This window comes from Physella acuta, unplaced genomic scaffold (assembly GCF_028476545.2).
Source record: "Physella acuta isolate Inbredline_101_S28 unplaced genomic scaffold, ASM2847654v3 ptg000035l, whole genome shotgun sequence".
Lineage (NCBI taxonomy): Eukaryota > Metazoa > Mollusca > Gastropoda > Physidae > Physella > Physella acuta.
In genome coordinates, this window is record NW_026731555.1 from 18,817 (window position 1) to 90,905 (window position 72,089).

Genomic DNA, 72,089 nt, shown 5'->3' on the forward strand with positions numbered 1-72,089 from the left:
TATATACATATATATATATAAATATATATATATATATATATGTATATATATATATATATATATATATATATATATATATATATATATATATATATATATGGTGGCCGGAAAGAACCGCAACGGAAAAAAGCGCAACGGAAAAAAGCGCAAAACAAATAGCGCAACGGAAATAAGCGCACACGGAAAAAAGCGCAAAGAGAAAAAAGCGCACACAGAAAAAAGCGCAAAGAGAAAAAAGCGCAAACGGAAAAAAGCGCAAAGAGAAAAAAGCGCACACAGAAAAAAGCGCAAACAGAAAAAAGCGCAAACGGAAAAAAGCGCAAAGAGAAAAAAGCGCACACGGAAAAAAGCGCAAAGAGAAAAAAGCGCAAACAGAAAAAAGCGCAAAGAGAAAAAAGCGCACACAGAAAAAAGCGCAAACAGAAAAAAGCGCAAACGGAAAAAAGCGCAAAGAGAAAAAAGCGCAAACAGAAAAAAGCGCAAACAGAAAAAAGCGCACACGGAAAAAAGCGCAAACGGAAAAAAGCGCAAACGGAAAAAAAACGCAAACAGAAAAAAGCGCAAACGGAAAAAAGCGCAAACAGAAAAAAGCGCACACAGAAAAAAGCGCAAACAGAAAAAAGCGCAAACGGAAAAAAGCGCAAACGGAAAAAAGCGCACACAGAAAAAAGCGCAAACGGAAAAAAGCGCAAACAGAAACAGAAAAATGCGCAACCAGAAAAAACACAACGAAAAATGTGCAAAAGAGAAATTTAGCACAAAGACCATATGGACTAGATGACACATTTATGCATGACTGTTAGGGCTGCTGTGAGAGTGTCGTGTTTGATCACGTGATCTACTACCATTTAAAGCGTACCACTACCATCTGCATTCCCATCACCACGATACAGGCGATAATCACTTTACACAATGCCTATTATTTTCTTGGTCAATAATTATTCAACTACTATTCTCGTATAAACATAAAACTATCGACATTACACGAAGTATCTTTCACATTCTCCCTAGTCCGAACTACCTAGCTTTCATACTATAACAACCCGTTCCTATGGCAAAACTTCACTCTCTTTCATCCGCGTCATCAAACATGCATTCGTCATATCTCTCGTAACAACATTCATTCGCACCAAAATAACAATTTTGTATTTAATATTTTTTCACATCATGACGCACCTACCTACCTACCTACTACCCACCTACCCACCTACCTACCTACCTACCTAACTACCCACCTACCCACTTACCCACTTACCCGCCTACATACTTACCAAACTACCCACCAAAAAAGTATCGGCGAAGTTCGTAAGTTTCGTAAACTGTACTAGACATCATTTTTTTTAATGAAAATTCATTGACATCATTGACATTTGTTACATATATGTTACATTTTGCGACAACCTTAATTAGTGCGTTGGGCTTGTATGAAAACCCACTTCGAACTAACTCAATTACATGCTATTTATTTTAACATTTATAAACTTCATCTCTCTTTGTTTCTTTATAAAAAGGTTACGGAAGGTTTTTAAGGTATTTTACTGAAATGTTTACCGGACGAATGCAAAAATGATATAAACAACCATCACTCTTCTGTTATATAGGCTACATGCAGTGTTTCTTCCAGACTCCCCCCCCCCCCCCCTCAAACTGTCGATTGTACCCCCTCCCCTAGAACTTTCGATTTGCATATATATATATATGTATGTATATATATATATATATATATATATATATATATATATATATATATATATATATATATATATATATATATATATATATATATATATATATATATATACCGAGGGGTCTATTGGGGGGGGGGGGTTATGACCCCCCATAACCCCCCCCCCCCCCCGCCTACGCCACTGCATATAAGTATTCGCATAGATTTAGAGTAGCGTCCCTTTTGTTTACATGTTTTCATTACCCTTCAAACAAAAGTCTATTTTAGTTATATTGAGATTAAAGAATGTAAATAAATAGTATACACAATTCTGTAGAATAGGAACGATTGGGAGGGAAGTGACATTTAGCGCAGTAAATTTAGAGGTTAGGTAGGGTATAATAAATGGTGGGGTTAGGAAAGTTAAGGGGTCCATTCTCTAATAGGCAATCTATGTCTCTTTCGTACTTTCGTGTTGGTTTATTGTCGAACCTGTCCTCACCTTACATCACAACAGTTGGGTGACGCTTACCGTGTAATGTTAAAATAAATAGCATGTAATTGAGTTAGTTCGAAGTGAGTTTTCATACAAGCCCAACGCACTAATTAAGGTTGTCGCAAAATGTAACATATATGTAACAAATGTCAATGATGTCAATGAATTTTCATTAAAAAAATGATGTCTAGTACAGTTTACGAAACTTACGAACTTCGCCGATACTTTTTTGGTGGGTAGTTTGGTAAGTATGTAGGCGGGTAAGTGGGTAAGTGGGTAGGTGGGTAGTTAGGTAGGTAGGTAGGTAGGTGGGTAGGTGGGTAGTAGGTAGGTAGGTAGGTGCGTCATGATGTGAAAAAATATTAAATACAAAATTGTTATTTTGGTGCGAATGAATGTTGTTACGAGAGATATGACGAATGCATGTTTGATGACGCGGATGAAAGAGAGTGAAGTTTTGCCATAGGAACGGGTTGTTATAGTATGCAAGCTAGGTAGTTCGGACTAGGGAGAATGTGAAAGATACTTCGTGTAGTGTCGATAGTTTTATGTTTATACGAGAATAGTAGTTGAATAATTATTGACCAAGAAAATAATAGGCATTGTGTAAAGTGATTATCGCCTGTATCGTGGTGATGGGAATGCAGATGGTAGTGGTACGCTTTAAATGGTAGTAGATCACGTGATCAAACACGACACTCTCACAGCAGCCCTAACAGTCATGTATAAATGTGTCATCTAGTCCATATGGTCTTTGTGCTAAATTTCTCTTTTGCACATTTTTCGTTGTGTTTTTTCTGGTTGCGCATTTTTCTGTTTCTGTTTGCGCTTTTTTCCGTTTGCGCTTTTTTCTGTGTGCGCTTTTTTCCGTTTGCGCTTTTTTCCGTTTGCGCTTTTTTCTGTTTGCGCTTTTTTCTGTGTGCGCTTTTTTCTGTTTGCGCTTTTTTCCGTTTGCGCTTTTTTCTGTTTGCGCTTTTTTCCGTTTGCGCTTTTTTCCGTTTGCGCTTTTTTCCGTGTGCGCTTTTTTCTGTTTGCGCTTTTTTCCGTTTGCGCTTTTTTCTCTTTGCGCTTTTTTCCGTTTGCGCTTTTTTCTGTTTGCGCTTTTTTCTGTGTGCGCTTTTTTCTCTTTGCGCTTTTTTTCTGTTTGCGCTTTTTTCTCTTTGCGCTTTTTTCCGTGTGCGCTTTTTTCTCTTTGCGCTTTTTTCCGTTTGCGCTTTTTTCTCTTTGCGCTTTTTTCTGTGTGCGCTTTTTTCTCTTTGCGCTTTTTTCCGTTTGCGCTTTTTTCTCTTTGCGCTTTTTTCTGTGTGCGCTTTTTTCTCTTTGCGCTTTTTTCCGTGTGCGCTTATTTCCGTTGCGCTTTTTGTTTTGCGCTTTTTTCCGTTGCGCTTTTTTCCGTTGCGGTTCTTTCTGGGAACCATATATATATATATATATATATATGCTCAGCATTAATCCCGTCTAAATATGACCGACTACCACAGTGTAATGCGTGAGTCTAGCGACTCAACATCAAAATATGACCGTCTACCCTAAGCGTGATGGGTGAGTCTAGCGACTTAACAGTTTCATCATCCCCACTGGGTAATTTAATTCTCTCACGGCTTGACCCTGACCTTCATACCAGTCATGGCGGAATTCTTCTCCGCTGACACATAACGTACATATTTAAATAACCTAATTAGTATGACGTAATGGAGAAGACACCGAACAGTTGCTTGATTTTCCCTCGGGGTAATGAATAGCGATACGTAGTACACAACTTTAAATTTATTTCCGCTAGTTTTGCGTTAACTATTGGTTAGTCTGTGGTTCTTTTCAAACTTTTTTTTTAATCTCCGGTGGAACACTTGAAAATTTGGGGATGAGGCGAACTAAATTGTCCCGAAGGCGGCGGGGTGGACACTGGTAAAAATTTATTTTCTTTATACATTATACTTATAGGGAAGGGGGGCGGGGGGGGGGGGGGGGGGTAGAAATGTTTCAGGGAATGGGGGGGGGGGGGGGTGGGAGCATTGCCTGAATTAAACTCTACGTTTAGTTTTAAAAATAGAATCATATTTGTTTTTAAATTACGTTATAGGCCCTTCCTGGTTTACCAAAGTCTCATGTCACGAAAGCTCCAATTTACGAACGACAACAATTGTGAACCATGGGTTGCATAATCTATCTGACTTACAGGCGCGCCATGGAAGGAATTATTCACGATCCCCTTGAACCTCCCCCCACTCCCTCTATACAACATAGCTAAACTTAGTCTAAAGCACACGTGTAAGAGTTGATGTTTCATATTCTAGGCGAAGTTTTTCTTTTTTTTTCTATTGCAACATATTATAAGGGGGGGGGGGGGGTTGTTGGGATCATGGGGTAATCGCAGAGCTTGCACAATGCCTAGATGTTTATTACTTCCGTGTTATGCCAGGTACCAATAAGAGCTGGGTTGACTCAGGAATTGGCAGAGCATATTCTACAACAAAAAACTGATATATTCGCTAGTATTCGTTTTATAAATAGTGTGACGGTCAGAAAGAGTGTTGGTTTTCGTCATATTTTTTCAATGTTGTTAAAGGATGATGTGTATAGTAAGTTTGTGGGTTTTTGATGATGTGTAATATGTTAAATAGCATGTTTTATAGTTTGAGGGAATGTGTGAGTTTGTTTTACTGTTTGTCATTTGGTGATATGATGTGTGCGAGAGTTCGCGCGTGTGTGTGTTGTATTGTTTTGTAGTGTAAATGGATGGTACAATATGTGTGTTAAACTGTGTATGTGTATATTACAATGTGTGTTTATCGTATGCGTCTGTGTTACAGTGGGTATTTGTTATTGTTGCAGAGTATGTGTAGGTTAAAGTATGTATGTGTTGTTGTTGTAGTGTGATTGTGCAGGCGACAGTGTGTATGTGTGGGCTATGTGTGGTTGCTATAGTCTATGTGGGTTTTAGTGTATGTATGTATTGTTGCTATAGTGTATGTTATAGTGTGTTTGTAAGCGGGCTACAGGGTGTATGTGTAGTTGCTATACTGTATGCATATGTTAGCGAGCGCGTATATGCGCCGTCTGTTGCCTGATGCATCATCTATGGGCAGTCAACCGTGACACGAAACAGGTTCAGCCAAGCGTGGCTTATCTGTTTTCTATAGAATCCATAACTCGTTCAACCACAGACCTGGATCCTATGGGGGAGGGGAGCTGAATCACACTTTGGATAAAGGACACTATATTTGACATTATATATTTCACATCAGACATGTCCTTATTTAATACAGCTTAAATGCCTGATACCTAGCATTGCAAACACATGTAATAGAGACATTCACCAACACCCACACACATTTAAAAGACATTAAAAAGAAACCTCCCCCCTTTATTTGACTTCGCAAACAAATACAGCCCAAAACTTCACACCTCAGATAATGTAACATGTTAAGAAAAGTTGACAATTAACACGGCCAGTCTACGCAGTGTTTTTATACAGCACACATCTTCCATATTTCTCCCCGCACGTGTTTCTAAAAATAACCTTGTTTACTAGATTTATAACACCCCCCCCCCCATCATTAACATTCAGCCAGGGACCATTTTAAAATTAATGGCTTTTGTTTTCAGCGAAGATGTGTTTTTACTTTCGTCCACGCCCATAGCTTGCGGCTATAACATACCAACGTTAAGGTGGGATGTAAGATTACGACAGGCAAAGATGTGTGTGGGAAGGGGGACGGACGAAATTTTTAAATGGTCATTATTTGAGGATGGGTATTTGTAGATTCATTACCAATACAACCACATATATAATTAATGTTTATTTTCTAAGTATGTGGGGTTGGGATTTTAAAAAAAAATTATAACGTTATAAATATGTATATGGGATCGATGCAAACATGAGTCATTTTCTGACGACGAGACATTTTAATGGACGGGATGGTTAGGCTATTCGATAAACTGATGACATATACCACATACTCGTGTTGCAGTGTTAATATGGTACACCAAGAACCATATGAGTATTATTACTTTTATGTTCATATGAAGAATAAATTGTGTTGTTTAATCCCAGATATTTGTTTTATAAAAGACAATAAACCGAGGTAGAAATAGTATTAAATGTACCAGCATCAAAAGACTGCAAATTAAATTGTATAGCTAAACAGCGATCGAGTTAAACATACCCAAACGCTAACACTGGGTTAAATTCAAGTTCCCTATTCAAGTTCCCTATTTTAATTACTTTCTTCTGCTTAAAATATGTTGGTATTGCCCAGCTTAACGCTATGAGTGGGATTTTTCTTTTTTTTTACATCAACCCTTCTTCGGAAGTCAAACCTATAGAAAATATAATAATAACCGCAAACAATTTCCACTTTTGGTACAAAGCTTGCCCCCTATCATTGCAATCAATGATGGAGGAGCAGACGAGGACATTCAAGGCCTTCAATTCAGTATGCTCGATATGAAATAGCACAGCCTTGTCAATCCTAAGCAAGATGCAATTCTTTAACAAAAACCTGGAGAGTTACCAAGTCAAATACACACAGGCTACAGTCGTACACAAACAGATGTTTACGACATATCCTTTAGATAAGATGGCCAGATAAAATGTCAAAACAAAGACCTATGGCAAAACACAAAACAACAGCCAATAGGGATATTAAATGAGGCTGCATCGGACATACCCTAAGAGATTAACATCTCAAGGCAAGCGTTAAGTAGGATTCCCCAGGGGAAGAGTAAAGTAGGCCAGCCAAGGCAACTCTGTAGAAGGAAAGTAGAAGAAGAGGTATAGGCTGCCGGGCTTGCGTGGACGCAAATAAAAGAGAGCTGCCCAAAACTGAGTCCGGTGGAGAGATGTGTCTGCAGCCCTTTGCTTCTCAGGGTCTTCAAAGGAATAAGTCATGTCAAGTCATTCCTTGCAATAACTGTTAAAAAAAACAGTAGTTGACTTGATATTCCACCCTTTCATCTTTGATAGCGGGTGACAGGTGTTGACGACAATGGACGCGCTGTTATTTTTTTTTTGACTGACAGTTTGATCAATATCCACCCTACACTGGCTGTCGTTGGCCTTGTGTTGATGCCTGGCGGGTAGAATTGTTCACGTGACTTGCTGTTCACGTGACCTTTCCCTTGTCAACACCAAGTGTACAGACACTAGAAAACAACTTTACGAATATTTACAAAAAAAAAGTCTCATCTTATTTCCCTGCAGAATTAACATGAATTAAAAAGACATTTATTTGAATGTGATGGGGGGGGGGGTGACTTGACGCAACCCTCCCATCCCTTTCTTAATACGCCTCCTCTCCCTCGCTTTCACTGTTTAATCTGTCACCCACAAAACCTCCTACAAACAACCCAACCAAGCAGAACCCCAATCGTGTAAGGACCTTACAGCGCTATACAGGGGCGGGAAATGAATAAGCGGACCTGAATTTTTGCTTGAAGCTACGGATTTAAAAAAAAAATGTTAAAGAAAATACCCCCCCCTCACCTTTCTGCGTCTTGCATGGATGGGTGAATGTGATGAGACAGCTGTACGACATTTGAATGTCGTGATCTGTCTGAATAGCTCATAATATTAATACTTTTATGCAAGAAAAAAAAGGCGTAGTTTTGACGTATGTTGCGCAAGATGTATCAACCCAACACTGCCTACACGAAAATTAAATTGCAACACCAGCATTTCGCAGTGAGGAGGATGAGGGTGGGGGATGAGGGTGGGGATGACGGGGCCCATTCATTCTGACAGGAATGTTCCGTGACATTTTGCCTGGGAAACCAGGTCATTACGTTATGTGAGGCGACAGGTCCAGCTCCGGTGAATATCGACAGCCTACAAAACCTAGCTGTAACACGATCTGACGCTGTCTTGGAGACCTGACAAGCCAGGTTTGAATTAGATATGAGACTCGCTTAACCAGGTTTAGATCGTAAAGAGAATGTATTTTTTAAATCGGCCGCTGCATGAACCGAACACCGGAGTGCTGATATACCTAGATTTAGAACACTAAGGCGGAGAATTTGGCGTCACAAAGGGGTGCAGGAGGTGCGGAGCGTATACGTTGAGAGGGGGTGTGACCAAAGCAAAAAAATACAAAATATAAAAACGAAAAATTATTTTAAAAAATTAAAGTTAAAATGTATTCATAGTACAAATTGATGATCCCAACAAGAAGTGGGTATGGGTTGGGTAGATTCAAAGACGTTTTACTGACACAAACCCGGGTTTTGAACTCGAAACTTTCGGTGTAGCAGCCCTATGGTCTATCATCTGACCACATTATAATGTTAGTACACTTTATTAACAAAAATTGTACTTGTTAGTTAAAATAAACATACAGACTATTGTATTCTATTTATGGACTAAATCAACAGTAAAATAACACAGACAAAAGACTACTTTTGGTGTGTAGATGACAATACAATGGCATGACACATACATGCAGCTGACACCGGTTGCACTTATTAACCCCAGCCATTATTCTCTACATAACCATTGTTTAACCGACTGTTGATAAGGTATCGATTGTCTGCTGGCCGACCGTCATTAGGACACACAGTCTGTTTTGAGGACACACTTGTGGGGATACTGTTTGCCAGACACACATTCATGCGGACACAACGTACAGAACACACAATCTACGGGACACACTCATGCAGGACACACACTCAAGCAGACACAACATACAGGACACAATCTACAGGACATACAACCTACAGGTCACACAACCTACAAGACACACAACCTACAGGACACACAACCTACAGGACACACAATCTACAGGACATACAACCTACAGGGCACACAACCTACAAGACACACAACCTACAGGACACACAACCTACAGGACACACAACCTACAGGACACACAACCTACAGGACACACAACCTACAGGACACACAACCTACAGGACACACAACCTACAGGACACAACCTACAGGACACACAACCTACAGGACACACAACCTACAGGACACACAACCTACAGGACACAACCTACAGGACACACAACCTACAGGACACAACCTACAGGACACACAACCTACAGGACACACAACCTACAGGACACACAACCTACAGGACACACAACCTACAGGACACATACCCAACCCTCGTCATCGCCCGCTCGTCCTACGTGCCACAACGTGTTGACACAACTCCCCGCGTGAGCACAAGAGGCGGGAGGACAGGAGGAGGGGGTGGGAGGTGGATAGAAGAGGAGGGTCGGGAGTGGGAGGAGAGCCAGACAAACCTGTCCAGCCGGCGAGTTTTTCTATTGCCAGCAGACCTTGAGAAATCGAACTCCCCCCCCCTTCACCATCAGCGATGCTAAAAATGGTGCTGACTATCGACACAATAGTATGGCGATAAGGGAGGCGATGGGAAATAGTGTGTGTGTGTCGGGGGGTGTTCTACTCACGTTTACACGTGTGCTGCCAGTGTTCGGCCTCTAATTAACGGTCGGTTCCTGGGACTACATTTGCAATCAATACTCCGATAAGATCAATAGATCGATATTTACTCACGAAATAATTCATCTCAGTCATGTTATGCCAACGTAAACACGTAAAATGCGTTGTGTTTGTGAACAATTTTTATCAAGAATTTTTTCATATGTGAACCAAGCGAATTTTAGCAGTTTAGTGATTTTTTTTATGTATTCATCAATCTTCACCTGTAGGTCTATATACTTTACCTTATTAAGGAAACATCGATTGTCTTTGTTTTATTACTGCATAAGTGCATTCATATAACACTACATTAAAGCTATATAACTCATTTACATAAAATTGTGAGCTGCCTTTGAAAGCTAATAATAAACTATCAGATAAGACATGAAGACATATTTTTATATAGTCTTCGTATAGATCTAGACCTAGAAGTTATTTAGTCTAAGTTTATAAAACCATAATAACTAAACCGAAAGCGCTTTGTATTCTTTAAACAAGTTAATTAAAAACAACTCTGGTTTATCTGCATAAAGTAATATAAAATAAATAATACATTTTGAAGTTGTATGTCACATTTATAATATTACGAGTCAGCAAAAATATGATATTTAGAAACGTTACATGGATGTATAGAAATTGCTACTAACCTGTTCTGCTTGACCTAAAAATATCGTCCGTCTGTTAGCGGAGTTTAAGGGGAAGTAACCGCGGGTTCTTTTTCACGTCTGGGTTTCAAAACGTGTCGTAGGCTGCGCGGGCTGACGCGACACGGGCTTCACTTCCGTATACGGTATAGGCCGGACTGACGGCTAGACTAGAGGGGCGGAGAGAGGGTGGTTTTTTGTTTTAAGGGGGTTGGGGTTTAGTTAAACGTAGAGGCCCTTTGTTTAGGAGCTTAGGAGAACAACTAGTGTGATGATTAATCATGGAGAGTGTATGCATTCGCTTAACGAACTATATTAGAATGTACGTTGTTGAGATCAGGTACACATAAGAACATACACACCTTGGGATGGTGGTGCACGTTCTTGCATGGTTTCTTTCAGACTTTTTTTCTTCTCTGGAGCGCGGGGCGCTGAAAACTTTCGGGAAGGCTTCTTTAAAAACTCAGGGTTCAGGGTAGGGGAGAGTGGCTTTAGTTAAATTATATACTTTCTATAAAATTGTAATATTTGTTTCCAGAAGTGATAGACATGCTCCGTAGGGCAGTGCCTCCCCCCCCCCCCCCCCCCCCGAAGAGATGCCTGATGGGAATCGTTTGCCATTTTTCATCTTTAATTTTAGCACAGTTCGTAATTTAAAACAGGTTACATTGTTTACCTATCTTAAATTATCGGATGTTTATGTTTATAGCCGTCATTGTGTTTTATATTTTTAGAAGGAGATATCTACAGTCTAGCATCCAGGATTCAAACTTGATCCCTAAATACATTAGCCTATCACCCTAACAAGCTGTAATGGCCCTCTTTAAGATTACAATTGAGAAGGAAATCAAACAAAATTTACTATAGCAGAACATATTGAATTATTGAATGTGAACCGTGATTATTTCCTTATTTCACACAATACAAAATAACAGTTGGAACCAGCGGTGGGGGGGGGGGGCAGGGGCAGTTTAGGGGCCCACAGCCGACCGACCGTAATTTATATAATTATATGGTAGAGGTGTAGCGAGGGGGGTTTAAATCGAAAGTTTGAGAGGGGGGGGGGTGCAAATCGAAAGTTTGAGGGGGAGGGGGTGCAAATCGAATATTTGTCCCCGGTTGCTACGCCTCTGATATATTGGGGCCCAAAAGAATTTTTTGCGGGGGTGGCCCTATTTTTCTAGTTCCGCCACTGGTTGGAACACGTTTATTTTAAACAAGGTGGGTCCTATAATCTAGGAAGAAATACAACTTTGAACAAGGTTTTATATCTCACATTGACTATACGTGTTCATTTGTGGCCCTTGAGGAGCAAAGGGCTGCACACACACCCCTCCACCGGTTTTGGGCGGTAAACCCGGCAGCCCTTGCCTCTCCTTCGACCGTCATTTAGAATAGATCCCACAGGTTTATTTCACAAAACATGTTTTAAAAAGGAAGCAACTGTTATCTGCCAACCGAACCTGATATTTTAACCCCCCCCCCCCCCAGTAACTGCTGTCTGAAACAAATGTCCCAGATACTTGTTCTGGGAACACAAGGCCAGGTACAAATGTCCCAGATACTTGTTCTGGAAACACAAGGCCAGGTGCAAATGTCCCAGATACTTGTTCTGGGAACACAAGGCCAGGTACAAATGTCCCAGATACTTGTTCTGGGAACACAAGGCCAGGTACAAATGTCCCAGATACTTGTTCAGGGAACACAAGGCCAGGTGCAAATGTCCCAGATACTTGTTCAGGGAACACAAGGCCAGGTGCAAATGTCCCAGATACTTGTTCAGGGAACACAAGGCCAGGTGCAAATGTCCCAGATACTTGTTCAGGGAACACAAGGCCAGGTGCAAATGTCCCAGATACTTGTTCAGGGAACACAAGGCCAGGTGCAAATGTCCCAGATACTTGTTCAGGGAACACAAGGCCAGGTGCAAATGTCCCAGATACTTGTTCAGGGAACACAAGGCCAGGTGCAAATGTCCCAGATACTTGTTCAGGGAACACAAGGCCAGGTGCAAATGTCCCAGATACATGTTCTGGGAACACAAGGCCAGGTGCAAATGTCCCAGATACATGTTCTGGGAACACAAGGCCAGGTGCAAATGTCCCAGATACATGTTCTGGGAACACAAGGCCAGGTGCAAATGTCCCAGATACATGTTCTGGGAACACAAGGCCAGGTGCAAATGTCCCAGATACTTGTTCTGGGAACACAAGGCCAGGTGCAAATGTCCCAGATACTTGTTCTGGGAACACAAGGCCAGGTGCAAATGTCCCAGATACTTGTTCTGGGAACACAAGGCCAGGTGCAAATGTCCCAGATATTTGTTCTGGGAACACAAGGCCAGGTGCAAATGTCCCAGATACTTGTTCTGGGAACACAAGGCCAGGTGCAAATGTCCCAGATACTTGTTCTGGGAACACAAGGCCAGGTGCAAATGTCCCAGATACTTGTTCTGGGAACACAAGGCCAGGTGCAAATGTCCCAGATACTTGTTCTGGGAACACAAGGCCAGGTGCAAATGTCCCAGATACTTGTTCTGGGAACACAAGGCCAGGTGCAAATGTCCCAGATACATGTTCTGGGAACACAAGGCCAGGTGCAAATGTCCCAGATACTTGTTCTGGGAACACAAGGCCAGGTACAAATGTCCCAGATACATGTTCTGGGAACACAAGGCCAGGTGCAAATGTCCCAGATACTTGTTCTGGGAACACAAGGCCAGGTACAAATGTCCCAGATACATGTTCTGGGAACACAAGGCCAGGTACAAATGTCCCAGATACTTGTTCTGGGAACACAAGGCCAGGTGCAAATGTCCCAGATACATGTTCTGGGAACACAAGGCCAGGTACAAATGTCCCAGATACATGTTCTGGGAACACAAGGCCAGGTACAAATGTCCCAGATACATGTTCTGGGAACACAAGGCCAGGTGCAAATGTCCCAGATACATGTTCTGGGAACACAAGGCCAGGTACAAATGTCCCAACAGTTGATCGACATGTTTACAAATTTCGTGACCCGTGACCTAGGTCACGTTAACCTTGTTTGGCTCAATAAATTACCAGATTAGGCACATTTTTTGTTCGTAATTAATTATACTCACAGATAAAATAATGATCCATAGTGAGTAAATACAAATAAATAAAATATTATACATTTTAGCCTGGTAGAGCTTTTAGATTGAAATAATTTTTTGCAATAAAATGAGGAAGTGTATTTGATAATTTAAAATAAATACATTTTGAACGAGAAATAATAATATTCATTAATAAAAACTGATTTATTGGGGGGGGGGTTACGTCTAAATAACCAATACAACACTTTTTTTTTCTCTGTGAAATAACATAAGTAACTAGTTCGAAGTCCCATGGTAGTTTGCTAAATTACATTGCAATCACAGGTTCAGGTGATTTCTACAGCTTATTTTAATCAAAGTTCACCTCCAGTTTAAACGATAGAGCGGATATAACACACGCTTATCCGATTATAACGTAACAGACTTCAGAGGTGTACTTTATTCGTACTTTTATTTCTTGCCTGTTTTTACAGAATCATGTTTCACAGTAGGCCCTACTCGTATGATTAGCTCTTATCTCGTGTCAGTGTTACGAGTTACGTCCCTTTGGGAAATGATTCACTTCGTCGTTGGGAGAACAGATCGAAACAAAGCAGACGACCAGTGTTTCTTCCAGACTTTTTTCTCCGGGGGGGCACTTGAAATCTTCGGGGGGGGGGGGGGGGGGCGGTAAACTTTCTTCGGGGGGGGGGAGGCGGATACTGTTAAAAGTATATATTGTCTATATAAATTATATAGATTTCATTTCGTTCGGGGGGGGGGGGGGGGGGCGGTAAACTCTGCAGACGACTTACCCTCACCCTCCCTTCCCCTCCCTGCTTCAACCAAACATACATGATAAAATTAAACTACTCCGTGCCGAATATAATCCGTGTTAACTTTATTAACTACTAAAAGCTAATCCTCATCTATTTAATAATTCTAAAAAATGTAACTAATGTGACTTCTGTTCTTTACGTCCTGTAAAATTTCTAATCAAATTTTACTATTTAGTATTGCTTTTATTATGTGTTTTATACTCAACCGTATTTTACACGCTCTTAAATATATATGTATATAAAATTAAATATTTAGAGATATATTCCAGCATATTTGAGGATCTTGTGATCAGTACAGCTGCATTGATCTTTAGGCTAAAGAACTTTTATGTGATCTTTAGAGCATTGTATTGCATTTAGTGCATAATTAAGTGCATAATTAAGTGACCTTTAAAGCACCATAGTGTAATATTTAAAGAATCGTGACATGCATGCATCGTTTAGTCATCTTGAGATATTTGATGAGTGTTCATTAAAGCAACATTGTTTGATCTTGAAAGCATAGTGATCTTTAGAGCAATGCTGATTTATCTCTGTAGCAATGCTAATCTTTTATAGATATTTTATACTTGCAGGGTCTGTTTGCTGCAGGTCGACTCATTGCTGTTCCAATCGCTGCCAGATTCACGGCGTCGTTCATGTTGATTGTCAATGTGGTGAGTACTCTTCTCCTGCTCTTTGTTTTATACATTTTATAGCAATAAAAGTGACCATCCACGAAATTCGCACAGGCCCCATTTTATTTGCCTACGGAACATGATCCCTATGTTATTAATCGAGGTAAATACGCCGTTTTTGTAATACTTTTTTTCCCTACTTTTATACAGCTAGAAAATGTTATTTAATTTCCCATAAAACTGCATTAGGTGCGATGCTGTAATTTTTTAATTAATTTTTTTACAGCGGAGCCACACTATAAAATCAATTAATTCGGTGCTAAAATATAAACAATTAACTGACAAACCGTTTCGTAATAATATATTTTATGGGACATTTTCTAGTCATTAATTTATTTTAAAAAAAAAACTTGTTTTTTCTTTAAGCGAAGTAACTCATTAAATATCTTTTTCAAAATAATTATCTGAATAGCCCCCCTTTCTAATAAACAACTTTCTCCTGGTTTCAATGAAAGATTTTTTTTTTTTCTTAATGATTTTAACTCACAGATAGGATGTGCCACTGCCCTACTTCTGACCATCATTTTCCGTTGGAGTCACGTTATGATCTACCTGGGCACCTGTAGCATAGGTCTATTTGTCAGCAGCATGTCCCCTACTGTCATGTCCATGGCTGAACAATTTATAGATATCAACTGTAAGTTGTTTTGATTCATTGAATTTTTTTTTTTAAACAATTGGCTCAAAATTTTTACTGTAAAATGTCATTATTTCACAATTATTGTTACAAGTAAAAAAAAAAAAAAAACAACAAAAAAAAAACCACTGCACACTTTATAAATAACACTGAGACCAAACTGCCATCTTCAAAAAGTATAAAACCTACTACAAGTTTAAATATTTTAGACATATTTCTAGTATTTAGACTATTTATTACTATTAGGTTAGAATAAAAAGAAATACATTTTTATTAGACAATTTAGTTTTAATCCATAGCAGGCAAGTGTATTACTTTTTATTACAACCAAAAAAAGAATATCTGACTTTATTTCAAATTATTTTGTTATTAAATAAAATTCAACAGCATCCATCACAACATGTTTGGTTGTGATTGCTGCCCTCGGTGAAGCTCTCTGCCCTGTAATAGTAGGAAATGTAAGTAGCCTCCCCTTTTGTAATGTTACATGTAATAACCAGTTTGAATAAGAAAATGTGATTACAGTGTAAAGCAAATCACTATTTTTAAATAGTGCCTTCTCAAATTTATCTTTAATATACAATTGTAAATATGAGCTAGATTTGACCTGACAACAAGTCTAAACAGTTTTCAATGTTTTCAATGGTTTTTATATGCAGATTTTTAATCTTAATTTGGTAGTTAAGAGCAACTTTGTTGAAATTTAATGTAATGTAAAACTTGCAATAATACTACAGCATAAGTGTTAATGTTTTTGGTATTAAGAAGAATGTATCTCTAATTTAAGCTTGCAATAGTATTACAGCCATTGATCAAATTTTTTTTTTTTTTTTTTTTTTTTTTTTTTTTTTTTTTTTGATTATATTGAGAAGAATTCAAGATTTTATCTTAAACTTTGATTAATATTACAACTAAAGTAATTATGTTTTTTTTTTTATTATGAAGATTTTATCTTTTTAATGTTAAACTTGCAATTAATATTAGAACAAATTTATCAATGTTTGTTGGTACTTAGAGAAAATTACCAGATGAACTTGTTTTCTTCTTTGTCCACAGCTTGTGGTTAACAATGGCCCGTCCAGTTTCCTCGTCTTTTGCTTCACCTTCAGTGTGTCCGCAATATTTCTTTACGCTGCATTGTTATTCATGGGAAGACAGTCTGAAAAGTTCAAAGGTCAGAGAATGTCTTAAATGTATTGAATATCTTCTTTGATTTTATACTGAAAAACAATCATATCTTTTAAATATAAGTACAACTATTTAAAATGCAATGTTACATTATTTAAATTATTCATCTTCAATATGTTAATTACAATTAAATTTAATCAGTTTAATTATTTACTATTCATTATTCTTAGAATTATTTAGCAAAAAATATCTAATGTGCCTTAAAATAAAATGTAGCCTATAGATTATATTTTGCAAAAAAAAAAAATGAATATGCACTAAATCAAATTTATAGATATATTTTGCAAATATTTATTTCATGTGCACCAATGTAAATGTTTATTGATATTCCATTAGTTTCCAAACCGGAGTCATTTATTTGGTTGTCTGGAAAACAAGTCATTGTTGAAGGGGAGAGCACTTTTATCAAACCCTCCAGCATCAAGTACTACAGCAGGATGACAGAGAGTGACTCCAACATGGAGATGGGACCAATGGGATCAAGAGAAAACCTGACAGAAAACATCGCACATTAAGATTTATTTGGTTAATTATGTACATATCTATTACATTTATTTGAAATAAAACTTTATTTTAAAAGAATAATTTGCTAATTTTTGTGTGAGTAAACTGCTAATGATTTTTTTAAAAATGTGTAATCAAGTACTTATTTGTTATAGAAAAGTTATTTTTTTCTTCTTTTTCTTTTATTAATATGCAAGATATCAGAATTTTATTTAATGAAGAGATTTTTCTCATTTTTGTTTTTTCATTGAATGTAATATTTCACATTTGTAAAAAAAAGTGTAAAATAAGAGAATTTTAATTGCTTGTTCATCCTGATTACATTTTAAAGTTCACTCACCATTTTATTAATCATGTGATATTAATATTTTTTTAAATACACTGTGATGGAAATCTAGCTTACAAAAGCAGTTTCTAAAATGTTTACCTAAAAATATTTCTTTTTATGGTTAGATCTGGGTAGAAATTGTGAAATTTTTATAATTGTACATTATTTGATATAAGCTTTCAACTGCTAATAGTTTTAGTTATTTTGAAGTAATATATTATGGATAGATAAACATTGAACTGTACTTTTTTTTAATCCTCTCAAAGAAGTTTTAGTTAAATATAAAAAATTTAAATGGAAAATATTTTAAATAATTTGCAACATTTTCTAATGTACATATTTTGTTAAAAACACAAAATATCAATGTGATCATATGTATTCGCTTTTGTGTGTTGTTTACTTTATTATATATTGTCAAACTAAAAACAATTCCAGGTACCATACACGATATTGATTTTATCATTATAATAGTTGCATGAAATAGTTGTCCATAGTCAGGTAATATCATAGACCATAATTTATAAAATTTGTAGTTTAGTTTTTGTTTTTCTGTAATTCACCTCAAAACTGGGGGATTTTACGTCAGTATTTTATTTTTATTTTACCTCAGATATCTCTTGTAATAATATGTTCTAAGTGTTTACTGTAGTCACATATAGTGGAGTCACGTAGAACCTGGTATTTCAAGGTTGACGAGTTAGTCTTGTTAAATTCATGTGATTCTTTCTTTACACACTGTAAATATTCTCATGCTGCTTTCTGTGACAAGCATTCAACTTAAGCCCAGCCTCGCTGTGATACTCCCCCCATCTGACTAGAGCTGTTTCATCAACTCTTTCATTTCCTACTTAACCAGTTCACTGTCTTCTATACGTGCTTATATATTTAATACTTCTGATTTGTGTATAACCATTTATGATTTATTCTCTCATTATTGTTGCATCAAACTTAATTTGAATACTAAATTATTTTTTGTAATCATTTGCACATTAGCAATTTTAAAATTATTCACTCTTAAGGACTATTTATTTTATTTTTGTATCTTACAAATGTTAGTGTTGCAATAATCTGACCTTTGCAAATATTGCTTTCAACTAAATTAATCAAAGACGAAAGTCCATTCATGATTGTTTTTTTGTATTGTTGTATTAAAAATTTCAGGTAACTCTACATAATGAAGTTCAGTAAATTTTTGTTAGTAATTGTAAATTTTATTCTGCTGATCATATACTCTACCAACCAGAATCACAAGTGCAATAATTGCTGCAACCTCTTTCTAAGGAAAAATTATGTAATAAAACGTTTTTTTATGGTAAGTTTTTTTAATTTTAGAAAAAAAATATATTGCATATTGATTATAGGTTATATAATATCTAAGGAAAAATTGAAAATAAAATAAAAATCTATAACTTTATTTGGTTAAAATTCAATACAATTTTCTCTTGAGTTAAAAACAAACAGGATACATAGATAGGAATTACATAATGTGTGTTTTGTCTAATTATAACATTACATTTATTCTATATGATTAATTTTGAACTATTAAAAAAGCATATCTTTGACAGTTACATATCATTTTCTTTTTCATTTTGTTAACCTTTGTTTCTTAGCTCAAGGTTTACATGATATTTCTTCATTAATGACAAGTTTTCACACATCTTAATGTCAATAAATCACTTATTTCATTTTAAGTAGATTAAATGTACAAGATATGGATATAGCTCATTTTATAATTTTAGCAAGACGTAATAAGGTGCAAGTGGTGATATGTAGGTCTACTACATCACCCTTAAAGCATGTATTATATTTAAACACTTTTAATTAACTTACTACATAGTGTCTAATATATTTTCATAAAAATAAAAATGCTGCTTCTAGAAAGTCTAGATCCACTTCTGTCTAAAAATTCTGGTGTTTTATTTCCTTGTCCTTAGTAACTGGTTTTTTAAACAGTGTGCATTATTATTTTTCATTAGGACAGGCCTTAGGAAGGTAAATGTTTTAGAAACTATATTCAAGTTATGAGATGTATTGATGTGTTGAAGAAAATTCATCCCGGCAATTAAAAATTATAGATTAATGAGATGAATGGAATTTAAACTCCTTATACAATTTACTATAATTTATTCATTAATCTGGTTTAAAAATAAATGATTGCATATTATATTAGACTTTTATCTTAAATGTATAATGTACCTTTTATGTTGAAGTGTAGACTTTGAATAACTGTTGTTGTTATAAATCAAGTTATGACCAGAATCTATTTATTTTATTAAATGCACATTTCCCATCCATGATTATTTTTTAAATCATATGGTTTTTTCAATGTCAACTTTTAAAATTTCATCAAGTATTCAACAACAAAAATATTGTTTGTTTTGTATAATCCAGATGTGAATGTAATTGAAAACATGTTCAACTTACGATGAGGAGTATTTTATTTCAATTTAAAATTTATTAAAAAGCAATCCAGTGTTTTATATATTTTTGTCTTATCACAATGCTTGTTACGTGAAGAAAAAAAAATTGCTTGTGTTTCACTTTTTATGAAAATCTGATATAAAAAGATTGAATTAAAGTTCATTATTTATTTTACATATCATTCGTATAGTACGTTAATACTAATTAATCAAGTGGGTGATCATGTGTGGTTTTATGTTTTATGTTTATTATTTTAAATTTCAAAATAATTTAATTTTAACATGTTCCATGCATAATCAAATGGTTACATAAAAATTGTCTTTATGTAAAACAACTTATTTTTGTGCTCTTGAATTTATGTCATTTTTGTGTTCAGGTTTTTTTTTATTTTCAAGAAAAATTTAATTTAATATAAATTGATACACATTTAATCAATTATAATTCATTTACACCATGTAACAAAGAGAATTAGATACTATTAGTTTTTTTTTAAAAGTACAATTTTACCATTGCTTTACTGAGGGCAAATTAACTTTTGTAATAACGTAAGCCCTTTTTAATCTGAAGTAAGCTTTGTTGGTAGTTAATAGATTAGATACTTTAAAAACTTTCATTAAAAGTTTTCATTTTATTTATATTGCTTATATTCATTAGTTTACCTGTAGAGTAAAAATAAGAAAATTTAAACTATAAAACAATTTTCAAATTAGGTTCCTAGTGTTTATAAAATTATATAAAATATCTTAAATATTTGACAAAACCTGCATTTGTCCCTAGCCTTTGTCAATACATATTGAAAACATAAATATTACATTTTTTGTAATTAAATGAAAGACAAATTATTTATTTTTATTATTTATTTGATTTTTTTTTAATTTATGAAATTATAAAACAACGTACGTCTGTCTGTCAAGTGATAATAGCAATAACTAGCCTGCTCGTTTGAACTTATCAATATTAAAACATTCTGCTTGTAAAATTGTTTTATTTTTTATGGTTGATCAGATTGTTGTGATAAAAAAAAATATCACACTAACTTCTGCCTAGTATAGTGATCTTGTGTTCTATTTGAGTGAAATTGTTTATGTCTTAAATAAAACAATATTAAAATATTAACAAGCTGATGTTGTGTTGTGTTTTAAACATTACATTTAAAAAACTATCCTTTTATCAAGTAGGGATTTGGTTTGTTTTTATAGCGTAGAGGGCAGGGTCGGATTCTCCTTCTTCCCCCCTCCCCACTCACCAACGAAATATAATTTAAACACAAAATGTATAATTTTACTAGTGTACGCTCCCTCCCCCCCCCCCCTGAAAAATTAAGTCCGCCCCCAACCCCCGAAGGTTTCTAGTGTCCACCCACCCCACCCCCCCCCCCCCGAAGTAAAATGTTTGAAAGAAACACTTGACGTTACTCGCATGAAAACCGTGACTTTATGCTGATGTCTGACATTTAAAATATCACGCGGCCTAGCGGTAGAGCGCTAGACTGCTAACACGAACATCTCGACTTCGCATCCAATTTCTAGTCAGTTGAACTTCCCTGAGTCCACCCAACTCTGTTGGATACCTAACCTTAGGGAAAGTAAAGGCCGCTGGGCATAGTGCTGACCACTATCCCTCCATATGACTAGGTCACACAAAAAACACAAGGGGAGTCTATTTCACATGCCCCATTAAAAACCTGGTTCCCAACTGTGACGTGATGTTGCCAGAGTTACTTTCAGGCATCCGAGCCCCCCCCCCCCCCCCGGAAAAAAAACGTCCCCCCCCCATCCCAACGAAATATATTTATAAATATGAAATGTATTAATTTACCAGTGTCCCCCTCCCCCCTGCCCCACGGAAAATTTAGTCCGCCCCCATCCCCCGAAAATTTCAAGTGCTCCCCCATTCCTCTTGCACCATTGAATGTCCGGTTTGCAACTAGGTTGATATTCTTTCAAGACGAGTTATTGAGACATACATTAAAACAATCAGTGACGTAGCCAGGATCGTCTCATGGGGGGGGGGGGGGGGGTTCAAATATTTTCCAGCATTTTATATATATATATATATATATATATATATATATATATATATATATATATATATATGTGTGTGTGTGTGTGTGTGTGTGTACATATGCATGTGTAAGTGCGTGCGTGTAAAGTATTGGTGGCTGGTGACAATAGAAACTCGTGGGTGCCACCGACTAACTTATCTTAGTATTAGCTATTGTTTTGTAACAAGTAACACATGTACACTATCGTAAAAAAATTATAAAAATCAAATTTCCATCATTTTCAGCAGTTTTCTCCAACTAAAAATTTCCTTGTCGGCCGCAAAATATTAGAGATTCTATTATGGGCGCTAATCTTAAACGATTTTCTTGAATTTGTTGACTTATGATAAATTTAAGGAGATTTTAATAAGTTAATTTTTTTTTCTCCATCACCGATTTACGATTTTGGGAAAGTAAAATTGCTCTTTTATGATACTCACATTGCTGGTGCTCATTAAACTTGTCTGTTGCCTTTTTCCAGTTTGAAAATGAAATTTTTGATAGCTTATCCATAGGCTGACTACCTACACCACGATAATTCAAACTAATCAAAACACAATATTTGCAAAATGCGCCATCAAGTAATTTGGAATAAGTCAACCAGTTCCACCTAAGTAGCCACAAATATTGAAACTTTAAATTTCTTTGTCCGCTTGCTGGAAATTTTAAAAGTTCATCAGGACGCCAGATGTTTTCTAATAAATACAACCGTGTATCGTCTGTTATAACTCCTTTGATAAAATTGCCGATATCATTTGCGTAAGAAACAGTCGAAGGTGCTGAATTTATGGAAATTTCTTGATGTAATGTAATTTGAAAAGCAATAGTACCATCTTCATTTTTATCATTTTCAGTTTTACTTTTCTTTGTAAAGAAATCAGTTAATAAAGTAGTTTTTAATTTCCTTTTTCCTTCCGCCATCATTAAAATGAATTTAAATTGCTTGAAGTAGTTAAAAGATACACATTAAAACACGACTATACGAAGAAGAAAGCAAATTATTATTGGTCTTCTATTCTGTCTAAATTGACTACTGTAGGTTCCTGGCTTTACATCTATATTTAACCAAATACGCAGTTTTTTTTATATAGCCTACCAACACAAAGTTTTGTGTCAACAATTGTGGGTCAAGCCCACGCCTTCCTGCCAGATGTGCATCCGGTAGTATTTTATAATTGATACGTACCAATATTCATCCCACCCTCACCCCCTTTTACACCCCTTAACTGATAACCTTGTTCAGCTTTCCCTTCGCCTATTGCGACCCTGAGTGTTTGTTGTTTAAGCACTGAATGATAGCGACACAAGTCCATCGTCGTCAATAGCTGTAACTTAACGTAAAGGATTGTCATTTTGAAGGTTCTACCCCCCCCCCCCCCCCCTCCCCTCACCCCTGCCTACTCCTCCCTCTGCCATCTTTATCATTTTCAGTTTACTTATCTTTTTAAAAATTAAGTGAAATGAATTTCAAATGGTTTGAAGTAGTAAAAACATACACATTATAGAACCTCAATGCGAATAATAATCAATTCCTTTGTTTGTTTTTCATTTCTAGACGCTTTCCGATTGCACTACAATCATATTAGACAACAAAGGCCTACCCACGTAGCCCACCCCTCCCTTTCGACACTCCTTAACTGATCTAACCTTGGCCAACTTTCCCTTGGCCTACTGCGTTCCAGATTATTATACTTTACTTTAGCGCGATAATAAAATTCATAACTAAATTCTACAGGCAATTCTCATCACAATGATATACATTGTTGTTCTAGAGGCTGCCAGGCTTAAGTGTTTAGTGTTTAAGCCCTAAATAATATTGACACAAGTCAATAGCTATAGCTTAACGTAAAAAAGTAGTCATTTTGGGGGTCCATGGGGGGGGGGGTTATAACCCACCCCCCTAACCCCCCCCCCTGCCTACGCCACTGAAAACAATACTTAGCACTCGTTTTTGTGTTTGATTGTTGTTTATATAAAAACAAAACAAACAAACAAACTTGGAAGATGAACCCACAATTATGACGTGATGAGCCTGTCAAAAAAGTCGCCATGTTAATCGGTTATTGATCCGAGCATGGACGTGCTTTGTTCACCTGCGCGTTAAATCGATGGCGAATTTAGACCAGGTGATAAAGAAAACACCAGGTGCTTGAAGAAAGTAAAGCGTTAGTTTTGTTCTTGTCGAGTTGCAACAAAAAGTATTTCAACACTCAAAACCTAGCTCTACCGTTTTGGTACGCTTGCGTTTTCCTTTAGTAAAACAGCGAACTACTGGTTTTTTTTCAAGATACGGATGTAGGGGCCTACACTTTTAATATCTCAGTAGTTAAACCAAACTTCTTACTTTCAACAACCACGGCAGAAACATTGTTATCTAAACATAATTCTGGTTTTAAATATCCCTTCTCGTAGCCTTATTGAAGTGCAACTCAGTGCTAGGGGACTTCATACAATTTTCAGAAGCAAATCGCCCATTCTTTGTGAACCTTTAAGGCTTTATATTTTTATTTTCTAGATGGTAAAGAAAAAGGACTAACAAGGCAGATGTTGAACATTATTAATGTAAACTACTGTTAGCAATATATACCCAGGCTGAAAATAATGTTGTGAATAAAACTGTTGAGAATGATAAAAGAAACTAGGGTCGGTAATGATCAATGGTTGCTAGATCGTTAAGTCCCGAGTACACCCCCCCTCCACCTCCTAATCCTCCGTGCAGGTAAAGCGTGACCCGGAAGAAGACACCAAGAAGTTCGGATACACCTGGGGACAGTTGGAGAGACTAGACCAGGACAGAGATACCTGGAGAGCCCTAATCATGTCTCAGGCTAACTGAAACAAAATATCAATACAATTGATTAAAATACAGGCTACCTACACTTTAATGAGTCCTAAATAAGTTGAGGACAATCGCTATGTTCATGGGCATCATTTATGTAACAGTCAACAATCAAACAGCAAAAAGCTAATATATTTGCACAACTCTCCAACGATTTTTGATGTTTATTTAAAACTAACTAAATTACCTTCAGGTTTGATAGGCCTCAGAGCAAGGAGAGAGGCTCCCACGCATATTCGTCGTTGTACAATGTCTGTAATCAATAAACACTCTCATTAGAGTTTGATAAAATGGCGAGTTAATTAACCTTAAAATTGATTAGCTTATGTAAAGCTATCTGTCCTAGGTTCTACAGGAGAAGATCGTCCAACAGTCCGAGAAGACGCCATGTACCTAGGAGTTGTTCAGTTGTTGCTGTGTTTCGGACTTGTCTCTGGGAGCTGGCAGTCGATCAGAGGTAAATATTGCAGTTAGTCTTGGCTAAGACATGTGTTGCACGAGAACATAGGTTTTCTAAGGCGATGAAGCGTTGTTGATTATCAGCCAGCATGCTAGTGTCGGCGTGCTCGAGTTGCTATGGCAGATCAGACTCGATAGCTTGGGTTGCAACTCCAAAATCAAACAACTGCAGCCTTGTAGTTTGTTCTTGGTTGGACAAAGGCTATGGAAGCAAATCCAAAACGAAAAGCTGGCTGAAATCGGAGTCAGCGGTCTATATGGCGCATAACCAGTTGTCGCGTAATAATTAATTATTTTGGAGGGAATCCCTTCCAATACTAGAATTAAAAGAAATATGCATATTATTGAAGTTGATTTTTGTAGCGCACTAGACTGCTAGCCATGGGATGGAGTGGTCTAGCGGTAGAGAGCTGGACTGCTAACCCTTAAGTCTCGAGTTCGAATCCGGGTTCAAGTCAATAGAGTCCACCCAACGCTGATGGGTACCTAACTCACGTTAGCGAGAGTAAAGGCGGCTGGGCATAGTGCTGACCACACTATCTCTTCATATGCCGAGGTCACAGAAACAGATGAACTCTACTTCACTTGCCCCAAGGACCGTCAGGTTTGAAAGGGAAACTTTTACTAGACTACTAGCCCGAAAGGTCTCGAGTTCGAAATTAGGATCAAGTCAATAGAACGTCCGAGAAACCGCCCAGAAAGGTACCTGTCTAACCTGACAGTCCATGTGGCAGGTGAAGTAGAGTTCTCCTGTTTCTGTGACCTCGGCATATTAAGAGATAGTGTGGTCAGCTCTATGCCCTGACGTTACTTTCACTAACGTATGTTAGCTATCCATTCGAGCAATTTTCAAATATTTCAACACCGTTTTAGCGGCCTTTCGGCATTCTGTTAGGCAGTCTACTTCTGACGTCCAACGAAATCAGTTCTTCAAATTTCGGACTAAATATTTTCCTCAGTTTAGATGGTGATAAATATGTTTTCATATAAAGAAATATACGCTTTTAATAATTAATTTTTTTTTTCCACAGAAGTTTGGCAATGTAGAAACAATCTTTGTGAAAACGACGGGACTTGTCGGCTAAGAAATCAATCACCGGTTTGTGTTTGTAAACCCGGGTTTACTGGCCAATACTGCGAAAGTGAGTTTAAATGATTGTAATTTTATCTGGATAGATACATTCTCATATAATAGCTGGATAAAAGCATTCTCATAGAATAGCTGAATAAATACACATGCAGATAATCAACTGTACACAATTTTGTTTTTACCTCTTAACAAGGTACCAATCAGGAAGTCGATGCATACGTTAGAAACTGTTTTCTTAGTAATTAGCGCAGTGGTTCTCAACCTTTGTTCGATCGAACCCATGGGTTCGGTGAGTCGGTCTTATGGGTTCGCGGAGGTCAGTGCGCGCAAACGAGATTTTTGTCATTGCGTCCGATAAAACTACTAACAAGGGTTCACTAAATGAGACTAGTGGGATTCAGTACATCCAAGAATGTTGAGGACCACTGAGGTTGAGTAAAGTTAGATGTACTCGTCATGGGTGTAGTGCGACTTGTTGCGTTTTAGACAAACAAATGCCACACTAACATACGTTTTTTTATAATCTTTGTTTACGTCATTTCGTCTAGACATTATTTAGGTAACTTCTAAGATACCGAATTAATGTCAATAATGTATGCTAATCCATATGCTTATCCTTTAGGTGACTTCTATTATACGGAATATTTGCCAATAATTTATGCTACTCTAAATACACATCATTTAGGTAACTTATAAGATTTGAAAGTTATGCCAATAATTTATGCTAATCAAAATACACACCATTTAGGTAACTTCTATTGTATGGAATATTTGCCAATAATTTATGCTAATCTATGTGCTCATCATTTAGGTGACTTCTAAGATACGGAAGTTATTCCAATAATTTATGATAACTCATCACTTAGGTGACTTCTGAAATACGGAGTTAATGTGTATCGTCAATGTATGCTAATCGGTGTGTCATTAATGTATGCTAATCGGTGTGTCATTAATGTATGCTAATCTGTGTGTCATTAATGTATGCTAATCTGTATGTAACTAATGTATGCTAGTCTGTGTGTCATTAATGTATGCTAATCTGTGCGTCATTAATGTATGCTAATCTGTGTGTCATTAATGTATGCTAATCTGTGTGTCATTAATGTATGCTAATCTGTGTGTCATTAATGTATGCTAATCTGTGTACCCACTAGTCCAGAAAGATCCATGCGACGATCTTCATTGTACAAATGGCGGTAATTGCATTCTGAAAGGAGATGCAGCTTTTTGTCGGTGTATGCCCGGTTACTATGGAAACACATGCGAATGTAAGACAGTGGACGCCACCATTTTTTTTTCTTTTTTATATGAATTTAATTAATTAGCATGACATGTCCTTTCTCTGATTGTCACTGAACTAATACTCTCAGATGTAGAGATATTATGTCAAAAACAGTGTTTCTTCCAGTCTTTTTTTCTCCAGGGGGAGGGGGGTGCACTTGAAAATTTCCGAAGGGGTAGGTGGACTAAAATTTCCGGGGGGGTGGTCACTGTTAAAGGTAGACGGTTCTTCCGGGGAGGGGGCGGTCGACGTTCTGCCACCCTTCGACCCTCCCCCTCCCCCACCCGAGGAGATGCCTGGATGAAACTCTCGTCAACAGAAGTACGTAAAATCTAAACAAAGAACACAGAGACAGATAACATGACATTAACTCTGCTAGGAGAGACAACTCCAAAATCTAACAACAGACTGCTGGCTTGTAGTTTGTTCTTGGTTGAACAAAGGCTATGGAAGCAGAGCGTAAAAAAAGAAAAGCAGGCTGGAATCGAAGTCCACGGCCTATTTTGCGCATAACAAGTTGAAACGTAACACTCAATTGTCTCGGACAAAATCCTTTCTAACCAGTGGCGTAGCCAGGATCGTCTCAATGGGGGGGGGGTTCCAATTTTTACTTTCGATTTGCACCCCCCCCCCTCATACTTTATCTATATACCGAGGGGTCTATGGGGGGGTTATGACCCCCCTAACCCCCGCAGCCTACGCCACTGCTTCTGACATTACAATTAGTTAATAAAATGTAAACAAAGTCTACAGAGACCCCTGCCGGAAGTACATTTGTCTAAATGGCGGGAAATGTGAAAAGCCGAACAACGTGCCACAGTGTGTTTGCCAGGAAGGATTCTACGGCGAGAATTGTGAAAGTAATCTAAACATATTTATACAATAATTGTTACAGTTTTTTTAAAATTTACACTATTTTTTAAAGTTACAAAAATATATTTTTTTTTAAAGTTTCGAAGTTTAATTAAATCTAAGTTTAATTTCAATTTTAGTTATAAATTTTTAAGTATAATCTTTAACAAAACTAAAAACCAAAGTTTGTGTAGATTAGTAAAATGTTTGAGATAATTATAATCTGTAATTGATTTACCTGAGTAAGTTGTAACTAAACGATATCTTTAATGATTAGAATTTAAATATAAAAGATTTTAAAAAATCAACTAAGTGTAGTTTAAAATAAGAAACTTCAAGGATGCATATTGTATTTGAAATAAGAATTATCAATACATTTTCAAAAATCGACCTGAACCTATCATTAGCTTTATCAATATATTTTCAAAAATCAATCTGAACGCATATTAGCATTATCAATGCCATTTTATAATAGATCGAACCTATCATTAGCATTATCGATACATTTTCAAAATTCGATCTGAACGCATATTAGCATTATCAATATATTTTCGATCTGAAGTAGCCTTTATGTATCAATCCCATTCATTTCCTCAGTGAGTGTAGACCCGTGCTGGGGACAGCTATGCCTGAACGGTGGGGTGTGCTCGGCAGATGATGATAAGCCTGTCTGCAAGTGCCCAGGCGGATTCTATGGGGACAAATGCGAGCGTAAGATTACATTGTTTATAATAATTACCACTCCCACAGGGTAACATAGTGTAATATCGTTTTTTTTTAAGTTCTGTCAATTACGGTCGGGCGGGATTAGGATTAAGGTCTAATGGGATTAGGTTTAAGGTGAAGGATTGTGTTAAGATTATAGTAAGGTTAGGGCCAGGTTAGTTATAGACTAGCAAAAATACAGTTTGGGATCTGCTCCAATGACGTAATTAAAGATTTCTCTTTTAGATCTAGCGTTCTATTATAGAGTTGAAGTCGAGTTGATATGTTTCTAGACCTCGGCGTATGAAGGAATAATGTGGTCAGCACATTGGTAACCATCAGAGCTAGGTGGACTCTGGAACGTTACATTGACTTGATCCCCGGATTCAAATTTGAGTCTTTCGTGTTAGCAGTCTAGCGCTTTATCGCTATGCCACGCCGTCCTAAGTCTTATCGATGTAGCTAAATGATAAGTAACACAACATGCATTAAATGTTTCTCCTTTCTGGTTACGTATACAGTAAAATAAAAATATAAAACAAATTACACATTGCTTTCCCAGACTGCTAAAACTCATTTTAAAAATCACAATAAAATACTTAAAAAAAAACTTTTTAAAAAACCACGTTTTTCTTGTGGACTAAAAAGTAGAAAATAACTATTTTCATACATTTGATGACAAAAAACGTGGGTACGTTCACCATCAAATTTCCCGACCCATCTGCCCGACCCACGTTTTTTGTCATCAAATGTATGTAAATAGTTATTTTCTACTTTTTAGTCCACAAGAAAAACGTGGTTTTTTTAAGTTTTTTTTTAAGTATTTTATTTTCTCCTTTTTAGTCCGTTGCTACACATGAAAAACGTGGTTTTTAAAAAGTTTTTTATATAGTTTATTTTCTACTTTATCTAATCACTTGATTAAGTATGACTTGACTAAGTGTTTTTAAATACACGGACTAAAAAAATCTTGAGCGACCGATACGCTTTAAACAGAGAAAGGGTGTAATTTACGTTGCTGGCGTGGAGATCTACTCACGAATCACGTGATCAAATCTCCCATAAACAAACAAATAAACGCGAAGCTGAGTTAAGGAAAAACGTGTTTATGTGTATTTTAGCATGCCCAGCGTACCAACCGTGTCACCATTAACAATGTGTTACCGTGTCCGTTCTCCTTTTTAGTCCGTTGCTACACATAAAAAAACGTGGTTTTTTAAAAAGTTTTTTTTAAGTATTTTATTTTCTCCTTTTTAGTCCGTTGCTACACATGAAAAACGTGGTTTTTAAAAAAGTGTTTATAAATACACGGACTAAAAAAATCTTGAGCGACCAGGATTCGAACCTGGGTTCTCGCGGCCACAACGCGAAGTACTAACCACTATACGATCACGGCCAGCGCGCTCACATCGATTGGGGCCGAAGTAATTGTGTCAATAGGCCTCAAGTCTTGTCGGTATCTTTAGAAATCATGTCCTCAATTTTATGGTCCTTGGGGCGTAATTAAATTAAGCTAATTACGGTCACTAATTGCTAGTTTTTATGATTGCATCTGAAATTGTTAGGCAAAAGTAGCATGCATGCCAAATTTCAGGTCTCTAGAGCAATCAGAAGTGGGCTAATTTTCGATGTCAATTTTAACAACAAACAAACAAATCCACAAACGCGAAGCTGAGTTAAGAAAAACGTGTTAATAATAAAATACTTAAAAAAAACTTTTTAAAAAACCACGTTTTTCTTGTGGACTAAAAAGTAGAAAATAAATTTTCATACATTTGATGACAAAAAACGTGGGTACGTTCACCATCAAATTTCCCGACCCATCTGCCCGACCCACGTTTTTTGTCATCAAATGTATGAAAATTTATTTTCTACTTTTTAGTCCACAAGAAAAACGTGGTTTTTTTAAAAGTTTTTTTTAAGTATTTTATTTTCTCCTTTTTAGTCCGTTGCTACACATGAAAAACGTGGTTTTTTAAAAAGTTTTTTTTAAGTATTTTATTTTCTCCTTTTTAGTCCGTTGCTACACATGAAAAACGTGGTTTTTAAAAAAGTTTTTTATATAGTTTCTTTTCTACTTTATCTAATGACTTGATTAAGTATGACTTGACTAAGTGTTTATAAATACACGGACTAAAAATCTTGAGCGACCAGGATTCGAACCTGGGTTGTCGCGGCCACAACGCGAAGTACTAACCGCTATACGATCACGGCCAGCGCGCTCACATCGATTGGGGCCGAAGTAACTGTGGCAATAGGCCTCCAGTCTTGTCGGTATCTTTAGAAATCATGTCCTCGAATTTATGGTCCTTGGGGCGTAATTAAATTAAGCTAATTACGGTCTGTAATTGCTAGTTTTTATGATTGCATCTGAAATTGTTAGGCGAAAGTAGCATGCATGCCAAATTTCAGATCTGTAGAGCAATCAGAAGTGGGCTAATTTTCGATGTCAATTTTAACAACAAACAAACAAATCCACAAACGCGAAGCTGAGTTAAGAAAAACGTGTTAAAAAAGCATGAACTTTTTGTTAAAGCATTTTGTGAAATTCAACTGTTGTGTAATACTATTAAGAGCTATGGACATAATTTATTTACCAAGATACCTTTGCAAATTTTGAAAATAAAAAGTGCGTAAATCTAGAATCTAGAAAAAAAAAACGGGTTTGCACAGTCCGGTTCTGAAGAGATTTTTCCTATAAAACAAGTAATTGTTTCGTTAAACTTTAACTTAGATATTGTAAATAACAGGAAAGGATTTATAATAATTAAAACCAGAAACGTTTCCTTTCAGTATCTCTAGACCCCTGCCAGGGTTTGATCTGCTACAATGATGGTACCTGCTCACAGGAGGGGGGTGTGGCCTTCTGTGTCTGTTCCCAGGGATATACTGGCAAACGCTGCGAGTATTCTTTGTCCTGCCCCGTACGTACGCTTTTATTTGTCTATTGGTAGACATTGTTCAGTACCGTACGTACGCTTTTATTTGTCTGCTAGTATACATTGTCACGTTTATAGCTTTAAATTTCCAGGAGGTCTAGCCTAAGATTGCTCACAGTTCTAGATGTAAATTTCCAGAAGGCCTAGCATAACATTTCTAGCTTTAAACATCCAGACGGTCTAGCCTAAGTTTCTCACTATTGTAGCTTTAAACTTCCAGAATTTTTAGCCTAACATTTCCCACAGTTCTAGCTTTAAACTTCCAGAAGGTCTAGTCTAACATTTCTCAAAGTTTTAGCCTTAAACTTCCAGGTGGTCTAGCCTAACATTTCCCACAGTTCTAGCTTTAAACTTCCAGACTGGCCCTCTTGCTGGCTGCGGGAACAACTTCTGCCACGAAGACGCCAACTGTGCTGATGGTGAACGATGTTGTCCAAGCCCATGCAGCGGAAATAGATGCTTTGAACCCGTCTTTGGTGAGTTCATCTTTTTTTTTCAAATTCATCATCATCTTCATCTTTATCTTTTTTTTTCGTTTGTGCCCAAGATACATTTAGCAGATGAAGTAGAGTTCATCTATTTCAATGAACTCTACATATGAAGGATAATGTGGTCAGCCCAGTCGCCTTTGTTTTCCTAATGTAAGGTAGATTCAATAAAGTCCAACAGATTCGAGTCCCGGATCCGAACTCGAGACTTTTGGGTTAGTAGTCTTAAGCCCTTTTATCCGACCACGTCATCCCTTTTCTTTTTAAATTTAAAACAAGTATAAAAAGCATGTATCTCTACAGACTTGGAGTGTCTTTGGTTAGATGAAGTAGAGTATGTCTGTTTTTTTGGCGTGGTCGTGTCCAGAATTGTGTGGTAATCACTATGATAAAAACTCAGACACGGAATTTGTGACTGTCTGGTTAGCAAGTGAATTCTCTTCGTCTCGACCATGTTTTACAACGCACTGAATTTACAATGTTTCGCATAACTTCAAATTGAATTTACCTTTCAATAAAACATTGATTAATTATGCTTTTGTTTTCAACAATGCCAAACGTATCGTTTAACCTGCCCAACGGTAACAGCAAATAACAAAAATCTAAATCTCTCAGATATCGTCATGGACCCCTGCGCACGTTTCTGTAAAAATGGCGGCAAATGCCGGAAAAGAAATGGCCGACCTTTTTGTGAATGCCTGGAAGGGTACAGAGGCGATCGGTGTGAAAATTCGGAGTTGAGAGACCACCCTGGCAAATGTCCGAGCTTTGATGTAATTTTACTTTTTATTGATGTGATAGACAAAGGCATAGCGACCCCTCCCTGACAATTTTTCAATTTAAAAAGCGCCTCCAATATATTTTTTATATTTATAATTTAAAATAGCAGCTAAAATGAGCTTATTTTGGCGCCCTTAGTATCGGCGCCCGGAGAGATATGTATCCCTCCCCCCCCCCCCCCACCCCCCGTCGCTATGCCTCTGGTGATTGATAAATAACGACATAAAAGATCACAAAATAACAACATTTGTTGTTTAATAAAATCTTGACTTAATCTATGACACTGTCCATTGTCTAAAACAGGGGTCTCCAAACTTTTCAGTCCGAGGGCCGCATTAACTATCAAATTCAGTTCGGGGGCCAGTTAGTTCCAGACATGTCTTTGATTTTTCTGGTCAGTTCCTCATCATCACCTACACACGTTTTTTCCGTGGACAAAAAGATCTCCGCGGGCCGGATGAGAGGACCTAGCGGGCCGTAGTTTAGAGACCCCTGGTCTAAAACATAAATATAACCATAAAACCGATATCACTATAAAAACAACCTTCACACGATAGTTAAAGTTTTTTTTTAAATTTTAAATAATTCAATTAACTCATTAATCCACAATTATAATAACATACTTGTATGCGTTTAAAAAGGATTCCCAGTAAAAATTATAGAAGAATGTTCGCACTATTTTTCAGCTGTTGCCTGCAGACTTTTGTGGCGATGTGTTCTGTAAGGACGACTGGGACTGTGAACTCAGCCAGAAATGCTGCAGGAGCCCCTGTGGTCGTCGGCGTTGTATACCATCCTGTAAGCTCATCTTCCAATAATATACCATCATCTTTTTGTAAGGGATGGCGTGGTCTAGCGGTAGAGAGCTAGACTGCTAACCTATAAGTCTCGAGTTCGACCCCAGTTAAAATTAGTAGACAGTCCCTGAAAAAATATCCACCCAGCTATGATGGGTACCCAACTCACGTTAGTAAAAGTTGTATACCAACCTGTAAGCTCATCTTCCAATAATACACCATCATCTTTTTGTAAGGGATGACGTGGTCTAGCGGTAGAGAGCTAGACTGCTAACCTATAAGTCTCGAGTTCGACCCCAGTTAAAATTAGTTGACCGTCCCTGAAAACATATCCACCCAGCTATGATGGGTACCCAACTCACGTTAGTAAAAGTTGTATACCAACCTGTAAGCTCATCTTCCAATAATACACCATCATCTGTTTTGTAAGGGATGGCGTGGTCTAGCGGTAGAGAGCTAGACTGCTAACCTATAAGTCTCGAGTTCGACCCCAGTTAAATTTAGTAGACAGTCCCTGAATCCACCCAGCTATGATGGGTACCCAACTCACGTTAGTAAAAGTTGTATACCAACGTGTAAGCTCATCTTCCAATAATACACCATCATCTTTTTGTAAGGGATGGCGTGGTCTAGTGGTAGAGAGCTAGAATGCTAACCCGTAAGTCTCGGGTTCAAACTGGTGGTATACCCCTGAGTCCACCGATCTCTGATGGGTACCTAACTCACGTTAGGGAAAGTAAAGGCGGCTGTGCATAGTGCTGACCACACTATCTGTTCATATGTCGAGGTCACATAAATAGGTGAACTCTACTTCACTTACCCATAAATTGCCTATTCTCTCTTTCCTTTTTGTGACCAAGACACATGTGGTCGCCCTATAATATATAGTGTATTTTACACATTCCCATCTGTCAAACTCTAATTTACACTATCAACAAACCGGCGCTCTGCCCTCGTGTGTAGGCACATCTTCCCATAATATATCGTCATCTTTTCCTTGTGTGCCCTGTAAAATATTTTGCATTTTAGAACTTCCTTTCTGCTAATCACTTTTTTTCCTATCAACACATCTTTATGTAGTTAAAATCTGTTAGGTATGTGATTTAATCCTTGGTGAACTAGTTTATTGCTATTGGTCACATAATCCTTTGTAAACGTATCCAATAACGAAAGTCAGATAACCTTCGTTAGACGATCGTTAGAAAACTTATCTAATACTGGCGTTGAGATAATCCCTAGTATATTTATCCAATTCTATCAGTCAGATAATATAGTTAGTTAAATTACCCAATACTGTCAGTTAGACATCGTTTACTAACATATACTACACTGCCAGTTCGATTTGACTAGAATAATCTCGTTACAATTCCCCAAGTAGACGAACGTAGCTAGAAGAGGGCGGGTCGTGCGTTAAAATTTCATGATGCTGAATTTAAAGCAGACCTTTTTTTCTCATAGCCTCCTACACCAAACAGAGGCGTATCAACTTTTTCCGGCACGCGGGGCCGGCTATTAATTTTGCACCCCTTTCGCCCCATTTCTATAAATAGTTATTCCTTTCTGTGAAAAAGCCCCCCCCCCTCCCCCCCCCCCCCCCCAATCAGTTGGAAAGTTTTTGGAGCTTCTTCAGTTACTATCCCATAACATTTTTTTTTTTAATTTTCGTTCCACAAAATTAATTATATCAGTGTGTAAAGCTGTGTAGTGCTTTTTTTTTCAAAACGTTGACTGTGTATAATTGGAAACTTCAGCTTAGAATGAGCTTTTTAATTAATTTTTCTACCCCTATATAACACGCGCCCGGCGTGGCCGCCCCACCCTCCCTCTCATATCTGCGCTACTGATGCCGAATCCATATAAATAAATACACATTTTGTTGGAAAAGAAAACACGCCATTACTTCGTGTTCAAGTAGACACAACAACATTTTTTTTAAAAATTGTATAATATATCAAATTAATGATTTTGATTTTTTTTACACGCCATTACTTAGTGTCTAAGTAGAACAACAACAATTAAAAAAAATATGTATCATATATCAAATAGATTGTTTTATTTACTTAGCTGTTGAACAGATCGACCCCTGCAAAGGTTTCTGCAAACACGGTGGCAAGTGCGCTGCCATTGCCCGCATGCCGGTGTGTTTCTGTAGACGGGGATACACGGGCTTTCAATGTGAACACATCTTAAACCGTGAAATGTGCCCAATAAAGGTAGGCCTACTAGAGAATCACATGCAACCAGCTTGTTGTAAACACAAGTATCTGGTTTCTACGGAATACCTGTTACCGGTTAGTTAAAAACACACAACCGTTTTGTTTTTGCGTTAAAAATACAGAGTAACTATTTTGACAACTATATATTTAAAAAAATACGTGTAACTAGTTAGAAATACTTGAAAACCGTAACTCAGAAGCAGCATCAAGTAGCAATGCACAATTTTGTCCGCTTTTAGACTGATCCTTATTAAAAAAAAATATCTATTCATTAAAAACACATGTTACATTGATGCAAGTTCTCAGTGTTTCTTCCAGGTTTTTTTACCTCAAAGGGGGGGGGGGGGAGTCACTGGTAAAAGTATGTTTTCTATATAAATTCAATTTCTTTCGGGTTGGGGCGGTAGACTTTCTTCGAAGAGATGCCTAGAAGAAACTCTTTGGGAGTTGTACCATTTACTTACAAATACAATTGTGGTACAAGCTCACCAGACAGGCGTTTATTTGGCTCTATAAAATAGTCATTTTATTGAAAAACATTTTGATATAATTTTAAAAAAAAATAAATAACATTGAGCACTATTCTCATAAACTTATTTTATTTGCTTTCACGGCTGTTTATTTTTCGTGTGCTTATTCGTGTTTTGTTTTAAATTATTGTACTGCTAAAATTCCATTATTTTAAATTATAGATCCTAACAAGCAAGCAGGAGGTAACATTTTGAAAATATTTCAGTTTTTTTTTATCGGCTTATAAGAAAAATTAAAAATTAAAATAAAACATTATTATGCTGTAATTAGAGCGTAACAAAATCATTATTTAATGGAAGCGCTCCGGTGCCATGTGTTAGATGTTTGTTTCTCCAGAATGAGCACAATGACCTCTGCAAGCAAGTCTGCCAGGTCGACAGTGACTGTCCAGGTGAACAAACCTGCTGTAACACACCTTGTGGAGGGACGTTGTGTATAGAGAAAGGTAAGTTAACCACACCTTGTGGAGGGACGTTGTGTATAGAGAAAGGTTAGTTAACCACACCTTGTGGAGGGACGTTGTGTATAGAGAAAGGTAAGTTAACCACACCTTGTGGAGGGTCGTTGTGTATAGAGAAAGGTTAGTTAACCACACCTTGTGGAGGGACGTTGTGTATAGAGAAAGGTAAGTTAACCACACCTTGTGGAGGGACGTTGTGTATAGAGAAAGGTAAGTTAACCACACCTTGTGGAGGGACGTTGTGTATAGAGAAAGGTAAGTTAACCACACCTTGTGGAGGGACGTTGTGTATAGAGAAAGGTAAGTTAACCACACCTTGTGGAGGGACGTTGTGTATAGAGAAAGGTAAGTTAACCACACCTTGTGGAGGGACGTTGTGTATAGAGAAAGGTAAGTTAACCACACCTTGTGGAGGGACGTTGTGTATAGAGAAAGGTAAGTTAACCTCACTTTTTGCTTACATGTGGGGTCAATTGTTTGGTTGTTTACAGGTAGGTTACATAGAATTGGTTGGTTTATTTTGTTACCTGTGGTTTTGTTGCCGGTTAGATTACTTGTACTTTTGTTGTATGTTTTGTTACCTGTAGTTTTTATGTCTGTTAGGTTAAGTGTGGTTTCGTTAACTGTTTTGTTTCCTGTAGTTTTGTTGTGTTAGGGTACCTGTAGTTTTGTTGTGTTAGGGTACCTGTAGTTTTGTTGTGTTAGGGTACCTGTAGTTTTGTTGTGTTCTGTAGTTTTGTTGTGTTAGGGTACCTATAGTTTTGTTGTGTTAGGGTACCTGTAAATTTGTTGTGTTAGGGTACCTGTAGTTTTGTTGTGTTAGGGTACCTGTAGTTTTGTTGTGTTAGGGTACCTGTAAATTTGTTGTGTTAGGGTACCTGTAGTTTTGTTGTGTTAGGGTACCTATAGTTTTGTTGTGTTAGGGTACCTGTAAATTTGTTGTGTTAGGGTACCTGTAGTTTTGTTGTGTTAGGGTACCTGTAGTTTTGTTGTGTTAGGGTACCTGTAGTTTTGTTGTGTTAGGGTACCTGTAGTTTTGTTGTGTTAGGGTACCTGTAGTTTTGTTGTGTTAGGGTACCTGTAGTTTTGTTGTGTTAGGGTACCTGTAGTTTTGTTGTGTTAGAGTACCTGTAAATTTGTTGTGTTAGGGTACCTATAGTTTTGTTGTGTTAGGGTACCTGTAGTTTTGTTGTGTTAGGGTACCTGTAGTTTTGTTGTGTTAGGGTACCTGTAGTTTTGTTGTGTTAGGGTACCTGTAAATTTGTTGTGTTAGGGTACCTGTAGTTTTGTTGTGTTAGGGTACCTGTAGTTTTGTTGCCTATAGGTTTACCTGTGGTTTTTTATTTGTCTGTTTTGTTAACTGTAGCTTTGTTTTCTGGTTTCTTATTATACTTTTGTTGTTTGCTATTAAACTACCTAGTTTTCCGTTACCATATCGGTGTTTTTATACTTTACTGGTATTGCTGCAATTGGTAGAGGAGTTACTTTCTTTATTGTAGTTTGTAGACAGCAACTCATCTAGGAGAGACAACTCCAAAATCAAGCAACTGCTGCCTTGTAGTATGTTCTTATTTATACAAAGGCTTGGGGAGCAAATCGAAAAAGAAAAGCAGGCTGAAATTGGAGTCAACGGTCTTATATTCCCTAAAAAGGAGCTCCTTCCAACACTATAATTAAGAACAAAGAAGAAGAAAGTTATAAATAAAAAGACATAGATAAATATTTCCTACAACCCATATCTGCCCTGATGTCCCTCAGTCTAGAACTATCATACACAGCACTAACATCTTACAGATAACATCAATACCTGCGAGGGTTATTGCCAAAATGGTGGGGTGTGCAGCAACGAAGATAACGATCCCACCTGCACCTGTCCCCTGGGGTACGAGGGATCAAAATGTGAAACCAAACGTGAGAGACCTGGCACCTGCCCTCAGGTAAGTTCACACGTGATGTTTTTCCTGAAGTTATCAATATGGATATGTATCTTGAATCTGTACATTTTATTACGAAAGTTTCAATCACATTATATCAAAGATTTATTAGTACAAATTTTATGTTAAACAAATTATATTACTGTTTGTTCTTAGAAATATAAGTAAGTATTGTAAGTAAATTTCTCTGACGGTCCATGGGACAAGTGAAGTAGAGTTCACCTGTTTCTGTTACCTCGGCATTGGGTAAGTGTGGTCAGCACTATACTCAGCCGCCTTTACTTTCCCTAACGCGAGTCAAGTACTCATCCGAGCCTGATGGACTTAGGGACATTTTTATTGACTTTGAATCCGGATTTCATCTCGCGACTTTTGTATTAGTAGCTGTATGCCTTACTATTTGGCTACGCCATCCCACCTTTAGTAATTCATATCTGTTATATCCTTACAGCCACTGTACATGGACAACAGTATGATACATTGTGATACGGATGATGCTTGCAGCCCCGGTCAGAAGTGCTGCTCCACTGAATGTGGTGGAAGGATTTGTACTGGCACTGGTAAGATACGTAATGCTCCACTAAATATGGTGGAAGGATTTGTACTGAAACTGGTAAGATACGTAATTCTCCACTAAATATGGTGGAAGGATTTGAACCGACACTGGTAAGATACGTAATGCTCCACTAAATATGGTGGAAGGATTTGTACCGACACTGGTAAGATACGTAATGCTCCACTAAATATGGTGGAAGGATTTGTACTGATAAAGTTAAATTACCGTTCATCAACAATTGATGAGGTCGGCGTGGTCGAGTCGGCAAAGCTCATTGTAGGTAAACCGAAAAGTCTCGAGTTCGAACCCTCGCACTGATGAGGCTCGTTAGCTGGGGACAGCAACTCTTCTAGGAGAGACAACTCCAAAATATAAATAAAACAAATCCAAAAAAAAGAAAAGCAGGCTGAAATCAGAGCCAACTGCCTAAACTGCCGCATAAACAGTTGACACGTTTACATAGTTGTGTTAGAGGGGATCACTTCCAGCACTAATAATTAAGAACTAAGAAGAAGAAGAAAGAAGAACTCTTGTTGGATTGAGGAGATGGGTTGTTGTCCCCGACTTTAGTCTAATCTGCCCCGAATAGCAACAGTCATTATGAAGTCATTAAAAGCGTTTCCTGATTTACGCTGCACGTCTAATTTGTAAATTTGGCTTAACTTTCAGCCGAGGACGGTGCCGTCTATTTAGATTCCCTGTGTAGAAATTTGAAATGTGAATCAGGATTACAATGTCGTGTCATTCATTCGTGTTTCGATGGTGGGCCTAAGGCTGTCTGTGCTGATACAACATGTGAGTATAATAAAAAACATATATTATATATATATATATATATATATATATATATATATATATATATATATATATATATATATATATATATATATAATCTGTGTATGTTAATGTGTATGTATATGCATTTTCGTGCACTTATTGTGTATATATATATGTGTGTTTGTGTGTTTTTATATTTATTTGTGGATACAGTTTTGTTTATGTGTGGCAGTGTATGTAAATGTTTAATCGTCATTTTAAAGAGCTTGCAGAATGATTAACAAAAAAACCATTAATATTGTAATTTCTTAATCAAATGTCTTTATCAGGGGAAGATAACTTATGCAGCGCCACCAACTTGACCCAGGCGATATTGCTACAGAGTGAAAGCAATCCACCAGAGTTCAGACCCCTGAACTGTGACTACCCCCCGGACAAGAGATACTGCCCCATCGGGGCCAAGTGTGTAAATAACATCTATGGAAATAACAGGTGTTGCTTTGGGACACAGGAAAAAGAAAAGGACCCGAGCAGAGAATGCCCGAGCAACATTCTGGTACGATATAATATGTTGGTTATGTTTCTTTTTTGAAAAGTGATAGCTTTCGATGCTTGCTATATATTTCATAAGTGGTAATTTTAGATATAGGGCCATAGTTTTAAAATGTGTGCGGTAATGATTTGGTGGCTTTAGATATAAGGCTCAAAGTAGTTTTTCTTTATAAAATGAAGGAAAGTAAAGTTTCCTTTTCAAATCTAATAATCCCAAGGGAAGATGAAGTAGAGCTCGTATGTTACTTGACTCCGGTATATTCCCATCAGTGTTTCTTCCAGATTTTTTCTCGGGGGCACTTGAAATTTTCGGGGGGGGGGGGGCGGTAGACTTTCTTCGGGGGGTGGGCGGACACTGTTAAAAGTATATATTTTCTATATAAATTATATAAATTTCATTTCGTTCGGGGGGCGGTAAAATTTTTTAGAGATGCCTGGAAGAAACTCTGATTCCCATATTCCTTAGCGTGTGTCTGGTATCTATTAGATCCAGAATGACACAGGGACATTCTTTAGAATCTAATCGAGGCTTAAATTACCGACAATGACGTCCCATTTGACTATATTAGAAATATTAAGTTTTTTGTCAGATAAGGTTATATGCTACAGGTGAAGGGTCCTGACTTAAATCAAAACAACAATCTTATTTAACATTGAATATATGTTATTATTTGTTGGCTTGTATATTTGATATAAATATATAATTATGATATTCTGGATGCTTGTTCCATCATTAAAAAGGAACACACCTTTGACTGCGACCAACCACACACAAACTGTAGCAGCGATGTGCCGTGTCCAGATGAGGAAATGTGTTGTCTGACCAACTGTGGGCAGATCTGCACCAACCCCACGATGGACCCTAATGGTTGCCCCGCGCCTTGTCCAGAAGGTGCTGTTAAAATATTATAAGATTTTTTAAAATTATTTTTAAAACAAAATATCATTTTTGTGATAACAAACAAAAAACAATATTATGCCATATATTATGTTGTATGTCATAATATAGGCCTACTTTAAAAAAAAGTTAAAATATAGATAACTAATTGTTAAAGTACTGTGAAATTATCTGGGAGTGATCTCCCCTAAACTTTCTCGAATATTCTTATATAACACTACATTACGGGGGATGTGAACTCGGGATAAAGACATGATTTTTAATCAATTTTTAATTACTTGAACTTTTTTTAAAAATAGAATAGAATCTCGTAGAAAAAAAGAATTGCGCACCATTTAAACGCCAAACACGATTACCATAGTTCCGGGAAAATACTCCCGGTTTATTTTTTTCACGATTATAATACTTCTTGTATAATTCGTATACGAGAAAGTTAAAAAAAAACGTACATAAAATTCACGCATTACATTTTGTACAACAACTTTCCAGTCTGCTTCAATGACCCAGGTCATATGAAATTTATTTGTTTCTGCATGTCCTACTATAAATATTTAAATGTCATGTAAACAATTAAAACATTGCATGCTATTAACAAAGCTTTCAGTATCCTCACGCTTAAAACTTATCCGCCGTGACGTCACCCCACTCGACACTAACCTTACACTCACGACATCAACATTGCAGGCAGTACCTGTGTGAAGGCAGCTTCCAGCTGTCCAGAAAATGTCACCTGTATACAGGTGCCCACAGCCTCCTGTGTCCCCAACACCTGCTTAAGCTGTAGCGATGGTGAGATCTGTGTTAATAAGACGGCGGACTGCCTAGAGAACCAGTGTGAATTCGAGTGCAGAAAGGTAGATAACACCATGAGTCACCATATTTGATCGATGATTAGTGTAAGCTTTTATAAACGTCTGACTCAAGTAATTTTTGATTTATGAAATCTGTAATTGTGAACAATTGCCATTTTTAGATTCGTTTTTTTTCTTGGGAGACTTTGTAGCATCTTAAGAATAAATGGATTTATTTTATTATTTAAAATGTAGAGTGTTGACAATGCTATGTCGAGTTAACAGAAACACAAGAACCTCAACTTTACTTGACCAATGGACCGTCATGTTAAAAAAAGGGGACTTAACTTTTTATTTCTACATATAATGACCTATCATTAGTTAACTCAGCAATTAATGATAGTCAATAGCCGAGAGACATCAAAAATGCTATAAATTAAAAGTTTCTGGATTGTAATGTTCAAATCTTGACTAAAATGTCAGAGTACTAAGATGTTTTGTAAATTTAAACAAAAGTATTAAACTAATCAGTTTTAAGAAGGTGTTTGCTACATAAAGAAACGCTCTCTCGAAACGATACTCTCTTGATCTAACAGTGATCATTACTTTTTTTCCAAATTTCTTTCTGAAGCCCCATGTAATATTCCTCAATTCTTTGATGTACTTGTCTTATTTTTTAAAATTATAACCATAATTACCATAATTATATATTAATCCACTGTATGTTTTTTCATACTTTCTTTCTGAAGCAACATGCAATATTCCTAAATTCTTCGATGTGTATGTCTTATTTTTTAAAAATTATAACCATATATATATATATATATATATATATATATTGATACATTGTCCTTTTTTTCATTCTTTCTTTCTGAAGCACCATGCAATATTCCTAAATTATAACCATAACTACATATAAATATCTGTCCGTTTTTTCATTCTTTCTGAAGCGCTATTCAATATTCCTAAATTCTTTGATGTGTATGTCTTGTTTTTTTTTAAATCGTATTTAATGTTTATACATTGTCCGTTCTTTACATACTCGCCAGCTGGATAAATGCGGAAACTGCTCTAATGACATGGTGTGTAAAGACACGGGCTTAAAGTGCTACCCAGAGCCTTGTGAATCCTACACGTGTGTCAAACCCGACGAGTGTGGGGGGTGCCCCAGGGACGAGGAGTGTGTGATGATGTCCCCCACCAGAGGGGACGTTGGAGACTGTGTCGTCAGGGAGGGCAAGATTACAGAGTGCAACAGCACACTGTATGACGCAGCATCCATGCTGAATGACACTGAGTTTGTGTGTGTCCCAACCAACAGAAGTCTTCCTCAAGTGGTAAGTTAGCTGTAAAAGGTAAACCTAAATCAACAATACTCTATGAAAAAAACAACGTTATTACTTATTTTATTTTTGATGATTAATAATTTCAAGTTCCAGAGTCCACACAGCTCTGATGGGTATCTGATTCACGTTAGAGAAAGTAAATTTGGCTGGGAATAGTGGTGACCCTCAAATTACGAGCAAATTGAAAAATTTCGACTCTATTTAATCTCTCATTTTTAATTCTTAGGTCTTCACTTTCAGCCTGATGCTCTGACTTCAATTCGGTTTCGTGTGGCATTCCGTCTTTCTAGAACTATAAAATGTACATACGTCTAAACTCTATGTCAGCATTGCTATCATCATAGGCTATATTCTTATACATATTTACAGCTCTCGAACTATTTTGTTGTTAAATGTACACCTTTCGCAAGTTTAACCTTATATTTAAACAGTTTATATTTTTTATATCTCTAGCCTGAAGTCTATTGTCACAATTGTCCGGAAAACGAAATGTGCGTCGACACCTTAATTGAATGCGTCACAACGCCGTGCCCAAAGTACAAATGCGTGCCCCTTCCACCGGTGTCATGTGATATTCACTGCCCCGATGGTTATTTCTGTACGCTGCGCACCAAAGAATGCACAGAGGAAGACATCGTGCCATGCATGAAAACCAGAACTGCAGTGTGTGTGCCACGAACTGGGGAGTTGCGGTACTGCGCCAAGACGACTGTTATTACTGATGATTCTGCGGTGTGCAAAAGTGAGAAAAGAACCCATAGGCTGTGCTCTATGGATGAAAACTGCCGCGAAGGCCGAAGGTGTTGCCCGTCTAAGTGCAACAGGAAGATATGCCAAGACATGATATAACTCAACATAATTGGCTTGTCACTTTGTTAGATGTATACAACATTGACGAAAAGAGGTTGTTGAAAATAAAATTTAAAAAATGTAGAGGTATGACATAATTTAACTTTTGTCAGTGTTATTAACTATTTACTACAAGTCGTTTTTGTTTTGTGTCGATTTATATTTGTAATATTTATTGAAGAAGAAAGTACAAAAAGTCTCAAATTTCGGGTATAAACATGCTTCTTGAAAAAAAAACCACCAAACAAGATGCTTCTTAAGAAAACATACAATGGCGTCTCCATTGATATCAAGTTTTTGAAATGTAGTTTTTAATATTTTCTGAAGTTATGATAAACTTTCATTAAAATGGAAACGACCATTTAACCATTATAGATCCGGTTCTTTTCTAGTTTTACTGCTCAGGCTTGATCTACTAGTATTTATTTCTATTTCATTACCTGTATCTGTTTAGTTTAGGCTTATCAGTATGGCGTACACATTTTAGTGAATACATTAATTTTCGTCAGTTTGTCAAGATAAGTTGTATTATGTTCTTAAAACTTTACAATGCTCTTGTTCATATTTCGGTAAAAAGCTGTTAATAATTGTGAATTTCGTCCGAATAAGACACACCAAATGTTATCTCCCGGCAACCAAAAAAATAAAATTAAAAAGATGATATGATACATGTACTTTTAGATTTAAACCCTAACCCAACCCTAACCCAGACCTTGACCCTAAACTTGACTAAGAGGAGCTGGTAAAAAGTGTGTGTGTGTGGGGGGGGGGGATTAGCTTTTCGATCGTAAACTTTTGGCATAATTGGCGGGACTTTTCAGGGCAATACCCGAAATGTTTACGGATTGCATACTCAAACAGTATAACAGCAAAGAGCATAATTTGATCTTGTTTTATCGTAGATAATGCCTCTGTTAACTAACAAATTAATATAATTATATAAACATGGGTGCATAAATTGTTCAGCTTAAGCTTCCGTTGCATTGAACAGTTTTTCAAGTAGTTCAGGAAAATAAAAATTGCAATACCCCTCAATCGTTTTGGACATGGAAAGCTTCGCAGGATGGAAGAAATATTTATGCAGGTAGTAAGTACTAAAGACTCGATCTCTTTCATCGCCGTAATAGCTCTTTCCTCCGAATAAATTCAGGCTCTGTTTGGTTTCCAGCCCACGTAAAACGCACGTTACGGCTAGCTCAAGGAAGACATGGTTGTTGTAAAACATGGACAAGTACCATACCGCCTCCGCTCTCATCTTTTGTGGGATGTAATACAAATCACTAATGTCTCCGACAACTAAGTCTTTGGAATTTGTGTGTGTTAGTAAAGTTTTTTGAAACTCCTCAAGCGATCGCACACCATCCGGAATTCGCGGAACAATAGAAATATCCGACAGTGTTTTTAGATACGCGGTTCTTCCGATTTTCTCGCCCCATCGGAAATATGTATTACCTGGTTCGGAAATGTTAAGAAATATGGTGCGGCTTTCGTAGGTGACGCCGGCGCTGGATTTGTTAAGTTCCAGCATAGCCCAAGGCTTGAACAGAAGATCGTCGGAAGTGAAGAGGTAACCACTGACACTGTATCCCATCTGCATAGCCCTGATGGCGCAGATGTAACCATCGAATCCATCGACGACTTCGGCTTCGATGAAAGAGAACGTTTGATTCATGTCTTTCGTTTCGTCTTGAAATTTGGTTATGTTTTCACCGCAGTAGAGAATGTTGGTGAACACCGGGCTATGAATGGCGTCGAGGTACTTCACGTTACCGTAATACGGGTTATTGAACACAATGATAAGCAGAATATCTGAGAAAAAATTGGCATTTTTCAGTCTACCTTCGTACACCCGAGGAGGTTGGTTATTTAATAAACCACCACACATGGAGGTAATCTTTTTCATCTTGTGACAAAAACCGTTATTGCGTGTTGGTGTCGCATAAACAGATGGAGACGGTTGCTCTACTGAGGAGTATACAACATCCGATACGTTATCTCCCTTCCCTATAACAGGGAGGTAATCAACGTTTTCGTTTAATATCTGTGAATACTGCAATGTCTCTGAAAAATTCAAATTGAATCCAACACGCTCCGGTTCAATGTAGCCAACTGATTTTAAGTCATCCAGCCAGAGTTTCGTCATAAGAACATCGTCTGTTTTCCAAAAATTGTGGTCGGCCATATCTGAGCTGAGTTTTAAGACACATTGAAAAAACGACAAATCCTTCCCACAATCCCAACTTCTCAAAAACCGTAACAGGTTTTCTGTTTGAAAGTACATATCTTTTTCTTCCAGCGCGTCTTTCAAGTACGAATGTGCGTTCCTCTTTTGGAAAGCGTTAGCAGGAAAAAATCCAAGACTCCCTCCCACTTCCCATAAAAGTCTTTGCGCCCAGTACCCTCTCCAGATATCACACACTCGAAAGGTTGTCGTTTTGGGGATAAACAGTGCCCAGAACGCCTCGCTGTGGAACAGGGTGTTCTGCGAGTTGAAGGGACTGAAGACGCCTTTGGGTAAAATGGCTGGCGGGGAGGCGGGGTCAAAGATCACGTTTAGCGGTGCCGTGGTGGATTTTCTCGTGAGTCTAAATATGGCATCCATGTCGGGGTCGCCGTTGACGATTCCTTGTTGGATGGCTGGTGTCTTCCACTGACTGCCTAACCTGACGTGTAATATACACAAATAATTGAATGAAACAATAGCATAACACAAACAAGTAATGTAACTCATGTTTTTTTTTTCATCAATAAATAACAAGATTTCTATAATCGCTTTTCTTTAACAAATCGTATATCTGAGGAATGGCTGACGATTATGTTTCACGTTTAGAAGATGGGGATGGGGGGATGCTGAGTTATTTTATTTTATGGAGGGTTAATACACAAAAACGTATGCTCGGCACTACTTATTGATGACTTGGAAGAGTTAAATTTTGTTAAACACTAAAAAGACGCCTCCTCTTGATATTTCAAATGATATTCCGTATTATAAAAATAGTTGAAAGCAACAAATGCCACAACGTATTTAGCAGCGTAAAAGGACAAGAGAGCGTGTTAGCAGGCTAGGGTGTTCACAAATAGACCTGCTCCTGACATCCAACACCAGATACTGATGCACCAGAAGACGAATGGTGTTTACTTCAGACTTTATCCTCATTTGGGGGGGGGGGGGCCTTGAAACTTTCTGGGAGGGGGGTGCGGACTAAAAATTCGGGTAGAGGGGCGGGGGTTGAACAGTGTTAAAAATATATATTTGTATATATAAAGTCAATTTCGAGTAAAAACCTGGAGTAAACAATCGAATATACCAGCTAGCAACATGAGTATAATAAAGGATTAGTTTATCGTCTTACCGCTGTTGTCCTGACTAATGCGCATTGCTTAGGATGGTTAAACATGTATAAAATACAAAGAAACAGAGAGTTAGGGAGTAAGAGAGAGAGAGCTGAGAGAGAGCGAGGGAGAGAGAGAGCAAGAGAGAGAGGGAAGAGAGAGGAGAGAGAAAGAAAGAAATTAAGAGAGAGAGCGAGGGGAGAGAGAAAGAGCGAGGGAAGAGAGTGGAGAAAGAGAGGGGGGAGAGAGAGAGTGAAAGGAGAGAGATATATATATAGGATAGAGAGAGAGAAAAAAAAAGACAAGAAAGAGAGCGAATGGAGAGAGAGAGAGAAAAACAATAGTAAGAGAGAGAGAGGAGGGCGAGAGAGAGAGAGAGTGGCGAAAGAGAGAAACGTGAACAGAAAACAATGAAATCTCACTTGTAAAGAGGCCGCTGTGGTACGCCTATGTGAGACAGTGGAAACCCTCTAGGCCACAGTGTTGACTGACCGAAGTGGACGTAAGGGTTAAACACGCCATCACCAGTAAACACCAAGCCCGACATCGTGGACTTGTAAACAAAACCCTCCAAGTTGTCCAATGGCCTGATGGTCAGATAGTTCCCATGTTAGATATGAGTTTACTGACAAATGGCCTAACGTTTATAAAGTAAGTCATATTAGTATAAAGTATAGAAGCCTCTTTAGACCAAGCGATCGAATGAGCAGATGTAGTTGATATTTTTCTTAACCTGGGTATATAAAGGGAAGCTGTCGTCCCTAATATGAGTTAGGTACCCATCAGGGTATCCATAATAGACGTTATGCTGACTTGTACCTGGATTCGAACTCGAGACTTTCGGGTAAGCAGCCTAGCGATCGACTGTCACGCCATCCCACTCAAGGTCATATAGCTTCAGTTTTAGTTCGTTTACTAATGAATAGCTTACAGGGTTAAAAGTCAGTGTTTGTATTAGACTAGTTTACTGATAAATGCCTTAACGCGTTTACAAGGTAGATTGAGATATTCATTGTTAGACATATGTTGAATAATGAATGCCTGAATGTGCTTATAATGTAGACCAAACGACCCTACCTGTTATCGTCGTCTGTTTCGTATATGAACTCGGCCCCGTGTAGGATGGCGTACAGGTAGCCTATGTTTTTTCTTGTGTAGCTACCGTAGGGGGTAGCCTTAGTGATGGCGAACCCCAGCTCTTCCTGCGCTTCTATGCTTAGGTAGTCACAGCCGGGTAAACTAAACCAAAGAAGTCATTTCGTTTAGTCACAAACGGGTAAACTAAATCAAAGAAAAGTAATTTCATTTAGACACAGTCAGGTAAATAAAATCAAAGACAAGTCATTTCATTTAGACACAGTCAGGTAAATAAAATCAAAGACAAGTCATTTCATTTAGACACAGTCAGGTAAATAAAATCAAAGACAAGTCATTTCATTTAGACACAGTCAGGTAAACTAAATCAAAGAAAAGTAATTTCATTTAGACACAGTCAGGTAAACTAAATCAAAGACAAGTCATTTCATTTAGACACAGTCAGGTAAATAAAATCAAAGACAAGTCATTTCATTTAGACACAGTCAGGTAAATAAAATCAAAGACAAGTCATTTCATGTAGACACAGTCAGGTAAATAAAATCAAAGACAAGTCATTTCATTTAGACACAGTCAGGTAAATAAAATCAAAGACAAGTCATTTCATTTAGGCACAGTCAGGTAAATAAAATCAAAGACAAGTCATTTCATTTAGACACAGTCAGGTAAATAAAATCAAAGACAAATCATACTATTTAGACTAAGTCAATTGTATTTAGCTAGACATAATCACGTAGTTTTATTCAGATTCAGTCATGCTAATTTTTATTTAGACACAGTCACTTTATTTTATTCTTTGGCCATAGCAGTAGAGTGCTAGACTGCTAACCAAAAAATCTCAAGTTCGAATCCGGGTTCAAGTCATTAAACCGTCCCTGAGCTCGTTCAGCTCTAATGGGTACCTGACTCATGTTATGGAAAGAAAAGCGGACTATGCATAGTGCTGACCACACTGTCTTTTCATATGCTGAGATAACATAATCACATGATCTCTACTTTACTCTACTTCACCTGCCACGTGGACCGGCCGGCAGGTTTGAAAAGGGAACTAAAATTTTATTTAGACACAGCCACGTAGCTGTATTAAGAATCTAACAATTTCTTTTTAAAAGTTGTAGCTTGAATGCCTTAGCTGCCACATGTTCATTTTTATATAACATGTAGGGAGGCTGTTAGCCCTTCTTAAGAGCTATCAAAACCAAACGTTTTACATGTTGCCTATTGTGTTAATTTGTTTTTTGTTTTCCTTGCTCGGAAATATGTGTCTACTTATGCTGATAATTAAGTGTATATATATGATATCTAGTTTCGGGTTGTAGGTGGGCAATTATTTTTAACTTTCATTGTATAGTTACATTTAACAAAAATACACTAGGAACGCTACTGTACCTCCATGTTAATGGCGTCTTCGAGTCCCCCACAACAAGACATCTCCACCCAGTAATGTTGGACAGGTACTCGACTTGCTCCGTGGGGGCGGAGATTGTTGTTAGAACGATCCATTTCTTGGAAGTTTCTTCTCTTTTGAATGTCGACCTAAACCTATATTGTTTTCTCTTTAATTATGTATTTTTTTTAAATGATTACATACATCATAGTTGGCGTGGTTGGGACGGTAAAGCTCATGATTTCAAACCGAAAAATACCGAGTTCAAACACGATATCACTGGGTGTATGACCTTCCAGTAAAGGTCACCGGTCAGGGCGCAAGAGTTCCACCAGCCACGGGTTGGTGACCAAGGCGAGCCACCAAGATGGAGGCATCCGGCTGTGGTCAGGCATGGAGAGGGTTGGAAGCCGCCATGCGACAATAGGGCTGGTAAGTAGGTCACCAACCTGTTCTACGGCCCAATAAAACCTGCATGAGTCATAGAATTGCTTGGTGACCTACTTAACAGCCCTTTTAGCCCTAGACACACCACTATGTTGTGCCCCAACGACCATGACAAGGGTTTAAGGAATTATAAATATTATATTTCTTTTTGCTTGCTTTAGAATACAATGATTAATATTTAAGATTTTGTAAAAACAGACACAAAAAAACAGACACAAAAATACAACAGCTTGTAAATTGTGCTAATATAGTCACCTCATCATCTCTGTATTATCCTTACGTGCCTGATTTCTCTCGTCCTTGCTGGTAATCCAGCTAATCGGATAAATTAATAGTACACATAGCAGCACAGACGTGAAGAATACCCAGCGGCGTTGGGATAATGAGCACATCACTGTGGATATGTCCGCTGCAGAAGAGAGCTATTCTTAAAAAGACGAACACTAGCTGGTGTAATCCGGGTGATACCAGCGATGGAAAACTGTGTTTGTGCGTTTCATATAAATATTAATTGCACGTTAAAATATCAAAGTCTGTAAAAATATAATTTTAACATAATACTAAATCTTTTGTTTACTATAATTTTTAGTTTGTGTACATCATCATAATTATAGAAAATGAAACTGCATTTATATTATTCGAAAAAAGAACTGTATTGATTATTAAAAAAAGAAACAACAAACAAACCAGAAAATAAAATGGGAACTTCGAATATGTTCAGAGAAAAAAAATGATCCCGTAAAGCTCGGTGTTGCTAGTAAACTGCGATAGGATCTAAGTCACGTGATTAAGTCATAAACATCAACAGTTGAACTTTGAATACCAGCACGAAGTCCGATAGGTTGATGAAATTTCATATATAAGTATTATATCAAAATCGCAGATCCGTATCAACTTCTCAGCGATTTCCGATAACCGAAAGTGGAACTTTTTCTACTTACAATTTTGAGAACTGTTTTGGATAGATAAATGAAATTTCAGATGTAAATATGAGATTTAATTCTCTGCCTTCAGTCAAATTTAGAGTAATTTCCGTTGAACGGAAGTAGTAAATTTTGCTATTTCTGATTTCTCGAAAAACGTATGTGAATTTATAAAGTACTAATAATATTCCGCACTAATATACACAATTTTGTTTTGCGTTCACTTGCTGTGCAATTCTTTTTGTTACGTGATTCTATTTTAAAAAGTTTAATTAAAAATAGATTACAAATATTGTCTATATCCCGAGTTGCCATCTCCCGTAGTGTTATATAAGAATATTCGAGAAAGTTTAGTGGAGATCACTCCCGGTTTATTTAGAACATTTTCAATACAAATTACAAAAACCCAATTTTTTTTTTTTTATATACAAAAAAATATTACCGAAAATACAAAAAAATGAAACAATTCCAATTTTTAGTCAAATAAAAACCACAGAATCGAGATTTTACAACCACATAATGTTATAGAATATTGGAACATATTTTAAAATAAACATGTAAATTGCTTAAGATAAGATGTTTTACAATTAGAATAAAATTAACAGAAAAGAGCTAGTGGTATAATATAATTGTATCATATTTCATATATCTCGCTAACGTTAAAAAAACGTTCAAATGTATAGTAATTTATAAAACATGAAATAAAATAAATATGTGTGTGCCAATACAATTTTAATTTCCCTAATGTTCTAATCCGTCCATGCCAATAGAATGTTATCTTTTATTTCTGGCAGTGAACGTGTATTTAGTTCTAGAGTGTTTTATGTTATACCAAAAAACAACGAGAAAAGCAACTTTAATTTATATAATTGTATATACAACCAAACCGCGAACTAAAAGCATAAACCCATGAAAATATTACCCGAACACAGCTATAAATATGTTTTCATTTTGTCAGGGGAAACTACCACAGTTTAAAAAAATTAATACCTATATTTTAATAAGGGAAGTTACCGTTTTTGTTAATAATCTCCTCAACGATTACCTCGCTTTTAATTTAATTATTGAACAACTGGTTATTAATGACACAAATAATTTAATAAAATACACGAACTCTCACACACAAACATATATATATATATATATATATATATATATATATATATATATATATATATATATATATATATATATATATATATATATATATATATAAATATATATATTTGTGTATATGTAAGTATATATCTATATGTATATAAATGTATATAATATACATATATTAAATATATATATGTATATAAATGTATATATATATATATATATATATATATATATATATATATATATATATATATATATATATATATATATATATATATATATATATATATATATATATGTATGTATAAACGTTTACAAATATTCGACTAGCAGCATAACTAAAAAAAAGTAAACTTACAAGTATAGAACATTTGCGCAGTTTGAAACAGCAGAATAACCTAACAGTGATTGCTGTCATTTTATTCTTTCAATGTAGACAAAGAAGCTAATCAAAATCCATAACTATAAACAACAAAAGCTTTTGATTTCTTTAACGTTTAAAATATTTCAAAGACTTTACAAATTGATTTCCCTTCAAAGTAAATGTTGAAGCTAGATCTAAAAAACACATTATTTTTAACATCAAATCTATTAGGCTATTCTTTAAAAATCGATATTTATACAACAAGATACTATCTATATATATAATTCTCTTCTTCGAGCCGTTAGAAAACAAGTTGCAACCTCGCCTTACAGTCCCCTCTCTTCCTCGATATCAATATCACAACCACCCCCACCCCGCCCCCACATTGTCTGGTGAGTTGTGTTCACTCTGTTTACATTTTACAATCACAGAGGCGGGTTTGGTGACGGCTATTAGGGGCAGATAATTTTAAACTTAGAGGAGGTAACTAAGAGGAGGCTGCTTTCACGTGGGGGGGGGGGGTAGTGTTTTTAAGCAAATATTTTCAATGGCAGCATTGGTACTGTCGAATTCACAAATTATAAATTACTGAAAAGTAGAAAAAAAAACAACTAAATAGCGGCGTATGATACGCAGCGGGTCGGCTCGTATGTATTTATTTGTGTATAGCATATGACTGATATCTACACTGCCATGCAACCGAAAAAAAAGTATTATTGCAGAAACTTCCCCAGATTTATTCTCAAACTCTTTTCAAACTTTCATGGCAATCGGATAAAAAGTAAAGTAATGCATACAATACAGACTGACACATACACACATACACAGACATTTTCAATAAATGGTTTCAATTAAACGGTAGTGACAAATGTATATCAATAAAACCAGGATACACAAAATACATTTCGATGTGATAATGAACAATTGTTTGATGCAATACATATTGAATTTTAAATACACATAATGCATTGCAAACTAATAGAGAAATACAAGTGTTATAAACAGTGGCGAGATCGGGTATCACACGGTGGGGCTCCTGATAGTGTCAAACCTCCCGCCCCCTCCCACTTATATTTTGCATAACTTTTCTTACTAAACGTCTTTGTTCAAATGTTTTATGTACATTCGATCTTTACCTTGCTTTAAATTATCACAACGAATACTTTGAAACACTTGCTGTGTGTTCAACAACACACACACCAGACACACACACACACACAAATATTTATATATATATATATATATATATATATATATATATATATATATATATATATATATATATATATATATATAGATATAGATATATATATATATATAGATATATATAGATATATATATATATATATATCGATATATATATATATATCGATATATATATATCGATATATATATATATATATATATATATATATATATATATATATATATATCGATATATAATAAATTAGCATAATATACAGAATTTAGACAAAGACCAGTCAATAATACAACAAGCTGTTGAAAATCTATAAATATTATCTTATGCTACACTAATCTTTTTAAGAATTTTCAAACCAATGAAAAAACTACAAGGCAATGAAACATCGATCGCTAAGTAATTCGAAGTTAAATCAATAAACCTTGAAGACACTGGTTGTAATATATAGCACATGAGGTAGGTAGAGTGAAAAATACATATTAATTTTCTAGATAATACATTATAAAGAAGAGAAAAAAAATTAATTTTAAAAATTATTTTAATTAGTAATTGAAAACAAAATGTTTAAATGATTAATAATGCTTCGCAAAACAAGACAGTATGTGTATTATCGGCTTAGTTAATATTTTGTTTTGATTACATTTGTTTTATTTGTTTTTACCCAGCTGTTAAGTCAGCTTTAGTCTGCTAAAAAGTGACCTATAATCCTAATGTTTGAAAACTAACATTACATTATTTACAAAAAATTCAGTTTACTTTAAGAAGAAAATGATATTTCGCTTTGTAACACTTATTAAAATATATACCAGATTTCTTTTTAATATTCTTAATCTATTTTATATTAATACGTCTGTTTAGTTTTCTTAAAACTTACAACCGCACACTGGAATGCAAAAACCGAGTAAATTTTAAAAAGATGCGTGTATTCGAAGACAATGACTATTTGAATTAGATATATTTCTGCAGGTCTTATAAGAAGAAGAAGGGATTCCGGTCCTAGGTGCGTTGACCACAGGTGCTTTGACCATAGGGGGTTTGACCATAGGGGGTTTGACCATAGGGGGTTTGACCACAGCGTGGCTTTGACCACAGAGCGTGGTTAACCATAATATATAGATTTTAAAATAGATATTATAAACTGTTATTTGATTTAAATTTGTGATACAATTAATACGATTTTATACATGTTTCCTGGGAGTCCATTAATATAAATTAACGTACTAAAAAAAGTTAAAAACGATATTTTAGTCTCCAAATAAATGCTGGTGCTAAGCCTCATAGAATTTATTTTAAATATAAACGGAACACAAATAATGCGACACATAACAAGTTTCACAAATAAATTATGTAGATGTACTTGAAAATTCATAAATAGAAAGGATAACAAAGGATAAAAAAACATGCCAACAGTGTAGTCAAAGAAGTAATAATTGTATAGTTTAGATGACTTGTATTTATATATGATGAATTAACATATTATTATATCCTGCCGTAATTTAAAATATAATTACACAACATTTAAAATAAATCATTACAATATATGGACAAAGCGCTTATCATCAAACGCCAGCATTGGACAAACCACCTGTGATCAAAGACTCTATATGGACAAAAAATCCTGTTTTCAAAGACTCTATGTGGAAAAAAAACACCTGTGTTTAAAGCCGGACACTGCGCTTATGATCAAACACACGTTGACAAACCACCTGTAATCAAAGACCCTCTGCTGCGAAAACACCTGTGGTCAAACCCACTATGGTCAAACCCCTATGGTCAAAGCTCCGTTATGGTCAATGCCCCGCTGTGGTCTAACCACCTATGGTGAAACCCCGTATGGTCAAAGCACCTGTGGTCAAAGGTCCGCGCACCGGGATTCCGGCTGAAGTGCCAAGATTCACTTTTTGACATCAAGTTTAAACAAACGATAAAAAAAGAAAGAAACAATCATTAACTAGAATTTTTGTTGTCATGACTTGTTCAATTCGCGTGTGTTGTAAAACGTAGGCCCTACTAACATTGCATAATTGGAATTCCTAAAAACACATTTGATGGCACGCGAGCCGTACATTGCAAACCGTTTACTATACATAATACAATTATAAAATACTGTTTTTTTTTCTTTTGAAACTTGAACATAATTATTCTGAAATAGTCTAAATATGAGAAAAACCTACAAGGATCATAGCTTATTGAAGTTGTTCGTATCATAATGTCTATAGCAATATTGACTTAAACATATGTATATACATTTACACACACACAGACACACACTCAGATGCATATATATATATATATATATATATATATATATATATATATATATATATATATATATATATATATACAGAGAGAACAAAGAAAGTCACCAATAAATATTGATTAAAAGTAAAGCAAAACATCAAAGAAATTACGATATTTTGAAACAAAAAATAAAATATAATCCCTTTTGTAGTGGTTCAAATAATCAGATAATGATCTACCAGATGGTATCATTCTACTCGTGTAAGATTAAGAATCTAAAAAAGTCACATAGCAACACTTGAATTCAGTTCTTAAGTGGATTGTATTTTAGTTTACAGTAAACTATACAGTACATACGTAAGAAAGTTACTGTGTATATAAAAAAAACACAACATTTTTAATTAGAGTATATATTATAACTCCCCGTAAGAACGTCTAAGCCCCCCCCCCCCCCCCCCCCAAAGAAATGACGTTATCGATACGCTATGATAAAAAGACTGAAATTACGGCCTAATCAAAGTGTATAATTTTAAATGTGGTTTGCGTGCACAGTTTCTTTTATGCAACTCTTCGGGTAGCCAAGCCCCTATGCCCTCCCTGGTAGCAAGTCTTACCCCGTCCCTAAACGAAATAAAATTTATTTAGAAAATATATACTTTTACCAGTGTCGACCTCCCCCGTCCCGGAGAATTTTATTCCAGTGCCCCACCCTCGAAAAAAAAGGTCTGAAAGAAACACTTTCGGCGTGATTGAGGTTTATCGGCAAAAAGTAGGAAAGAATGAGGGGGTACTTGAAATATTCGGGGATGGGGGTGGACTAAATTTTCTGGGAGGGTTTGGACCCTGGTAAAAGAATATATTTTATATATACGTTGTATGTCGTTGAAGGAGACTTGCTTCTGTGTGAGTGGTGGGGGGGGGGAGGGGGGTAGAGGTGGTGATTTTCGTTTTTGGTTTAGAGACAAAGACAACACTATCAACCTAGCGTACGTTGTATCTCTTCCTCAACGGAACATTTATCTCGTTATATAAGATTTGATATGCTGAATTAGTTTACTAACGTAATATTCCAGTTTATTTTTACTTTCTCGAAGTATCGAGAAAGTCTAGTAATCGTGCAAAAAAAATCTCGACGTTTTACAGCTCCTTGAATCGTAAAAACATAGTTTTGCAATCTTGTCCATACGTCTGTGTGTGTATGTGTGTGTTTGTGTGTGTTTGTGTTTGTGTGTGTCTGTAAACACGATAACTTGAGTACCGTTACAGCTAGGTTGATGAAATTTCATATATAAGTATTTTATCGTAATCGTAGATCCGTATTAACTTTTGAGCGATTTTCAATAACCGAAAGTGGAACTTTTTCTACTTTGAATTTTTCAAAAGCCCATAACTTGAGTACTATTTCAGATAGATAAATGAAATTTAACAAGTAAGTAAAAGATCTAATTCTCTGTTTCCTGTCAAATTTTGAGCAATTTCCGTTGAACGGAAGTAGTAATTTACGCTGTTTCCGATTTCTCAAAAACGCATATAAATTTATTAAGTACTAATAATATTCCGCACTATTATTCATATTTTATTTGGCGTTCCCTTGGTGTGATATTATTTTTTTCTACTAGTTTTTATCTATTTTTTAAATTTTAAGTAATTAAAAATGTCTCTATTCCGAGTTGCCATCCCCCGACTAAAAATAATGTCCTTAAAACAAACTCAGCACCTCGCGATATTTGAAAGACGATTATCTGCTCCGTGAAAGCAACCGTCCGTGACCACAATATACAGACAACAGCAAGCTGATATCGTGTAGAGTGGGGGCAGGTGGGGGTGGAGGGGGGTCTTCGTTAGAAGCTGACGAATGTAAACAGAGATAGGGGGTAAAGAGTCCAAACTAAATGTTTTTGGAGGTCATAAATGGATGACCTCATACATTAACAGAGATAATGGGAAAAAAAAGAAATCAACATAGTTCGATATGAGAAGGAAACCACTACGATATTACATTGTTGCTAAACTAATATTAAGAAATTGTCTTGTAATTTTTCAAACATGCATGTTTATACTTATATATAATAATACGTTATATATATATATATATATATATATATATATATATATATATATATATATATATATATATATATATATATATATATATATATGTATATATTTATATTTGCCTATATATAAATATAAATATATAACAATATGTATATATAAACTGAGAAAAAAGAAGGCGAAATAAATCTATATTGTGCGTTTTGTAAGGGAGCCAACTACGATATTACACGATTGCTAAACTGATATTATATATTGTCTTTCTTGTGAGGTTTCAAAAAAGTAATTATGATGTAATATAGGGCTGATACGTAGGTCACCAACCAGTATATGGCTCAATAAAACCTGCAGGAGCCATAGAACTGTTTATTGACCTACTTACCAGCCCTATACTATGAACGCAGTTGTATAACCCTGTTTTAGTGTAAAATATTGTATAACAAATATTCTGTTTTAGACAAACAAATGTAAAATACATTGAATTAAAAATGTTTTTTGTTATAAAAAGTGCTAGATATTTTTAAGTGTAAGAATGTTTTAAATGCCATCCAAGGCAGAGTGGCCTAGCAATAGAGAGCTAAGACAGCTAACCAGTAAGTCTCGAGTTCAAATCCGGCCTCAAGTCAGCTCTTATTGGTAGCTAACTCAAAATGAAAGTGAAGGCTGCTGGGCATATGTCGAGGTCAGAGAATAAGGTGAACTTTACTTGCCCCATAGACCGTCAGGTTTGGAAGGAGAACTATACTTTACTTTTTTAATCCATCCATCGATCCTTCCATCCGTCCATTCGTCCAAACATCCACTGCCTACTAAATTATAAATACGCCAAACATATAGGATAGAAGCGCCATTTTATATATTGAAATTAATATTTTATTTTGAATAACTTTGTGTTGACAGGAGTTTAATGAATAAACCCTTTATAAATTAACCACCGTGACTATAAGTTTCCAATTTAAATGTTTCCTTTCTGTTTATTTATAATCGTTTAATTATTACAATAAAATCCCTCTTTAATATCGTTAGACTAGGGTAATTTTAGCACTTGCCAAAAAGTTAATATAATTTAATTTTTAATTCAATTAATACGCGTAACCACATTAACCATATAAAAATATACCTTTATTCACACTTTCGTAAGCGTACTTTAAAATATTAGATTGTGTAGCGGTTATAGAAATCTTTCATTCACATAAAGGGGAGCAAGCAACTACATCTTTGATAATTGGTTTGCATGAGCAGCTTCCCTTTTCTGGTGTTGCTTTTTCATCTCTTTACTTTTAAAAAAAAATGCTAATTTTCACTAATATTTTACCTTCCTGGCATTAACCCTCAAATGATAAACTCTACCCTTGCCAGTTTCACCTGTTTCAATACCCTCTAGCTGTGTTTATTTCCTAGCTCTTGAACATACATATCACAATTTCTATATAATGAAAAAATGGCACACGACACGTCGAACGTTCTCGAGATCATCTTGAGAAGACAAATACTGGTAAACGTCAATGTGTAAAAAAGTTGGCTTTATCTTTTTATAATATTTCCTAAACCTTGGCTCATCCCTAACACTAGCGCTTACCCTTTACCTTAAATTGGTAGGCTATTTAGATAACTCGGCGAAAATTTCCAAATTTAAACGAAACAAAATATTTACAACACTCCAACTTTTAGATCCTGTTTTGGATGACACGAATTTATCTCTATTTAATAGGAGGAGGGTAGTGTCGTACTCGGTTGGGTGTATTGACCAATATGAGGAAGAAGGGGAGGTATTGTCGGGGAGGGGGGGGGCTGATTGATGGCGAGAGGGGAGGGCGGGGAGGAGGGCTAATGTCTCGCTCCCATAAATAAAAGTCAATCAAACCAACTCACACAATAAACAGTCAGTGTAGATGATTCTAATGTTGAAGAAAAGCAGATGAAAAATATCAAGTTAATTGGCGAAAAAGATAGTTATCTTAAGATGAAGGACTGCTATGTCATCGTATATGGTCATACTGTATCTGCAGGCTGCAAAAATGTTTTTAAGTTACTTGTGAAAAGACGCTGTAGATTTATCAGAGTATAAATTCAGCAGAATTTGAAAATCTTGCAGAAATATGGGTAGTTTTATTTTTTTGCAAAACCCGGTAGACGTTCTTTGGTAGTGGAGGCCTAAAATCAACATTGAACTACACATACTAATAGAATTATTTTGGAACATTTCCTTCTTATGTAAAAGTAAGCGACGTAACATGTCTGATATGCTTGAGGTGTAAGAAGTTCTAAACTTTTGCCCGTGGTTTGGGATTCTTTAGAATAAAATATCCTCTCAGAGTGGGCAGCGCACAATAATAGATCTACCCCACATGTGAAGAAGCCTTCTATCCTACAACACCAAGCACACATAACAAGTATTCTATCCTACAACACCAAGCACAAATAACAAACCTTCTATCCTACAACACCAAGCACACATAACAAGTATTCTATCCTACAACACCAAGCACACATAACAAGTCTTTTATCCTACAACACCAAGCACACATAACAAACCTTCTATCCTACAACACCAAGCACACATAACAAGTATTCTATCCTACAACACCAAGCACACATAACACGTCTTCTATCCTACAACACCAAGCACACATAACAAGTCTTTTATCCTACAACACCAAGCACACATAACAAGTATTCTATCCTACAACACCAAGCACACATAACAAGTCTTCTACCCTACAACACCAAGCACACATAACAAGTATTCTATCCTACAACACCAAGCACACATAACAAGTATTCTATCCTACAACACCAAGCACACATAACAAGTCTTCTACCCTACAACACCAAGCACACATAACAAGTATTCTATCCTACAACACCAAGCACACATAACAAGCCTTCTATCCTACAACACCACACCAAGCACACATAACACGTCTTCTATCCTACAACACCAAGCACGCATAACAAGCCTTCTATCCTACAACACCAAGCACGCATAACAAGCCTTCTATCCTACAACACCAAGCACACATAACAAGTCTTCTATCCTACAATACCAAACACACATAACAAGCCTTCTATCCTACAACCCCAAGCACACATAACAAGTCTTCTATCCTATAACCCCAAGCACACATAACAAGTCTTCTATCCTACAATACCAAACACACATGACAAGTCTACTATCCTACAACACCAAGCACACATAACAAGCCTTCTGTCCTACAACACCAAGAACACATAACAAGTCTTCTATCCTACAACACCAAGCACACATAACACGTCTTCTATGCTACAACAACAAGCACACATAACAAGTCTTCTATCTTACAACACTAAGCACACATTACAAGCCTTCTATACTACAATACCAAACACACATAACAAGCCTTCTACCCTACAACACCAAGCACGCATAACAGGTCTTCTATTCTACACCACCAAGCACACATAACAGGTCTTCTATCCTACAACACCAAGCACACATAACAGGTCTTCTATCCTACACCACCAAGCACACATAACAAGCCTCCTTCTATCCTACAACACCAAGCACACATAACAAGTCTTCTATCCTACAACACCAAGCACACATAACAAGTCTTCTATACTACAACACCAAGCACACATAACAAGCCTTCTATCCTACAACACCAAGCACACATAACAAGCCTTCTATCCTACAACACCAAGCACACATAACAAGCCTTCTATCCTACAACACCAAGCACACATAACAAGTCTTCTATACTACAACACCAAGCACACATAACAAGCCTTCTATCCTACAACACCAAGCACACATAACAAGCCTTCTATCCTACAACACCAAGCACACATAACAAGCCTTCTATCCTACAACACCAAGCACACATAACAACACAAAAATATCTCACAATGACTGACATCAAGTTTGAAAACAAAAGACCAATTAAAACGTTTTAAATTTATTACAACTAATTGTTGTCTGTACTGAATTTTTTATTCGAGTTTTATTTTGTCAAGAAAACTGTTTGAATCAATGTTATCGAACTGTGTTATCTGATCGTTGTTTGAATTTGTGAAGACGATAGACTAAATGGCGAAACTCGACGTGAGGTATTGATTTATGTATGTATGCTGACAGACACTGAAAGGTTTTTGTATAGAGGAAACAGGGCGAGTCGGTAGAGATGGAAATGTCAATAAACTATTTATTGGTTCAGAAGCAATGAGAGAGTATCTTTACCTAGGTATGTTTTAGTATGTGGTCTGGTGCTTGAGTATTCTTCAAATAAAACGTAAGTACGTTGTTTCTTTACAGTATTGTACACCGTAGGGTCCACACTGTATCATTTTCTACTGTATGTATGCTGTATGGGTCCAGATTTTATGGGTCCACACCTTATGGGGGTCACAATTTATGGGACAACACCTTATGGGTCACACTGTATGGGTCCACACTTTGTTGATACATACTTTATGGATCTAACATGTATGGCAGATTAACATTCAAGATGACGGGGTGGCTTAGCGGTAGAGAGATGGACTGCTATCCCGTGGGTCTCGAGTTAGAATCCAGGTTCATGTAAAAAGACCGTCCCTGAGTTCACCCAGCTCTGATGGGTACCTAACTCACGTTAGGTTAAGTAAAGGCGGCTGGGCATTATGCTGACCACACTATCCCTTCATATGCCGAGGTCACAGAAACAAGTGAACTCTACTTCACTTGCCCAATAGACTGTTAGTTTCGAAAGGCAACTTTATTTACTTTTAACATTAGTTTCAGTTAAAAGGTTAGGCTCCGGAAAAAAAATAAAATTAAAATTAATTGCTAAATGTAACGGTATTTCAATACAAAAAAAAAATTCAAAATTTAATTTAAAAAAAAAGCCAGCAGACTCTAATAGAGGTTAGTAAAAGATTAATCAATTATCATATGATCAGCTTATTAGTTTTTGTACCTTGAAACTTCCATAAAAGGTTTATTTTAAAACAAAATGGCTATTGTTGCCATGACAACCATATTTTCAGAAGAGTGCCTGATGAGCGCAGTTATTTTACATTAAGTACCATACCTTGAACGCACACAAAGAAATGCAAAAGAATCATGAAATTAAACAGTTTTTTTTAAACCTTAACCCTTTAATACTGAATCAGTTTCAGTATGCAACAACAGTTAATGTCAACGCGATAGTGTTTCATTGCCTTGGTTGTGTTTGTTGGTTGGACTCTGTCTTCCTTCCTGTGCCACCAATGTGGTAAACTCTTCATGGACCGTCTGGTACAATCTGCTGGCGGAGGTGATATGGGTCTATATCAGTTCTGTGCTGCTCTGGTTTTAACTGGTATGCAGGTAAGGAACATTTACTTCGATTTCTTACTCAAGTTATTTTTTTTAAATTCATAGAACTTATTGTATACTTTTTTTTAATCATTCATTTTACGTAATTTCAATTTTACTATTTATGTACATTAACAATAATGCAACAAGTTTACACACACACACACACATATATATATATATATATATATATATATATATATATATATATATATATATATATATATATATATATATATATACATGTTACTAATTATTGATCTTACATTTTAATATTCAGTGTTTGTCGTGCATGATGTTGTTTAATCTAAAAACTTGGAATAAAACAAACGAGCCGACCCGCAGCGTATCATACGCCGCTATTTAGTTGTTTTATTTTCTACTTTTCAGGAATTCATAATTTGTGAATTCGACAGTACCAATGCTGCCACTGAAAATATTTGCTTTAAAACAGTAACCCCCCCCCCCTTTCCCCTAACCCCGACCCCCCCCCCCCCCCCCGTCCGTCCGTCTGTGAAAGCAGCCTCCTCTTAGTTATTTCTTAGTTACCTCCTGTTAGTTTAAAATCGAACTAAATTATCTGCCCCTAATAGAAACCCGGCTTTACGGCTCTACGATTTGTAAACATTTAGCTTTGTAAACAGCGTGACCACAGCTCACCAGACAATGTGGGGGTGGGGTGGGGGTGGTAGTGATAGTGATAGAGAGAAAGAGAGGGGACTGCAAGGAGGCGTTTGCAGCTTGTTTTCTAACGGCTCCCAGAAGAGAATTATATATATAGATTACACTTTGATTCTACTTGGATCTCATATTTTGGCAACCCTGGCCGTCAACTACAGCATGACCTACACTGAAGTAAGTTCATTTCTTATACTAGGTACACGTTATGAACACCTCGTGTATACTGAAAAGAACTCACAGTTTTGTTTCTGCTAAAGGCCGCGTCAACCTTGTCAATCAAACTAACAGAGCCCGTGTTTATGTGGGCTGCGGATATCGTTGCCCAGGGTTCTTAGTGTCGCCGCTATACCAATCATCATCACAGGATCTTTGATGTTTTGTGGTGAGTCTTTGGAATAGTTTTTGTAAATTTGTTTTGTTTTAAATAAAAAATTCGTATTTGAAAATGTTACAAGGGGTTGGTAAAGCTTATGGTTGCTAAACTGAAAAGTCTCGAGTTCGAGCACGGGAGCAGAAGGTGTACGATAGCTATGGACAACTTTTTTACTAGAGTCAACACCGAAATCAAATAACTGATGCCTTGTAGTTTGTTCTTGGTTCGACAAAAGCTATGGAAGCATATCCAGAAAGAAGAGCAGGCTGAAATAGGAGTCAACGGCCTAAATTGCGCATAACTAACTGAAACGTATACTTAATTAAATGTGTTAAATGAAATGTCCTTCATCAATAAATTAAGATTGAAGAAGAATAAAAAAATGTTACAGTTTTTGAAACGCATTTTTGTCATTTCAATTAGAGTACACTTATATGGGTTTTAATTTTTACTTTGTGTGTGTGTGTGTTTGTGTGTGTGCGGGTGTGTTTTATAGTTATGTTAAAATTAATAAAATAATTGCAGGACAAACACAGTTTTCCAAGTAAGAAGCACGGACTCTCTAAATCTAATCCAACACACCAAACTGACGCCGATTTTTATGAGGCTTTCTTCAAAACGTTACCAACCGTGTGCCCTGTTTTCCAGAAGTTGAATTAAATGTTAACAATGTTGGTAGTTCATTTCTTGGATCTTAAGGCGCGGGTTAGTCCACACTTCCAACTAGACACGCCAAGGCATGCTGTAAGTCCCTGGGCGATGGCCCAGGTGTCAGGGGAGTCCAGTGTTTCTTCTAGACTTTTGTCTCCGGGGGGGGGGGGCACTTGAAATTTTCGGGGGGACGGTAGACTTTCTTCGGGGGGGGGGGGCGGACACTGTTAAAAGTATATATCTTCTATATAAATTATATAAATTTCATTTCGTTCGGGGGCGGTAAAAAATTTTCGGGGGGGCTTAGCCCGCCCGAAGAGATGCCTGGAAGAAACTTGTGGGGAGTCACGGGGCTCTTGGGAGACACCGGTTACATTACTGCACAGGTGATGGGCGCGACACATTGTTTCTTCCGGCAGAACCCCCTCCCTCCCCCGAAAACAGTCTACCGCCCCCCCCCTCCCCCCGAACGAAATTTTTTTAAATATATACTTTTACCAATGTCTGCCCCCCCCCCCCCCCCTTACGAAAATATCAAGTGCACCCCCCCCCCACTCCCCCCCCCCCCCCACCCCGATGAGATTTAGTCATCGAGTGTTGTAGCAAGACTTATTCCTAGTGTTGTGGGAACTATTAAACGACTGGATGTGGGGGCCAACCTGCTCATATGTGATGTGCGCAGGATAACACTGCCGCCGGTTGTATTCAAGTAGTAACCTCATCTGCTAATGCAGGATCTTGGGGCGTTAAATCACATATTTTCTTTAGGCGTCCCCACTCCAATATGTAAACAAATGTTAGGCCTATGACAGAAACCTTTGCGGGACTGTACTCAACAGCTTCCCAAGTTTTCATGGCGATTGAATGAATGATGCAGTAATGCATAATAAACAGAAAAATATTTTTCACATGTACAACTGTATGTGGCCAGCTCACGCGTCGGATAACCTTCTGATTTAGGGGGGGGGGAATCCACAAATGACGTCACATTTTTTAACGACTAACAAAAAGCCAGACCCTCACACACCCCCACCTCAATGACGTCATTTAGAAATAGTAATTGACTATTAATAATGCTCAATTTATTCTAAGCGTTCTAATCAATTTCTAAATAATTATATAAAAGTAATCTTACCTTCCCTGTTTTGTGAATTAGATGTGTCTAATACTATGAAAGTAAATTAATATCTGTTGACTAGTGCTGTCTAGTGTCTGACAAAATGTGCTGAAGTGGTGAATGTACGGTTAGGAAGTAGTTCATAAACGATACATTTATCTACTCGATACTTGCGAGGCTAAGAAAGAGGGGTGGGATGGAAGTCGGCTCGGGAAAAAAACTTGATAGAGAACAAAACGCCTATGTACGTCAGCATCGCCCATTGTAAAACTTACTCAGGGTAGATAATTAAAAGTATAGACCCTAAAAATTTACTATGACATTTCTTGTAAAAGCAAAAACAAGTAAACGTATATAAAACCGAAGTTTCTTATATATTTTTGTAGGATACAAGATAGTACAGGATAGAAATTCTACCAATATCACAAACACATATTAACATTGAAAAATGTACAATAGATTTCGGGTCCCTAACCAATGCCGCAACGGAGAGCCGCGCATGATGAAAGCCCACTTGATGTGTAGCGGCTTCTAGTGCTATGGACTTTGTTGTTTTTTTAAAAAGAATTTTCCCGGCGACAGCTTGTGTTTGATTTTAGGGAAATAGAACTCGGCCTTGACGATTGTTAAAAAATACAACTATAAATAACTTTTTTAAATATATAAAAAATTTGACGACAATTTTTGAGCCCCTTTTTTTTGTTCCCATCCCCTGCCCCACCCGCCACAGTACACTTTAGAGGATCGGTCAAACAGTTACGTGTCCTCTATTTAGCTATCAAAGGGGGCAACGAGTCAAAGAAGTCATTCAGATTTGAAGAATTGCCAATATTTTACACAGTAGTTTGTGTAATGGATTTTACTTTTTTGTTGAAGAGCGTGGTATAGTGGCTGTAAAAAAAAAGATAATCGTACCGCAGCTACAGTGTTTTCTATTTATAAACCAAATATCAAGGCAAAAATGCACGAAAATTAAATTCAATTTTTTTAAAATAATAATTTTGGTCAGCCGTGGGCCCCTAAACGGCCTGGGCCCCCTGCATTGCGGGGTCTGGCGGCACTGTAGTTCCGCCCCTGGACAAACAACAGATAAAGCTTCAGCTTTTGTTGCCATTGCTCTGGCGTTTTTCTCCAATATCGTCATGGCTTCCAGAAACGTCACTCTAAGGAAACTTCAAGGACCAGATTCTACCGAGTCACCTGTTAATATACGGCAATCAAAAGCTATTTATGTGTGGTGTTTACTGCAGTTTACCATTATAGCAACGAGCTATAGGCTAAAAGACAATATGTTCATAGATTGGACATACATCTGCGGATTCTTATTTGCTTCGGCTTTTTTCCACGTTGCTTACTCATATGTTTCAACCAGCATTGTGTTGAAGGTGAATATATTATTCATTAATATGAATGTTTAATCAACTATTTTAGATAGCTTTCAAAATTTCGAAATGAGTTGGGTGTAAACGACGTGGAATTCATTGAGAAGAATGGTTTGGGTTTTTTGTTACGTTATGTGAGGAGGGGAAGAGGATAAAAGGAAAGAAAAAGTGTGAACTGACAGTGTGTTTCCATCACACAACATTCCCCCTCGTCCGTAGTGTTCACACACTTGCTCTCCCTAGCACACTACTTTCAATGGGAGGCCACACACACTCTCTCTCTCTCTATCTCGCCCTCTCTCTCTCTATTCTTAGTGCCTACCACCCCATGTGTACGCCTATCTCTATTTCTGTCATTGATCTGATCACTGAGTTTTTTAGACGACCACTTCACAGTGACATTATACTTTTTTCATTTTATAATCGATAGAAACTGAATGTTAGGTCCTAATTTTCATTTTTAAAGGACTGTTTTTGTAAATTGTAATAGAGCATGATTAAAATACTCGCCATGGAACGTCGTGATCAAATAGTAGAGCGATTAGCTTTTAGCCCTATTGTTCGGATCTCATTTCGCACCAGCTCTGATGGTATCAGACTTACATTGGGGAAATTAAAGACGACTGGTCAAAGTACTGACCACACCATCCCTTCATATGCCGAGGTCAAAAAACAAATTAACTTCACTTCATCTGCCCAATGGATTTTAATCACTTTTACTCTTAATATACTCCATATTGACCGAACTTAGTCAATTGTGTGAAAATAAATCGGTGTTTAATATAAACGACTGGGAGGGGGGTGGGGGAACCAATTTAAAATGCCTCAAGTTGTGTACTGATTATTCCTTAGTGGTGCATATAAAAGTTTTGCTTAATACTTGCTGTTTGTGTGGGCTGCGGATAACGGCAGTATTCAGACAACTTTTTTGAAAACAGGTGGTGCACTTGTATTTAATAGCACTGCACCTACTCAAACTGTCTTAATCAAACTGTCAACGTACACACCATTACCCCGTCGTTATATTTATTTTAAGTTTTAAAAAGTAGTTTGTGAAAAGCGAAGTTCGAAATCGTGTAATGAAATGTTTGATATAGTTTTTATTTGTGTTTCTCTTCAATATGGAAAAACATTTAATTAAGACTTTGGTAAAACGTTAAAACTTTTGCAACGTAGGTGATGGACGTAGTCAGTCATTCTATAGCAAACATATTCAAGAGACTGCTGGTTGTCGTGATGTTGTATGGGCTGGGCAAGCGGCAGGCAACTCCATGGAACTTTGTTGGTCTATGTGTTACTGTGGCTGGACTGTGTCTCTATGTGTATGACAGACATCAGACAACTACACAACACAGTGGGGTGACGACAAGTGACAAAAAGGGAAAATACAGAGGTAAATTAAAATTTAACTTGAAGTTATTGCGGTATTATATGTAACAGTAAATTCTAAACATTAAAATTAAAATACTACGTAAATTAAAATAATTCCTATAATATAAACTATCTTTATTTTATCAAAAATATACAATTATACTGACATAAATAGAAATAATTTGGTGTCATTATGAAATAAGTTTTAAATTCTATTTATATATATTTGTATTTCAGCCTTATTCGTAATCGTCCTAATCTCTAGCGTTTTAGTAAGTGGTTCTTTGATGCATAAAAAAGATGACGTGAATGCCATGCTTTCAATTGTAAAGGAAACCATAAGGTTTATTAAAACCGTAAAAAACGGGGTACAGACAAATGCAAATCAAGACCTCACTGATTCCACGAAGTTAGATTATTTCCAGCTACCATTCCAGACCAGCACGCTTTCTAAATCGTTGAAAACAACTGAGAGAGTCATTCAAGAGAATCAAAGAATTCTGATTAGTTTGTTGAATAAAACCATCGGGAAATCCCCGTATGTTATGTTCATGGATATCCCACATCACAATAACAAAGGCGACTCCGCGATAACACTAGGAGAGCTGATGGTGATCAAAAAGCTCAACAAAAAGATCATATTTCAAACTGACAATTGCGGAAAGAAAAATTACTTGCTTAGAGCTGTTTCAATAACACGAAATTACCATGTCAACGATGTTGTTTTATTACTGCACGGTGGAGGTAATTTAGTAGGTTATGATCTTTTTGACAAATTACGGAATACTATCATAAATACGTTTCCCTATCATAAAATTATTCTTCTATCTCAGAGTATTTGGCTACACGATAACAACAAACACCATTTAGAGTTTTGTAAACAAGTATACTCTAATAGATCAAATCTTACGATTTTCTTACGAGATAAGCAGTCCCTTGCTATAGCGAAAGAAAATTTTAAAGGTGTAAATTTGTATCTGGCACCGGATATTGCATTTGGTATCGGACACGTCCCACGCATGCTGCCTCCATACTTCGACATCGTTTGGCTGAGAAGACAAGATGACGAGGCACCCATGTACAAACTACCGCGTCCACCGAGGGGAATTTCAGTTCACATTTCTGAATGGACGAGTGAATGGTCATCGACTTCTGCGGCTAATGATTTGGAAATTGCATTCAACATAGCTCAAACTGGTTTCAGTTTTTTACAGCGTGGCAGAATTGTCATAACAGACCGTCTCCATGGCCACATCATGTCTGTGCTAATGGACATCCCGCATGTGCTGATTGACAACCCGCCGTTTTATAAACTCTCGTCTTTTGATCAAACATGGACTGAGGGTCTAGAGAACACAGTTCTAGTCACAAACGGTAGCAACGCTCTGCAGGAGGCTCTGCTTCTGTTGGCTAAATATAACCATATTCTTCCTGAGATTGTTAACGATAACCTGTATGAAAATTACATAAACATGTTTAGGGTTAAATAAGCAAACTTGAAAGAGTAGACCTATTAGAAATAGTTCCAAAATATTTGCCATCGATGTCAATTTACATGGAAACTTGTAACTCTTTGAAAACTATTGTGTTTAATCAAATAATTTGTGAGTGTTTATGTTTAATATTTTTTTATTGTATATAAAATAATAAGATGTGTCTGAATTCTAGCTTTATTTATAAGCATTCTCTAAATTTTAATTGCAGTGTCTACATATTTCGAGTGGGGTAAACATCAAATGTGTTTCATTATAAATTGTTAGTACGATCAGATATGTTGATTGTTTAGCTGACTATTATGAACAAATCGAACATATGAAAAGAGCCGTAAACTTTGTTTAACTCCCCTAGAACAGGATTCCTTTTTGTGCATGTATACAAACAACTGCTTATGTTTAATGTATGCATCTGTTAAATGCCAAGCTACATACACAAGCAGTGGCGTCGCTAGGTCGGGTGTCAC

General features: G+C 36.6%; 4 protein-coding genes across 4 annotated transcripts in view; 2 read left to right on the forward strand and 2 right to left on the reverse strand.

Annotated features, from left to right (window-relative positions):
- LOC131942437 (uncharacterized) overlaps positions 1-10,386 on the reverse strand; it is an 18,881-nt gene extending 8,495 nt beyond the window's left edge. The window contains exon 1 of the mRNA XM_059302341.1: positions 10,257-10,386. The gene's annotated coding sequence lies outside the window, so the exon portion shown is untranslated. The remainder of the gene's footprint in view (positions 1-10,256) is intronic.
- The window catches only part of LOC131942281 (major facilitator superfamily domain-containing protein 4A), a gene marked incomplete at its 5' end in the record, with an annotated part of 34,945 nt that extends 17,306 nt beyond the window's left edge, over positions 1-17,639 (forward strand). The window contains 5 exon segments of the mRNA XM_059302068.1: positions 14,726-14,806; positions 15,317-15,464; positions 15,852-15,922; positions 16,521-16,638; positions 16,989-17,639. Coding sequence (XP_059158051.1) covers positions 14,726-14,806; positions 15,317-15,464; positions 15,852-15,922; positions 16,521-16,638; positions 16,989-17,167 — 597 coding nt within the window.
- A 7,450-nt stretch (positions 17,640-25,089) lies between these two features.
- LOC131942430 (neurogenic locus notch homolog protein 2-like) lies at positions 25,090-45,193 on the forward strand. The gene is made up of 20 exons (XM_059302313.1): positions 25,090-25,245; positions 26,279-26,389; positions 27,492-27,605; positions 28,366-28,479; positions 29,069-29,182; positions 31,970-32,100; positions 32,474-32,591; positions 33,219-33,376; positions 34,070-34,181; positions 36,245-36,393; positions 37,089-37,109; positions 37,264-37,372; positions 39,182-39,324; positions 39,773-39,881; positions 40,547-40,672; positions 40,984-41,210; positions 41,948-42,098; positions 42,789-42,958; positions 43,945-44,232; positions 44,695-45,193. Exons 1-20 carry the CDS (start codon positions 25,176-25,178, stop codon positions 45,088-45,090), a joined length of 2,931 nt encoding a protein of 976 aa, XP_059158296.1. The 5' UTR covers positions 25,090-25,175; the 3' UTR covers positions 45,091-45,193.
- Positions 45,194-46,057: 864 nt separating this feature from the next.
- On the reverse strand, positions 46,058-51,056 carry LOC131942301 (uncharacterized). Its single transcript, XM_059302108.1, has 4 exons — positions 50,908-51,056; positions 49,501-49,662; positions 48,846-49,010; positions 46,058-47,753 (listed from the first exon to the last, which is right to left on the reverse strand). The coding sequence occupies exons 3-4, from the start codon at positions 48,968-48,970 to the stop codon at positions 46,058-46,060; spliced, it is 1,821 nt and encodes a 606-aa protein (XP_059158091.1). The 5' UTR covers positions 48,971-49,010; positions 49,501-49,662; positions 50,908-51,056.
- Positions 51,057-72,089: the final 21,033 nt, after the last annotated feature.

Excerpts from the sequence above, each read along its gene's own strand:
- LOC131942430 (XM_059302313.1), top strand. The coding sequence starts at position 25,176 with ATGTACCTAGGAGTTGTTCAGTTGTTGCTGTGTTTCGGACTTGTCTCT. Across the intron at positions 34,182-36,244 it reads TCGGCGTTGTATACCATCCT|CTGTTGAACAGATCGACCCC; the intron begins GTAAGCTCATCT and ends TTATTTACTTAG. Across the intron at positions 40,673-40,983 it reads TGTCTGTGCTGATACAACAT|GGGAAGATAACTTATGCAGC; the intron begins GTGAGTATAATA and ends TGTCTTTATCAG.
- LOC131942301 (XM_059302108.1), bottom strand. The coding sequence starts at position 48,970 with ATGTCGGGCTTGGTGTTTACTGGTGATGGCGTGTTTAACCCTTACGTC. Across the intron at positions 47,754-48,845 it reads CCACAGCGGCCTCTTTACAA|GTTAGGCAGTCAGTGGAAGA; the intron begins GTGAGATTTCAT and ends ATTACACGTCAG.